Source organism: Phyllobates terribilis, unplaced genomic scaffold (assembly GCF_046119375.1).
Source record: "Phyllobates terribilis strain yellow unplaced genomic scaffold, ASM4611937v1 Scaffold_46__1_contigs__length_10046794, whole genome shotgun sequence".
Classification (NCBI taxonomy): domain Eukaryota; kingdom Metazoa; phylum Chordata; class Amphibia; order Anura; family Dendrobatidae; genus Phyllobates; species Phyllobates terribilis.
In genome coordinates, this window is record NW_027362806.1 from 9,963,940 (window position 1) to 10,036,028 (window position 72,089).

Sequence of the window (72,089 nt, forward strand, 5' to 3'; positions counted from 1 at the left end):
ATTTCTGAGACCAAGAGACTTGTGGGTCGCAGTTTTTGGTGGCCTGGATGGCAGAAGGAAGTCATTAAGTGGGTGCGTCAATGTACGGTGTGTGCTAGATCTAAGTCTTCACATACTCCTGCAGCGGGGTTGCTTTGCCCTCTGGAGGTTCCTAGTGCACCTTGGACACATCTGGCTATGGACTTTATTACTGACTTTCCCCCCTCTGAGGGTTTCACATTCATCTGGGTGGTCGTGGACCGTTTTAGCAAGATGTGTCACTTGGTTCCTTTCATCAAACTGCCCTGCGCTAAGACACTCGCTAAGGCCTTTGTCAAGGAAATTGTCAGACTACATGGCGTTCCTACTGACATTGTTTCAGATAGGGGACCTCAGTTCGTGGCTCGTTTTTGGCGTGCTTTTTGTGACAGGTTGGGAGTTCATTTGTCATTTTCATCCGGATATCATCCTGAGTCTAATGGTCAGACAGAAAGGAAGAATCAGGATGTTGAGCAGTTCTTGCGTTGTTTTGTGGCAGACAATCAGGAGGGGTGGTCTGAGTTTCTGCCACTTTCTGAGTTTGCTCTTAACAACCATACATCCTCTTCTGCTGGTTGTTCGCCTTTTTTTTGTTGTTCTGGGAGACATCCGTCTTTTGGGTCATTCTCCAAATTGGTATCGGCTGTGCCTGAGGAGGAGAGTTTTTCCGGTGACTTGGAGAGAGTTTGGACGGATGTGCATGGTAATCTTCAGGAGGCTAACAAAAAATCTAAGAGGTACTTTGATAGGAAACGGCAAGAGGTTTTGTTTGCTATTGGTGACATGGTTTGGTTGTCCTCTAAGAATCTGCGGTTGAGGATTACTTCTAAAAAATTGGGTCCCAAGTTTGTAGGGCCCTTTAAAGTGCTTCAGGTAGTTAACCAATCTGCTGTTAGGTTGGAGGTTCCTACCTCCTGGAAGATTAATCCGGTGTTTCGTGTTTCTTTGTTGAAAAGAGCTTGTGTGTCGGATGGAGACGTCTCTGCCACTGTTCCTCCGATGGTGGAGGACGGGGAATACAAAATTTCCCGCATCCTAAATTCTAGACGGTATAGAGGGAGTTTGCAGTATCTCGTCGCTTGGAAGGGTTTTGGACCCGAGGATAACTCATGGGTGAGGGCGGATGATGTTTCTGCTTCCAGACTTGTCAGAGCGTTTCACAAGAGGTTTCCTGATAAGCCTGGGCCTAGGGGATCCGGAGGATCCTCATAGAAGAGGGGGTACTGTTAGAACTCTCCTGTTAGGTTTTTTCTATCTTGCTGGTCACATGACCTTGTTTGCCTATTTAATCCTGCTCCGCCCTCCTGGCCTTGCTGGACTTCATTGTAATTTCTACTCTTAAGTTAGCCTGGTGCTTAGTTACCTTTCTCAGTCTGTTTAGCTTGGTCTTCGGACCTTTATGTTCTATGTTGTGTGTTTGTCTTTTACTGCTACAATTTCTGCTAGGAGGTGCCCAACTTTATCCCAGTCCCTAGTTCTTGTAGGGATCCCTCCCCTGCATCTATAGGTCTTCGTACAGACTAGCCGAGGACTTTAGCTTGTCTGATCGCAGGATCAGGTTCCCTGTTACATCGTAGGGATCTAGCTTAGTTCTATTGTAGGGACAGATCTCCTTTCTTTCCTTAGTGCTTGTAGCAGATCATAACAGTCATTTCATTGTTCACGGATGTGGAAACTTAAATGGGGGGTTCAATCACCTCCTCCCAGTCTTCCTCGCTGATAGTAGGAATGAGCAGCTCCCACTTGTCCTTCACCTTCAGAGAGGCAGAGCTCAGGCCCAGTGATAGCAAGTATGTGTACAGGGCCGATGTGAGACCTTGCAGTCCTTGTGATTTAAGGATACCTATCAGCGTAAAGGTGGATATTATTAAGTGCATCTTGTGTATGCAATTGTGCATGTAGCGCAGATCTCAATTGAAGATACCTACAAAATTGAGATCTTGGCAACTCATGCTTATTGCACAATTGATCAAAATGATAACAATATATTCTGATCATACATGTCACCAAGTAAGAGGATTTTATGGGAGATCCAAAACTGAGAGGATGGTTAAGATACCAGAGGTGGAAAATAGGCATGTCGGCCAGAATATGGGTGAAGTTTGACATTCATCTCGCCTGTCTCTACACCAGGCGGGCTGTCTTTGAACATAGATAAACCCGATACCCCGAAAATGTTTCCTATCACCAGGTGACTCTGAGTTTGGCGGTTGAGAGCCTGGCATCCAGCTACTTATTACTTTTAGCTGACCTGCTATGTAGTAGAGGACAAAATCTGGTAGAGCTGTACCCCCTAACTTTTTGGGTCTTTGAAGAGTGGATAATATCAGTTTAGGATGAGAGTTTCCCCACAGAAACAAGGACATTAACCAGTTCAATGTTGTAAAAAAGGATTTGGGACCTGGCACCGCACTATGCTGTAGCATATAACTGAATTTTGGCAGCAGTATCATCTTGATTAGATTTATGCAGCCTGGCACCAATAGAGGTAGCTTCCCCCATAGATTAAATTTTTGTTTAGCACAATATAATAGAGGCAGAATATTAGTGGGAAGACCCCTTTTACTATGTCAATGAATATTGATCCCTAAGTATTTAAAATGTGTAACCACTGACAAATTTGACAAGGAATCTAGTTGGGCATTAAACTCCCTGGAGAAGGGCAACAGCGCCAACTTGTTACAGTTTATGGTGAGTCCAGAAAATCTCCCAAATTTTTATATAGTAGCTATAACCTGGGGCAAAAGTATCCTGATAAGTGATGAGCGAACATGCTCGCTACTGCTCGGTACTCGACGGAGCATCGCTGTGCTCAACGAGCTTGGCACTCAGCGAGTATTTCTGGGTTGCTTGGGCGGGAACTCGGGTCCCCTCCCTGCATGTTTGGCGCTCTTTAGAGAGCCAATGAACATGCAGGGATTGCCTGCAATGCACTGTAATGCCATAGCCATGTTGGTTGTGGGCATTACAGTGATTGGCTGGCTGCACAGCATCATCAGGTGTACATAAGACCGGGCACCGCCATGCTCGTCACAGTCACTCCGGAACCAGACAGAGTAGGGAGAGATGCTGCGTCAGAGAGAGATTTATTTCTTCATAGTTAGTATAGGTATTCCACCACATACATATATATATACAGTACAGACCAAAAGTTTGGACACACCTTCTCATTTAAAGATTTTTCTGTATTTTCATGACTATGAAAATTGTACATTCACACTGAAGACATCAAAACTATGAATTAACACATGTGGAATTATATACTTAACAAAAAAGTGTGAAACAACTGAAAATATGTCTTATATTCTGGGTTCTTCAAAGTAGCCACCTTTTGCTTTGATGACTGCTTTGCACACTCTTGGCATTCTCTTGATGAGCTTCAAGAGGTAGTCACCGGAAATGGTTTTCACTTCACAGGTGTGCCCTGTCAGGTTTAATAAGTGGGATTTCTTGTCTTATAAATGGGGTTGGGACCATCAGTTGTGTTGTGCAGAAGTCTGGTGGATACACAGCTGATAGTCCTACTGAACAGACTGTTAGAATTTGTATTATGGCAAGAAAAAGCAGCTAAGTAAAGAAAAACGAGTGGCCATCATTACTTTAAGAAATGAAGGTCAGTCAGTGCGAAAAATTGGGCAAACTTTGAAAGTGTCCCCAAGTGCAGTTGCAAAAACCATCAAGCGCTACAAAGAAACTGGCTCACATGAGGACCGCCCCAGGAAAGGAAGACCAAGAGTAACCTCTTCTGAGGATAAGTTTATCCGAGTCACCAGCCTCATAAATCGCAGGTTAACAGCAGCTCAGATTAGAGACCAGGTCAATGCCACACAGAGTTCTAGCAGCAGACACATCTCTACAACAACTGTTAAGAGGAGACTTTGTGCAGCAGGCCTTCATGGTAAAATAGCTGCTAGGAAACCACTGCTAAGGACAGGCAACAAGCAGAAGAGACTTGTTTGGGCTAAAGAACACAAGGAATAGACATTAGACCAGTGGAAATCTGTGCTTTGGTCTCATGAGTCCAAATTTGAGATCTTTGGTTCCAACCACCGCGTCTTTGTGCGACGCAGAAATGGTGAACGGATGGACTCTACATGCCTGGTTCCCACCGTGAAGCATGGAGGAGGAGGTGTGATGGTGTGGGGGTGCTTTGCTGGTGACACTGTTGGGGATTTATTCAAAATTGAAGGCATACTGAACCAGCATGGCAACCACACATCTTGCAGCGGCATGCTATTCCATCCGGTTGGCGTTTAGTTGGACCATCATTTATTTTTCAACAGGACAATGACCCCAAACACACCTCCAGGCTGTGTAAGGGCTATTTGACCAAGAAGGAGAGTGATGGGGTGCTACGCCAGATGACCTGGCCTCCACAGTCACCAGACCTGAACCCCGTCGAGATGGTTTGGGGTGAGCTGGACCGCAGAGTGAAGGCAAAAGGGCCAACAAGTGCTAAGCATCTCTGGGAACTCCTTCAAGATTGTTGGAAGACCATTTCCAGTGACTACCTCTTGAAGCTCATCAAGAGAATGCCAAGAGTGTGCAAAGCAGTCATCAAAGCAAAAGCTGGCTACTTTGAAGAACCTAGAATATAAGACATATTTTCAGTTGTTTCACACTTTTTTGTCAAGTATATAATTCCACATGTGTTAATTCATAGTTTTGATGCCTTCAGTGTGAATGTACAATTTTCACAGTCATGAAAATACAGAAAAATCTTTAAATGAGAAGATGTGTCCAAACTTTTGGTCTGTACTGTATATAGATATATATATATATACATACATACATACATACATACATACTGCTCAAAAAAATAAAGGGAACACTTAAACAGCAGAATATAACTCCAAGTAAATCAAACTTCTGTGAAATCAAACTGTCCACTTAGGAAGCAACACTGATTGACAATCAATTTCACATGCTGTTGTACAAATGGAATAGACAATAGATGGAAATTATTGGCAATTATCAAGACACACTCAATAAAGGAGTGGTTCTGCAGGTGGGGACCACAGACCACTTCTCAGTAGCAATGCTTTCTAGCTGATGTCTGGGTCACTTTTGAATGTTGGTTGTGCTTTCACACTCGTGGTAGCATGAGACGGACTCTACAAATCACAGAAGTTGCTCAAGTAGTGCAGCTCATCCAGGATGGCACATCAATGCGAGCTGTGGCAAGAAGGTTTGCTATGTCTATCAGCGTAGTGTCTAGAGGCTGGAGGCGCTCCCAGGAGACAGGCCAGTACAACAGGAGACGTGGAGGGGGCCGTAGGAGGGCAACAACTCAGCAGCAGGACCGCTACCTCCGCCTTTGTGCAAGGAGGAACAGGAGGAGCACTGCCAGAGCCCTGCAAAATGACCTCCAGCAGGCCACAAATGTGCATGTGTCTGCACAAACGGTAAGAAATCTACTCCATGAGGGTGGTATGAGGGCCCAATGTCCACAGATGGGGGTTGTGCTCACAGCCCAACACCGTGCAGGATGATGGCATTTGCCACAGAACACCAGGATTGGCAAAGTCGCCACTGGCGCCCTGTGCTCTTCACAGATGAAAGCAGGTTCACACTGAACACATGTGACAGACGTGACAGTCTGGAAACGCCATGGAGAGCGATATGCTGCCTGCAACATCCTTCAGCATGACCGGTTTGGCAGTGGGTCAGTAATGGTGTGGGGTGGCATTTTTTTGGAGGGCCGCACAGCCCTCCATGTGCTCGCCAGAGGTAGCCTGACTGCCATTAGGTACCGAGATAAGATCCTCAGACCCCTTCTGAGACCATATGCTGATGCGGTTGGCCCTGGGTTCCTCCTAATGCAGGACAATGCCAGACCTCCATGTGGCTGGAGTGTGTCAGCAGTTCCTGCAAGATGAAGGCATTGAAGCTATGGACTGGCCCGCCCGTTCCCCAGACCCGAGTCCGATTGAGCACATCTGTGACATCATGTCTCACTCCATCCACCAACCTCATCAGGAGCATGCCCGGGCGTTGTAGGGAGGTCATACAGGCACGTGGAGGCCACACACAATATTGAGCCTCATTTTGACTTGTTTTAAGGACATTACATCAAAGTTGGATCAGCCTGTAGTGTGTTTTTCCTCTTTAATTTTGGGGGTGACTCCAAATCCAGGCCTCCATTGGTTAATAAATTAGATTTCCATTGATGATTTTTGTGTGATTTTGTTTTCTGCACATTCAACTTTGTACAGAACAAAGTATTCAATAAGAATATTTCATTCATTCAGATCTAGGCTGTGTTATTTGAGTGTTCCCTCTATTTTTTTGAGCAGTGCATATATTTATCCATCTGAACTAACAGTATTTCTGAGGACTAATCCAGCTGCATATATTCAGTGGTGATAGCAGGAATTAGGCAGGCAGGCAGTGTATGTGGCAGACTGCAGTGCATATAGTGCAAGAGGATAAATTGAACGTTCCTGCTGCTGCTGTTCTTACAGATATTTGTAGACATAGCCCCAGATATCAGGGACCAAGGAAATTTTTTTTTTTATCTTAATCCTGGTTATTTGCTTAAAAGCAATCCAGAGTATGCCATTTTTCTGCTCCCTTTGCTTGTTCTTACTGCAGAATAAAGCCAGATATGTTCCATATTTCAGTGATAAAAATCCAGAAATTTAAACTGAACGTGGAAAATATTGGCCTCCTTTTCCATTCTGTTGCAGTGTGTCGGTCAAGCTATTCACACTAGGTGTCTGTGAAGAATATTATTAGCAAAATTACAGGCCTACTATTTAAAACCGTGGTTCTCTGTCAGACATAACACCTATAACTGCGTTCCAAAATCAGCCATTTCTCGTGAACGTGAAAAATATTGTCCTCCATTAAAAATGGCCAAGGTGCGAGGTCAAGGGACAGGGAAGTGGACGTGATGGTGATGGTGCATGCAGAGGACGTGGCTGTGGGCAAGCTGAAATTGTGCCACAACAAACATCCACATCTTGTCACTCGACCTTCCTGTCCCAATTCCTAGGGGACCGCAGAACACCACTATTGAACACAAAGCAGTCTCAAAAGGTTATTGGTTGGATAGCCTATAATGCTTCCAGTCACTTAGCCACCACCACCACCCTGTCTTCCACACGGTCAAGTCTCAGTAGCCGTGGGTCGGCACCGCATATTCCTCACCCTGATCCTCCTTCCTCCGACCATGCCGAGTGCCCGGAGACAACTGATCCCACACTTGGACACTCAGAAGAGCTGTCCACTTTTCCATTTGTAGATTCGGATTCTTGCCCGACCAGCTTCAAGCGAGTCAAAAGGAGAACGCGTGTAGCGATGCCCAAATATTGGAGCAGCCATGGTCACACGAAGGCGACGGTGGAAAAGTGCAATTACTGTCGCAAGAGGTGGATGATGATGAGACACAATTGCCAGAAAGTCAGGAGGATCAGGGTGCAGAAGTGGAAGACGAGGTTGTGGATGATATAGTAGCCGAACCAACCTGGCAGGGGGACATACAGAGCGAGGACCGCAGCACACAAGCGGAGGGAGGAATAGTACCACACCAGGCAGGAAGAAGCAATGTGGTAGCCGCAGACACAAGGCGAGAAAGCGTTCCTCGTAACGCCAACACGACGGAAGTTGCCAAGACGGAAGTTGCCAGTACAACTGTTAAGTGTTCCCGAGTCTAGTTATTTTTTAAAGACTCAGCAGATAACCGGGGAAAGGCCATTTGCACCACAGGCCAGGCCAGCATCATCAAGGGTAGCAAAACTAGCATCCTGACCACCACCAGCATGATCAGGCACATAATAGCAAAGCACCCGAATAAGTGGGCTAAACCCCAGGGTCAAGCAACAGTGTCTGCGGGTGACACCACTGCTTGTTCCGCTGTTGCGCGTGCATGCCAATCCATGGCGCATGCGAAGATGCCTCCCGCCCTGCACCTGTCTTTCAACACTCAACTAGCACCATCAGCAAGCACGTCCACGTCCTTGTCCCAGCGCAGCGTTCAGCTGTCCCTACCCCAGTCCTTGGAACGCAAGCGCAAATATGCACCCAACGCCCCACAGGCCACACTACTAAATATTCACACATTTTGCGAATGCTTGCGCTCGAAATGTTGCCTTTTAGGCTTGTGGAGACGGAAGCTTTCCGCAACCTGATGGTGGCGGCCGTCCCTCAATACTCAGTCCCGAGCCGCTACTATTTCTCCCGGTGTGCCGTCCCCGCATTACACGAGCACGTGTCCCACAACATTAAACGTGCCCTCAACAACATAGTTACTGGGAAAGTCAACTTAACCACCGACACGTGGACAAGTGCTTGTGGGCAGGGATGGTACATCTCACTGATGGCACACTGGGTAAATATAGTGGAATCTGGGACCCAGTTGGACCTTGGGAAGGAACACCTCCTCCCAACACCGTGGATTGCGGGCCCTGGGTCAATCAGAGTTGCTCCCACATTCTACAGCTCCTGCACCTCCTCCTCCTCCTCTTCAGCCTCCATCTCCAAAATGACCACATTAGTTGCAAGCTGGAAGCACTGCCTCAGCCAAGCGGCAACAGGCTGTGCTGAAGCTAATATGCTTAGGTGACAAACCACACAATGCTGAAGAGTTGTGGACAGCTCTGAAAGAGCAGGCAGATCTGTGGCTGACATCACTGACCCTACAGCCAGGCATGGTCCTGTGTGACAATGGCCGGAACCTAGTGGTGGCTCTGAGGCGAGGCGGGCTCACACACATACCATGCTGGCCCATGTGATTAGCATTGTGGTTCAGCTGCTTCTCAAAACCTACCAGATCTGTCGGATCTGCTTGTCAAAGTAGGCCGCCTGTGTGCCCATTTTAGAAAGTCAGCTACAGCTTCCCCCACTCTTGCCGTGCTTCAGCAGCGTTTGCAGCTTCCAGCTCACCGACTGATCTGCGATGTCTCCACGCATTGAAACTCTACATTGCAGACGTTGGGAAGGATTTGTAAGCAGAAAAGGGCAGATGCTGACTACCAGCATCAACAAGGCCATCAGTATTCAGGTCATATTTCGCACATAAAACCTCAGGAGTGGACATGGATGTCAGACATTTGTACCATCCTCCAAAACTTTGAAGACTCCACCAAGATGGTGAGCGGTGATGACGCCATAATTAGCGTCACCATACCACTTCTCTGTCTTCTGAAATGCTCTCTGCTCACAATTAAAGAGGATGTATTGTAGGCGGAGCACAATGAGATGGAGCAATGAACCATACAGGGTGGTTCCACATAGCCCAGCCTCATCCCAATGTGGATTGGGTGACAATGATGAAGAGGAGGAGGAGGAAGAACATGAGCTAGTTTCCTGTGCTATAGACGGTACTACCTGCACAACTGTCATACCGTCTGTTCAGCGTGGGTGGCCTGAGGAAAGGGAAGAGAAGGAAGAGGGAGGAGAGCATGGTTAATCATCCTCTTTGTGAGGACACGGAAGTCTTGCCTCTTTGCAATCTGGCACACATGGCTGAGTTTATGTTATGCTGCCTTTCCCATGACCCTTGCATAGTCCAAATTTTGGGTGACAGTCATTACTGGTTGGTGACACTTCTAGACCCACGCTACAAGGAGAACTTTCTGTCTCTTATTCCCTTGCAGGACAGGCCTAATAAAATGGGATAGTACAAGAAGGCCCTTGTTGCGGAATTAATAAAAAAAATTCCCATCTGAAAACGCTGGCGGCAGAGGTCACAGTTCGTTGGACAACCAAGGAGTACAGGCGAGAGAGACACAAATGCAATCCAGCAGAGGCAGGGGAACACTGTCAAACTTCTGGGACAGTTTTCTGAGACCCTCCCATCGCACAGGCCCTGAGGCGCGGGGTATTCTCCCAAAGAAGGAAAAGTTTCGGAAGATGGTGAGGGAGTACCTTGCCGACCGTACCAACGTGATTCCTCTGTGCCTTATAATTATTGGGTATCCAAGCTGGACACGTGGCATGAACTGGCTCTTTACGCCTTGGAAGTCCTGGCCTACCCTGCCGTTAGCGTTTTGTCAGAGCGGGTTTTTAGCGCCGCTGGTGGAATCATAACTGATAGGCGCATCCGCCTGTCAACTGAAAATGCTGACGAGCTGACTCTTATAAAAATGAACAAGGGCTGGATTGGGCCAGACTTCTCAACACCACCGAATGATAGCAGTGTAACAAACTCAAATACAGTGTCTTTTTTTTGGGAGGTCTAATTCTATTCCCATGCACCTCCGTCTTCACACCCAGACATGGGTATAAGCTTCCTGGTTTTGTCTATTTGCTCTTGTCCTCCTCCTTCTCCGCATCCTCATCCTCTACCACCATATCACCACCATATGTACCATATCAACATATCTACGTCTCTTGCAAGGGGCATTGGAGTTCCTCCAAATTTTTGGTAGCCGTGGCTTCACTGCATAGGCAAACCGTATGGGGAACAACACTTCCTAATAATGGGAGCATTTTTTGCAGGAGGCCCTCTGACCTCTATGTCTCTTGCAAGGGGCATTGGAGTTCCTCCAAATTTTTGGCAGCCGTTGCTTCACTGCATAGGCAAACAATATGGGAGACACACTTCCTAATAATGGGAACATTGTTTTCAGGAGGCCCTCCGACCTCTACGTCTCTTGCAAGGGGCATTGGAGTTCCTCCAAATTTTTGGCAGCCGTTGCAGTCACTGCAATAACAGTATAGGAGACCCACTCGTTAATAATGGGAACAATAAAGCATAGCTGACTGCTGGCCCTTTAAATATAGTAAGGGCAGCCTGATGGCCCTATAAAAATAGTCTTTGTGACTTTCAGAGTCCCTCCTTCATAAAGGATGTGTCTGATGATGTGTCACACACCACATGGCCAGATAAGGTAGTAAAATGTTAAAATGACATTTACTGGTAAATGTTTTTTCATCGTTGAAAACAATGCAAAAGTGCAAAAATGCATCAAAAAGCCATGTGTGAACATAGCCCAAGGTGTGGAGGAGCATTTTTGTTTTTGGTTATTTATTTTGCCTTATATACAAGTCATTACCCTGGAAAGGATGTTCCTTAACATATTTCCTAGGAAAATCCATTTTGGCTTCATTTTTGTATGTTTTATTGTGAGTCTGTAAAAGTGGCGCAATACCTCTGACAACATTGTTGACAGCAGTGACCTGGGAGTCAGAAATGCTTCCAGGGGTCTTCCCATGCTGTTCCCATGTAATTTGAGCACTGTTCCTATCGATTTGGGCAATTTTTAGTCCCTCTGCATACCGCCGGGGGGAGTCGCCGGAAAAACGCTCGAGTTTCCCATAGACTTACATTGGGCTCGTTACTCGGGCAGAGCACTCGAGCATTCGAATTTGCTCGACTCGAATAACGAGTACCCGAGCATTTTAGTGCTCGCTCATCACTAATCCTGATCCATAAAAATAACTATGTCTTGTATAGCCCAATGATATCTGTCTGGTTAGCTATCAATATGCCTTTAATTGGTGGTGCCGAGCGTATTCCGATAGCCAGTGGCTCAATGAACCAGGAAAGAGAGGACAGCCCTGGTGAGTCCCCGTTTCTAGTGAGATGGATGAAGATGGAAGGTCATTTACTACTAGTTTGGTGTCACGCCAGGTGTGGGAAAGACTTAGTGCAACACAGAGAAAAGAGGGAAAGTGAGCCCAGACACTAGGGAAAAGGGGGGGGTGGGAACCTCATAGTCTAGTGTCACCCTGTCTCAACTACCATCCCTATATTGCCTCCTCAGCAATCGCCGCACGCGTGCCTCATCCTGTCTTTCCCTGGCGTATGGCTAACGCTAGGGATCGAAGTAGATGAGCACTAGTTGATTTCCTCTAAACTCTATAGGCAACAAGGGTAGACAAAAAGGGGAAGAAAGCTTAGCTTTAGACGACTCCAGACAAATGCGAACTCGGCCTCAAACTCCAGAGAGGATGAAGCACTGCTCTTGCTAAGCCTTCACAAGTAGAAATGAACATAGCCGGCACCTCCCTCTCAGACACACCAGGAATATATACACTCAGGCCAGGGAGCTGATTACCAGAGGGAGGTAGCCGCTAGGTCCTAGAGACAGCCTCTCATCTTAGGAAATGTCTGTACTGCGAAACGTAGAGATCGCCTGCAACCAACTGCAGGGCGACAACTGTCACCTCTGATACACCCGTGACATTTGGCTTTGGGGGTTACATATAGGATATGTATACAGTTACGGAACTTTGGGCCAAATCCAAACTTTTGAAGCCGTGTTGCCAGGAATGACCACTCTACTGAATCAAATGCCTTGATGGCGTCTAATGAAGCTAGTGCCCAGTTGTTATCAGCTTGTGTGGTACTATATTGAACTACAGGCTGTACCCTTCTAATATTAATAGAAGTTTTTCGCCAGGCATGAATCCAGTCTGGTCTGGATGTATTAAATCTAGAATCACTGTATTGAGTTTCATAGCTAAAATCTTGGTAAAAATGTTATAAATCAACATTAACTAAAGAAATAGATCTGTAAGATCCACAGTCTAAAGGATCTTTCCCTTCTTTTAACAAAACAATATTAGCTTCGTAAAAGGACGTGAGTAATGAATGACTCACAGAGGGACATCTGTGAAAAAACCTCTTTGAAAGTGGAGAGTTAAAAGCTTTAGGTATCTGATATATAATTTTCAATGGCAGCCGATCCGGGCCGGGTGCTTTACCGGAGGCCATATCGCTCATGGCTGTGCTGATTTCTTCTTAGGTGATATCAGCATCTGCTGATTCTCACTTAGGCTGTGTGCCCACGTAGCGTTTTTCAAGCGTATATGCTGCGGAATTTCCGCAGCGTAAACGCTTGAAAAACGCATGTATATCCGCACCCCATGGTCCCCAATGGCATTCCGCAATGTCAATGCCCATGCTGCGGATTTTTCCGCAGCGTATATGCTGCGGTCAAAAATCCGCAGCATGTTCATTAATTTTGCGGAAGCGCAGCGGAATCAATGTGCGGATGGTACCCAAGTCTGGATGAGAGGAGACTCTCATCCAGACCTGGGTACCAAAGAACCTGTAAAAAAAAGAATAAAATAAAGTTTATACTTATCTTCTGATGTTTTCCCTCCGTCGCGCTGTTGTCTGAAGGACCTGCCACGTCATTGAGTCATGTGACCCACCACATGACTCAATGACGTCACCGCAGGTCCTGCACACAACAGCGTGAGCCGCTCAAGACTCCGGACGGGGCAGAGAATGCATCGGAAGGTGAGTATAAAGTTTATTTTTTTATTTTTTACCATTCTGAACAAGTTGTCAAGCACTTTTCCAAGTGATGCTTGGAGAAGTGCTTGATAACCCGCATGCGGAAATGCATGCAAAGACGCCTCACAAACGCTTCTACCTGGCGGGAAAACCGCATGTAATATCCGCATGCGATTTTCCCGCCAGGGAGAAGCGTAAAAAATATGCTTCAGGTCCGCAACGTGGGCACATAGCCTTAAATTGGGGAAGTCTAGATCTGCTAGTTATGAAAGGCAGTTGACTGTGTTTACGGGGCATTTGGACTTGTATAGAGATTCGTAGTAATCTTGAAAACAATGAGTGATTCCCTCTGCTGATGTAATTACCGAGCCATCCGTGACACGAACCTTAAGGATAGCATTAGATTGATTTCCCAATTCAAAGTAAGATTGCCGAGTAAAAAATAACTTACACTTAGACTTAGTGTCCATATGCTGTGTATATAAACGTTGGAGTTGTAACCATTTCCCTTTATTTGCCTCTGAGGGGTTTGGATATATTGGCACGTTCTGCCTCCCTCAAGTTGGATTCTATTTCCATGTCCTCTCTGGATGTCACTTTTTTATATAAGAAATGGTAGAGGACAAGTAACCACTAAGATATGGCTTCAATGTGTCCCAAAATAGATTAATATCGTGAGTAGGTTCATGTGCCGCCACAAAGCATTCTAGTTGGTCAGGAATTTTATCATTAGGGCCTATGAGGGACAGCCAAAAGGAGTTAAGTTTCCAAGGAGGCCTATGTTCTACTTGAACTGCTGCAAGTGTAAGTGTTACTGGGCTGTGATCTTATATCCCTCCCTGTCCGAGCTCCACCTTCTCCACCCGAGTATCTACTCTGACAGTGCCAAAGATATTATCTATTCGAGGCAGAATATGCCTCACCAAAGAATGGCATGTAAATTTCAGAGTATCTGGGTGAGAAGCACATCGTAAATCAACCCAGCCATTGCCTTCCATATATGACGATGAAGTGGTGGTATGGTGTCTAACCACTGGGGTTGTTCCTCCCATTCTGAATCACTCATACATATAACATGAGCATCTAGGTAGCTTAAGGAGAAACTCATCGCCTGCTTAATCATCTTTTTATTAGCTGGGAGAGGGGTATATAAACACATTATGACAAGTTCCTTGGAGTCTATTTAAGTAGCAGGATAGGAAGTGTTTCAGCACTCTCCGGAATACGACACAAATATTGAGAAATAAAATTGGAGGCTTATTGTCAATGCGTTTCAGAGTCCACTGACTCCTTCTTTAGGACAACCATAAGTACAGGTTTTATGTATGGTTGTCCTAAAGAAGGAGGCAGTGGACTCTGAAACGCGTTGACAATAAACCTATTTTATTTCCCAATATTTGTGTTGTATTCCAGAGAGCACAGAAATACTTCCTATCCAGATACTTAAATCTACTGTCTCATGGAAGCTGCTGCATCTGGTTCTCAGGCTCCATAAGTGTTGTGTCTCACACAACCACATAAGGTGAGCTGTTCTACTTATAATTATCAACCTCTTTAACGTGGATAAGACCCTATGGTGCTCTTGCATTTCTTTGGAGTCTATTGATGCATATATAAAAACAAAATGGCCTTCCGGATCCCTACATGTTACCTTCGCTTCCCACCTGACCGATTTGTGTACCAGTAATGTAACCCCCCTAGAATAGCTGTGTCCATAATGGTAGTTCCCTTTGCACCACTCCACAGGCTCTGTGCTTCCTTGGAGCAATTTTCCACCAAGTTACCAGCAAATTCAGAGCCAAATCGTTTCCAAGTACTAGAGAGATTATTGTGTTCCTTTATTCATCCAAATGCATCACTAAAGCAATATTTCGACCAGCAAGTGTCCTTTTTCAAGCATAAACAAAATGGCAGATGAAGCTTCATGAAAGCGGTCTGAAACATTGCTTTTATGATGCATTTGGATGAATAAAGGAAAACAATCATCTCTCTAGTGCCTTGGAAACGATTTGCCCCTAGAATAGCTGGTATGGAAGGAGTGGACCGCCCATTGAACCCAGGGTTTTTTCAATCACCTTGCCGAATCCAGGGTGATGTGTGTCTCTACCAGACTTATTATATGGGGTTAGTGTTTCTTAATTTGTGAAAAAACTTTCATCCTCTTACCAGGGTAACCGAGACCCCTTACGCTCCAAGACAGAAATCTTAGATGGGAAGCCATAGGACTGTGAAAAAAATCAAATAAAGCAAAAGCATAGGGCTGCATCACAATACATAACAACAGTGTCATAAAAGACATGAAATAGCCAGCTTGGTCGCTGTCGGAAACCGTAGGACAATATTTTCCGTAAAGAGCTATTCGTTCATTCTGAATTAGTAGCGTAGCTACCAGGGGGCGGTGACCCCGGGCCCCACGTTCTCAGGGGCCCACCAGGAGCTACGCTATTGTAACTGTATAGGCAGAGCAGGGAGACTCCACTGCCCGGTGGCTGCTATGGGGCCCTTGAGCAGGAAGAGGGCCCCCGGTGCCAGCATCAGGCCGTTCCCGCCCATCACGGCAAGTTCAGTGATGAGAGAGGGAGTGCGACAACGCTCCCGCTCCCATCAGTCCCCTCTGCGTCTGACGTCACTGACGTCATCACTTGGCTCCCGGCCCATTGTTCTGAAGATGTGCGGGCGCTCGTAGTAGCGGGGGAACGAGGAGGAGAGGTGAATATTGTGTTTATTTTTTTCCTATGGGGGGATGCTACAGACTCTGCCTATGGGGGGATTATACTACAGACACGGCCAACGGGGGGATTATGCTACAGACTCTGCCAATGGGGGGATTATACTATAGACTCTGCCTATGGGGGGAAATATCCTACAGACTCTGCCTATGGGGGGAATATCCTACAGAATCTGCCTATGGGGGGGATTATGCTACAGACTCTGCCTATGGGGGGATCATTATACTATATTGAGGACTATCTGGTGCATTATACTATATGTAAGCTATATATACAGTGTGGGGATTACAGTTAGGGTCATACAGTGTGGAAGATAATGTGGGGTCTTTGTATAGTGTAGGGGCCATCATACAGTGTGGGAGATAATGTGGGGTCTTTGCACAGTGTGGGGGCCATCATACAGTGTGGGAGATATTGTGGGGTGTTTGTATAGTGTGGGGGCCATCATACAGTGTGGGAGATAATGTGGGGTCTTTGTATAGTGTAGGGCCATCGTACAGTGTGGGGGATAATGTGGGGTCTTTGCACAGTGTGGGGGCCATCATACAGTGTGGGAGATATTGTGGGGTGTTTGTATAGTGTGGGGACCATCATACAGTGTGGGAGATAATGGGGCGTTTGTATGGTGTGGGGGCCATCATACAGTGAGATAGATAATGTGGGGTCTTTGCACAGTGTTTAGATACAAATGAGAAGATTGTGCACAGGGGAGACACTTGATCCGTATATCCTTCATACTGAAATATGGAACATAATACTTATACTAGTATACATACCTTTGGTGTCCTAATGTGGTCATGAAAGCGGAGCGCTTCTCAGAGCATTCTTGTTATGCAAGATGCAAGACACATTGGTCTCTGCCTTATGTGGACTAAGGCTGTTAGATAGCCCCACTTCTCTCCATTTGAGAGAAATGTCAAGATTGTTAAGTTGGTTGTTTATGGTTGTTTTTAACTTCTTCCACCATGTTTTTCTTTTCCACCCCTCCCCTTTGTTTTTTTTCTTATCTCTTTATTTGCCAATTTATTTATCTTACATCACATTCAAAAGTGCTTATAGACATATTGTTAAGGTACAACATCTTATTACACACACAAGAATATCACTATGACATTAATATTAGATGTGATAGCGTGGAATGTCCGGTTGATGGGGGAAGCCATTAAGAGATGTGCGGTTTTTTACATATTTAAAACAGTTCCATCCAGCTATACTATGTATTTCTGAAACACATATGGTAAAAGATAGGGTGCACTTAATGCATAAGCGAGAAATTGCCTATGAATATCACTTTTATGTCTTTTCAGTGTCATGTTCCTCGTAAATACCTGAAGATTTAAAAACAGATCAAAGTCTTTGGGTTTGTTTGTGGCACAAAAGCAAAGTCCTTTTGATAATATTAATTTCTCATCATTTTATAAAAGGCAGTCTGACAGATTAAAAATATTTGTGAGTATTATTGTTTGAGGCTTGGGGTAGGTTTATTTTCCATTTTTTCTTCCTCCTTGCGTTCCTCTAGTAGGTTTTTTCTTTTCCCTGGTTTGGGGAAGAAGTATTGGTTAATTGCCCTTTCTTAGGAGACACAGCCCAAGGAAAAAAAAGGTACCAGACCTTTAGTACCAGTTGTGGTATTGTCCACTGTCAGGGAAATATTAATATCAGGAAAATGTTCTCCCACATCTGCCTGACATAGATGTTCGCCCCCCTCCCTTATTCCCCTTCTGCTCAGCACAAAAGTCCCAATTAGAGCACGCCTGAGAAATAGCTTATGCAAACAAGCCAGCCAAGGAGTGTTATAACTTCGTTAGGAAGCAAGCATCTTGTCTCTGAAAGACGCAGGAGGTAATTAAAATGCTGACTTGCACTAATTTGCTTGTAACCATGAGGCTGCTTCCCGAGCTTCAAAGGGAAATTTGCAGATGAGCTGACTCCGATATGAACTATGAAATATTGTGAGTTCCATACGTCCGACAGTAATGGGACCCATATGTGTACTGATCAAATCAGCCCAGGAATGTATATGTAGTTTTCCAGGGCTGTAAGCAAAATCAGGGAGCTGTAGCGCAAAAACACCAGAATAGCAGACTGCAGCTATGTGATGTGTGGTCTCTAAATGAAGATAAAATCATAAGGGAAAAAATGGCGTAGTTTGCAAGCTTCTGCGATCAACGAGCGATGAGCTATTGCAGAAGTTAGCGTTTTTAATAAAAATGTACAGGCTGGAGATCGGCCCACATGATGTCACCACCAGGGGCATGTAGCCAGATCTCCCCTTAGGTATAAGAGAATCCATGGAGAAGACAGGAGCACTCATTGCCAGGGGGGAATAAGAATTATAAGCAAAGGGTCCTGTTCAATTACAGCACAATCCAGCTGGGGAATCCCTCCTCCACCTATATTGAATCATCTCCGCGATCGTATAGTGTAAGTTAACTTCTTTCATCCTATTTATTTTATGGAACTGCGTATGTATTTTAATGTCTCCTTTGTAACATCCTTATGTATATATTTTTCCTAAACACTGCCTCCCTTTTGGATTAAACATAAAATTTAATAGTTCTGTTTCTTTTGTTCTGTAATCGTTCCCTTCCACCGAAGCCATATACGCTACCAAAACGCAGGCGTCAGGCCAGGCCTGTATTATATTTCAAACTCGGCCGGTGGTGGCAGAGAATAATAATTGGGCTATCGTGAAGCTGACAGTGACTGTACGGAGGGCGTTAAACACGGATTCCAGGCTTTGAAATCCCCGAGGTGTGACGCCATACGCTCATTGGTCGCTTACAGATACCTACGTAGAGTAGTCTGGATCGTGTGCTCGCAACTACAGACGAAATACGGACAGCGTGACGGCACAGTGAGATATTGCGTGATCTCCTCGGTGTCGTCCCTCTGTGTGTGTTGAAATTCCTGACATCCACTATTATAATATTGCTTGTTTTTTTAGTAGAGGAAACAAGGTCTGATGTAGTGTCATATATTGAGAGGTCCAGTAGTGGAGTAGAAATGGGATCTGAGAATTCGAGTAGAACAAGAGATTCAATTTCATTAGGTGAAATTAGACTTATATTTCATTTATTGACACTAGTTGTCTTTATTTTATTTTTACTTAGACGAGCTCTTTCCCTTTCTTCATTGAGTCTATTTATTTGTAGTCTAATGTTGTCAAGATGTTTTTTTGCATTAAGAACCAAAATGAAGGTAGAGGTTTTCCACTCAGAGGATGGAAGTAGTATATTTGAATTTTGTATAAGAGGAGTGTTTGTCAAATCTGTGCTCCTGCCCACAGTACTTTTTGTAGATTCAACTGTTGCAATTGATAAAGGTTCAATTCTATTTGGTAGGACTTTCTCAATTATTTTGTTATTTGTTATCTTCGGTTCGATCTTATTATTTGCAATATGTTTTTATTTGTATCAGTACATTCATTAGCCTTGTCCTTTAATTGTATAGGTAGAGAATTTTTAGATTTTTGTTATGTCACTCGGGGCACACTTTGTGTTTCTTTCTTTTTTATAGTACGATAATCCCTGCCTCAATGCAGTTTTTTCGATTTTTTTCATTATTGCTCCATTTTTTAATTGTAATATGGATGTGATAGTGTTGTAATTAATTTTTTTATACTATGGATGAGATTCAAACCTTAATAGGTCCTTGTGACAAAACAGCTTTTTATCTTAATCAGCCAGAAGTCTAGATTTGTTCAGCCAAGAGAAATACACTATTGAGTGTGTGTTGACTTGTGAGTGTATTTCTGTGGCTGGTCAAGAAGGAGATAAGATTATGTGAATGTGACTTCTCTTGGTTTTTAAACAATGATGTTTGTTGCTATGCTAATTGCATATTGTACTAAAGCCATCTAGATGTAGATTTACAAGAACCCACTGTTATACCAACTATATAAATTGATTAAATGCTCAAACAATGAGACATGAGCCCTGTGGAATAATACCCTCCCTAATCCTTGACCTGTGGATGCATACTTGAAAGGACAACTAACTATTTAAGGCACATATGCCTCTGTAGCAGTGAGAATTGAAAGAGAATCAAAAATCAGTCAGAGTCTTCAGGGCAAAAGCTTGGTAGCATGGCTTGATCCAGAGCGACACAGATTTGGATTCTACATTATTCCTGCCTAAGAGTATACGGCCCTGACTGGAAGGATACGGATCTGCTCCATTTACCATCAGAGAACCCATGGATACATTTTGGGAGACCAGGTTGGAATCATGAAGTTATCTGGCTCCATGTATATGTTGTTTGGGGCTGCCAGGTGGAACCCTCTAGTCGCCTGGAACCCATGGAAACTCCCAGACAGGCCAGGGTGGGACCCTTGGGTCTCCTGGTCTTGTACCTTGATGGACTGTCAGCTTCTTAAGCTTGCTGCTATCTCCGCTCTGTGGGGGCCCGCCAAAAGCGGGGTCCACTGGTTGAGGTAGTTGGCCCTGGAAGTCCCAAAGTCGCAGTTGTTCTATCCCTGGTGGGTCAGCGGAAGGGTGAAACTGTGTAATGTTGTACCATCTTGGGTATTTGCTGGGATTGTTCTGTTTAATGTCAGTTTAGTTGTTCAATAAAATGTTGGCACACTGCTTTACCCTCGCCCTGTGTTATCTGAGTAGTATTATGCCCACGGAAGACCCCAGGTCTTCACAGTCCTTAGCTAATGATAGGACTTTTTCAGTTGCAGTTTCAAACAATTATGTTCTCTTTTTATGTAAACATGTTAACACATAATGTGCATACAATTATTTAAATTAGAGTCTCATTCAAGTGTAAATGTATTGTCCTTAGAAAATGGAGAAGTATGTACCAACCTGAGGCCCCTCAGACATATTTTTTCATCCATATAAATAGTTAAAAACCGGACATCCAGACCAAAATGAAGTTCCTCTTTTAATGCATCTTTGAAGTGATAAAAGTTTTTTTTTCCTTTAAAACGTTTGTGTCCTCCTCACTGAATGAGTTTGTAGAACTGTCCATGTCCATAATGGATCCTCCTGCTTGCCCAATAGTTTGTAACATGAGCCATTCCCTTGATGATAGTCGATTGTAAAAGTATTCCATGATGTAGATATATAGATAATTCAATCTGCAGTCGGGCTCTCCTTTGACAATTGCCAGACCCGGTGACGGTTCCAAGGTATTGCTTCTGTATCCAAGATAAAACACGAGGGAGAAAGTAGCGCAAATAGGGTCTTATCCAACAAACATTTATGAGTATTTGTATCAGATTGTGCTAACCTGATCCGTATTCTTTTCTTTGGCATTTTAAGTCTGATGTTCAGCTGCTGCGGATCCATGGATTTGTCAAAATCGATGAATATCAGGATCTGGAGAAATTTGTGGATACTTCCCGCGCTGCTGGTTTATTGAAGACGTCAATTCAGAAAGGTTTATTAAATATAAAATAATTGAATATGAAACGTGCAGATCTGAGATTTTTTTTTACATCAATGAATCTGGCTCTTTGTCTCTGCACTTCTATAGAATAATCTGGAAAGATGGAGATTTTGGACCCATTGATTGTTACATCTGGGTGATCCCTTGCCTGTCGCAGGATAATATCTCTGTCCCGGTAGTGTAAAACTTTAGCCAGCACAGGTCTTTGTGGAAGCCCAGGAGGAAGAGGATGGGTAGGCATCCTATGAGCTCGTTCTACAGCCTATAGGGGGTTAAGGTTTCAAGCCTGATTATTAATTTCAGCCAGTTTTGAAAGAATTCAGTAGGAAAGGAGCCTTCCATTTTTTCAGGCACGTCAATAAGTGGTATATCATTGAGCCTTGACCTATTTTCAAGATCATCTGTTTCTGCAACCAGTGCTGATATTTTCTGTGCGGCAAGCCTGTTCTCATTGCTTGTATCGGCTATCTGATCCTCAATGGCGCTGACTGACTTCCACTGCCCCTGCTCTATTTTCTGCAGTTTGTGTCATATACCTGCTATCTCATCTTTAAGAACACCAAAATGTACATTCAAAGCAGATAGAGCAAATGTACAATGTACCACTGCAATGAAAACGTATTTTAAAGTAGGTTCCTCAGTCCTATTGGTGCAGATTAGGCCGTGGGGCAGGGAGTATTGTGCTAGATGCTCGGCCGGTGCTCCTACACCTGCTTTTTCACATATTTCATCAAGGTTGTTGTCCTCTTATTTGGTCTCCAGTGAGGATACACAAAAGTACTGCTACTTTCTGTGTGCGTGGGATAGTCGTGCAAGAGAATATTGCTACAAAAAAAGTGACTGGCCTCTCCGACATTCACTTCAGCCAGGGAGTAAACTGTCCTGCATCCAGAAGATGACGACCCACCTAGGCAATGGTGGTAACAAAATCTTATCAAGTTGGGCATACAGTGGTGGCCAAAAGTATTGGCACCCCTGCAATTCTGTCAGATAATACTCAGTTTCTTCCTGAAAATGATTGCAATCACAAATTCTTTGGTATTATTATCTTCATTTAATTTGTCTTTAATGAAAAAACACAAAAAGAATTGTCCTAAAGCCAAATTGGATATAATTCCACACCAAACCTAAAAAAGGGGGTGGACAAAAGTATTGGCACCCTTTGAAAAATCATGTGATGCTTCTCTAATTCGTGTAATTAACAGCACCTGTAACTTACCTGTGGTACCTAACAGGTGTTGGCAATAACTAAATCACACTTGCAGCCAGTTAACATGGATTAAAGTTGACTCAACCTCTGTCCTGTGTCCTTGTGTGTACCACATTGAGCATGGAGAAAAGAAAGAAGACCAAAGAACTGTCTGAGGACTTGAGAAACCAAATTGTGAGGAAGCATGAGCAATCTCAAGGCTACAAGTCCATCTCCAAAGACCTGAATGTTCCTGTGTCTTCCGTGCGTAGCGTCATCAAGAAGTTTAAAGCACATGGCACTGTGGCTAACCTCCCTAGCTGTGGACGGAAAAGAAAAATTGACAAGAGATTTCAATGCAAGATAGTGCGGATGGTGGATAAAGAACCTCGACTAACATCCAAACAAGTTCAAGCTGCCCTGCAGTCCGAGGGTACAACAGTGTCAACCCGTACTATCCGTCAGCGTCTGAATGAAAAGGGACTGTATGGTAGGATACCCAGGAAGACCCCACTTCTTACCCCGAGACATAAAAAAGCCAGGCTGGAGTTTGCCAAAACTTACCTGAGAAAGCCTAAAACGTTTTGGAAGAATGTTCTCTGGTCAGATGAAACAAAAGTAGAGCTTTTTGGCAAAAAGCATCAACATAGAGTGTACAGGAAAAAAAAAAAAGAGGCATTCAAAGAAAAGAACACGGTCCCTACAGTCAAACATGGTGGAGGTTCCCTGATGTTTTGGGGTTGCTTTGCTGCCTCTGGCACTGGACTGCTTGACCGTATGCATGGCATTATGAAGTCTGAAGACTACCAACAAATTTTGCAGCATAATGTAGGGCACAGTGTGAGAAAGCTGGGTCTCCCTCAGAGGTCATGGGTCTTCCAGCAGGACAATGACGCAAAACACACTTCCAAAAGCACTATAAAATGGTTTGAGAGAAAGCACTGGAGACTTCTAAGGTGGCCAGCAATAAGTCCAGACCTGAATCCCATAGAACACCTGTGGAGAGATCTCAAAATGGCAGTTTGGAGAAGGCACCCTTCAAATATCAGGGACCTGGAGCAGTTTGCCAAAGAAGAATGGTCTACAATTCCAGCAGAGCATTGTAAGAAACTCATTGATGGTTACCGGAAGCGGTTGTTCGCAGTTATTTTGGCTAAAGGTTGTGCAACCAAGTATTAGGCTGAGGGTGCCAATACTTTTGTCAGGCCCATTTTTGGAGTTTGATCATTTCACACAAATGATTTGATTTTCGCTTCATTCTCTTTTGTGTTTTTTCCTTGCAAGCAAATTAAATGAAGATAATAAAACCAAACAATTTGTAATTGCAATCATTTTCAGGAAGAAACTGAGTATTATCTGACAGAATTGCAGGGGTGCCAATACTTTTGGCCACCACTGTAATGAAGAACTTTGTAAAGGCAATGGATAAAAATGTAAAAGCATTCATGCATCTGATTGATAACTTTACAAGGTTAAGTGAAGCAAATATAGAACAAGGAGTCTCTATTGGACCTCAGATTCGTAAGCTTCTTCAAGATGATGAGTTTCTTTGTTTGTCGCAGGGCAAGGAAAAGGCAGTATGGTCTACATTTGCATTTGTGGTAACTAACTTTTTGGGAAACTCATGAGCAGATACAATAACTTTGAAGAGTTGGTTTTATTTCTCCTCAAAACATATACAGTAAGGATCTTCGCTGTAACATGTCCTTAACGATTAATTTCTTACATTTTAGACTTTTCTTCCAACAAGCTGCGGAGTAGTGAGATACGAAGATGGTGAGAGATGTAACAAAGATATTATACCTATGGAGAAAAGATATCAAGGAAAATGGAATCCCTCAATGCTTGCAGATTACTGTTGCATAATTTTAAGAGATGATCTGATGCAGGAGTACAAGAAACAAGCAAAAATCAGTTGTTACTGAATGAGGACCAAGTTTTGTAGTGCAATTTCTGTAATTGATTATAATTTGCAATAGTGTTAAGACAGGTTTTAGTTATTTGAATTGTTGCTAAGTTTTCTCTAAATAAATATCAGAAAATTGGAATAACAAGATATTCTGCATCTGTATATTTACAAAAATAATAATGTTTCAAGGTACTGAAACTTTTATCATTAATTATATGTAGCAGTAAAAGGAAAACTCATTGTCCAATTTAAATTCAGGAGGTCAAACTCGTTAAGAAATGGCTCAGTTCATAGCGGAATCTGATAACTTTTAAAAGTAAAAACAGTGTTACATTATCTGAAAGATCCTTGAGCTAGTCGGGTGGAAGGTTCTTCAGCTGCTCAGTCAGGAAGTGCAGCCTCTGCACAGGTCCCGGTACCTTCCTGCTCTGCACCAATCAGTTAGATAAGTGTGGAACTGGAGAAGAGAGCAGTTCTCTCACTGATCAGGAAGGACACGGCCTCATTGTTCTCGGTCACAGAAAGCTACCTCCAGTCTATAGGACGCACTCGCTTATAAGCAAGATTTTTTCTTGATAAAAGTGTGTTTTTTCAAGTAAAATTTTCCACATTAAGGACATAAAAAAGGCTTCTCCCCTATGTGACTTCTCTGATGTCTATCAAGATGCGATTTCTGATTAAAACATTTCCCACATTCTGAACATGAAAAAGGCTTCTCCCCTGTGTGAATTCTCTGGTGCTTAACAAGATTTGTTTTCCATGTAAAATATTTCCCACATTCTGAACATGAAAAAGGCCTCTCTCCTGTGTGAGTTCTCTGGTGCCTAATAAGATTTGATTTCCCTGTAAAAGATTTCCCACATTCTGAACATGAAAAAGGCTTTTCCCCTGTGTGAGTTCTCTGATGTGTAACAAGATCTAATTTCCGGTTAAAACATTTCCCACATTCTGAACAGGAAAAAGCCTTCTCCCCTGTGTGAGTGCTCTGGTGTGTAACAAGAACTAATTTGTGGTTAAAACATTTCCCACATTCTGAACACGAAAAATGCTTCTCCCCCGTGTGAGTTCTCTGGTGACTAAGAAGATTTGATTTCTTGTTAAAATATTTCCCACATTCTGAACAAGAAAAAGGCTTCTCCCCTGTGTGAGTTATCTTATGTCCAACAAGAGCTGATTTCTTGTTAAAACATTTCCCACATTCTGAACAGGAAAAAGGCTTCTCTCCTGTGTGAGTTCTCTGATGTGTAACAAGATCTGTTTTCTGGTTAAAACATTTCCCACATTCTGAACAGGAAAAAGGCATCTTCCCTGTGTGAGTTCTTTGGTGTATAACAAGATTCCATTTCCGGTTAAAACATTTCCCACATTCTGAACAGGAAAAAGCCTTCTCCCCTGTGTGAGTTCTCTGGTGACTTAGATGATCTAATTTCTTGTTAAAACATTTCCCACATTCTGAACAGGAAAAAGGCTTCTCCCCTGTGTGAGTTCTCTGGTGTGTAACAAGAGCTGATTTCTTGTTAAAACATTTCTCACATTCTGAACATGAAAAAGGCTTCTCCCCTGTGTGAGTTCGAAGATGTGTAACAAGAGATGATCTCACTGTAAAACATTTCCCACATTCTGAACAGGAAAAAGGCTTCTCCCCTGTGTGAATTCTCTGGTGACTAAGAAGATTTGATTTATCATTAAAACATTTCCCACATTCTGAACATGAAAAAGGGTTCTCCCCTGTGTGAGTTCTCTGGTGCTTAACAAGATCTGAATTCTTTGTAAAACATTTCATACACTTGGAACAAGAAAATCTATTCTTTGCCGTGTGAATTTTTTGATGCTTAAGAAAAAACTTTTTGAGTGTAAAACTATTTCCATATTCCGTCTGTGAAAATGGCTTCTTAGCTTTGAGAGCCATTAGTTTTTTAATGCTTATTTTGTGACTTTGATTTTCCTTAGTAGTCGGTAATGAATTACAAGATAGGACCTGTTTCAAAAGATCAGATGGCACATCTTTGTTGTGAAGGGATGATGGTATATCTGGAGAAATGGCATTCCCATTAATTGTATCCTGTGTGATTTCAAACTCATCTGATTTGAAAATTGAAGAGGTCAGCTGTCCCTCTGATCTCCTGGTAGAGTCATCTGATAAGTAAAAAAAAATACTATATTTGAATAAAATATACTTGAAATTTATATTTTTGAACATTTCTACTAAAAATGCTGGTACAAATGGCAAGTTCTATAAAAAATATTGAATTATTCACCAAGACAATGACAGTTCACAGTCTAATAGAAAACCTTATAGCATGAACCAGTAGAGCGTGGTGCTCAACTGTTTGTTCATTCTGACTCCCAAATATTACATATGCAAAAATGCTACCAATAAAAATTTCTACTCATCTCACAAAAACAAGCCCTCACTCAGGTCCATAATTTGTCAATGGAAAAACAAAAGGTTTCCACATCATTAGTGGCTCAAAGGCTCTTGGAAATATTGAAAATTCTCTCTTCTCTCCTGTCATAAAAATTAAGAAAACATTTTCTCCGCTCCCCCAAGCCGTTCTTTCCTCTTCCCTTATCGACCAATAATCCACTAATTAGCACGCACAGGCGGAGTAGCTTGTAGGCAGATGCCAGTACCCAGAGAGATGGCAAACCCAATTAACAGAGACCTGCAATAAATGTACATCTAGCTAAGGAAGATTTAGCGATGCCGACATGAAATATGGAATATATAAAGTTCCATAAGTCCGATAATAATGGGACCCATATTTTTAGGGTCAGCCAAGGAACAATATGCATAATTTTCCATAGAGGTACGCCCCCCCGGGGAGCGGTGACGCAAAAGTACAAAATAACAGACCGGAGCTAGGTCAATTGTGGTCTCTAAAGAGAGGTAAATTCATAATGGAAAATATGTTATCACTTTCAGGCTTCTGCGATCAACAAGCGTTAAGTGATCATCAGAGCCAGCTATTTTAGTAAAAATGTGAAGGCTGGAGCCCAGCCCACGTGATGTCATCCCAGGGGGTGTGTGGGCAGGTCTCCACCTTCGACATAAAAGACCCCACTGAGGATGGGTCAGTGTTAATTGCCGGGGGGTATAGAGACCATAAGCTAAGGATCACGTTCGATAATGGTCAAATCAAAGTGAGGCGCCCCCCCCTCCAGCTATACTTAATCATCTCTGAGACCTTATAATAAGTTCTTTAATCCTTATTTTGTGTAACTGCATATGTATTGTATTGTCTCCTTTTGTAAAACCTTTTGTATATTTTTCCTAAACAATGCCTCTCTTTTGGATTAAATATAAAATTTAATAATCCTGTTTCTTTTGTTCTGTGATTGTTCCCTCCTCCGAAGCCATACGCTATCAGAACGCAGGCGTCCGACCAGGCTTGTATTATATTTCAATTGGGTTGGTAGTGGCAGCAAATAATAATAAGCTATCTAGAGCAAGAATGTGAACGGACACTGAAAATGGTGAGATTGTTCCATTATTATGTGTAAAGTGTGAACTCTCATGTTAAACCACTGATTGTCTTATACGGTTCATGTTTGGTGATGCTCTTAGTAACCGCTCCATTATTATCTGCCATGATCTCGTTTGGTGTGCAGGTGGGATGTACTTAGTTACTATCCCATATAATCCTTGGTATGAATGAGGTTAGATTCGTCTTGGGTAGTGACACTTTTCTACCATTCGCAGGCACCATTTTGACTTATGGTCCATGTGACTTTTTAGTACCCATTTAGATTTTGTTATGCATTTACTTATTAAAGGTTACGTTTTAACCTCTTTAACACTATTTTGCTTCGCCTTGTCAAATGTAAAGCATCCCACCCTACTAAAGCTCATGCATAATGCCGGATGCTGCCAGATACAGCCTTGCTCTCTGCTGGTTAAGTTCTCTGTGTTCAGCTCCCGTGTTCTGTTTTTCTTCTTAGTTTCTTCTTGTGACCTCGGCCCGTTTACTGTCTACTCTTGTGTCTTCTGATTTTGTATTTTCTCTGCCCTCCTGGTTCTGACCCGGCTACCTGACTATTCTTCTTCCCATCTCACTCAACAAAACAGCTGGCAACACTGTTGTTATTGTACAGAAATTCACACTTGGCCCTCACTGCACATTTAATGTTGTCGATCTTAAAAGCGATGTTTGGTCATAAAGACTGGACCTGGTCTTGTAGGGTTCAAATGAGCACATTCAGCAGCACAGCAGGGAGAGAAGGTAGATTCATCCAATAAGATATCAGGGATCTAGGAAGTCAACAGCATCATCACCCTCCGCTTTCTCTCAGACCCATCATAATATTTTTCTTCAAGCGATTTTCTAACTTGTCAGCACTTTCTACGTACGCTGTCATTTGGATTGGTAGTTTGCAGATCTGGTCAGGTAAGAGTCAGGATCTTCTAATTTCAGTTGGTAAGTGGATTCTCCAGGTTGTAAGTTCTAAGGGGTTTCAACGCCCAAAGTCATTTGTACAGTTTTGGATGGAGGAGAATGTTTTGGTCTAGATGCAAAATGGTGATCAGACGATTGTGATAAAGCCGGACTACACCACCGATAAAGCAGCCACAGCTGATGACTGAGAAGAATCTGTGACTTCTCTGTATTTAGTGGTTACTACTCACCTGGGCGGTCATATGTAGGAATCTCCTCTTTACACTGCTCATCACCCCTCACACATGTCTCTGTAGTATTAATATGGGTCAGATCTTCACCCTGAAACAAATATTGTACAAGTCAAAGACAGATGGAGAAGTCCCATCTATGATCAGCTCTAATCCTGCTATCTCCACTGTTCTCATTATACAAGTATAAAACATATAATACTGGTGGATAAAACAAGACTGAACACAAGACCTTCACAGCCGTCTACACATCATAGGGGAGATCTCATGACACCTTCTCTCTATCTACCTGATGATCCTGAGGAACGTTGGGATCTTCTTGTTTACAGTCCTGTGGAAGAAGAGGACGGGGACATCTCTCTGGTGCTGTCTTCTTACTGGATAGATCTGGAGGAAACACATACAGGGACTGAATTCATTCTTTACATACAGATAATTATAGGCCGTGTGTATTTAATCCTATTACCTGGTGATGTGAGATGCTGGGGAACCTCCATCATGACGTCCTTATACAGATCTTTGTGTCCTTCTAAATACTCCCACTCCTCCATGGAGAAATAGACAGCGACATCCTGACACCTTATAGGAACCTGACACATACAATGATATAGTCATCCCCCAGATCCCTTCACAGCGATACTGTATAATGTCCCAGCATTCCCAGCAGTGTCACCTCTCCAGTCAGCAGCTCAATCATCTTGTAGCTGAATTCTAGGATCTTCTGGTCATTGATGTCCTCATGTATCAGGTGGTGAGGTGGAAGCTCCGTGATTGGGCTTAGGGGTCTTCCCCATCCCTCAGACACAGGGTCCTGACAGCGCTCACTAGAGGTCTTCTTCACTACTATGTAATCCTAGTTATGGAGAGACACATTAATAAATCTCACTACAGACATTTCCAGAGTCCTCACCTCTCCAGTTCGGACCATCTGTTATTCCCATAGATAAGAATTATGTAATGTGACGTTATCAAAATCTCTCACCTCTCCAGTAAGCCGGAAGAGGATCTCTAGGGTGAGGTGTAATATTTTCTCAGCCATCTTGTCTCTGTCCATATTCATCTTTGATAGGTAAATCAGGAAAATTCTCTTATATAGAAGATATTCACCGAGAGGATCCGATATTGTAGAGACCAGAATGATCTAGTTTTCTTCTTTACATCTACTAATAAAACCTATATATTTTAGGCCACAGACAACAAGCAATTTCTTCCTCGGAATCTGCAGCTGAATACCTTTCTCATAGACTCATCTTCCTTATTGCTAATTCTCATCTCATTTACCAACACTGGAATTAGCAATACTGCAGGAGATATTCATTACTCGTGACATGAGAAATAACTACTTCATGATGAGGACCAAATCTTCATCTTCTACTATGGCTGTATAAACATATATGGCCAGAGCCCGTCTATATGTTTCTCGTCTTCACCAGACTGTCATCTTCTATCACGTTAGATCTCAGGTCTGATTCACACACAGAAGTTTGAGGCATTTATAAAAGTTTGTTTGTAAGAACACCAAGACAGGGGTTACTTGATACCAATGTCTCTATGTACAGTGTTTTATGGGGTTTATTTCTGGCCTTAGGCTTTCCTATATATTACAAGAAAAATCCATAAAAATAGAATTAGACTTACCGGTAATTTGGTTTATAATAACCCACCATGACAGCACACCGGAGGATGTAACCCCACCCTAATAGGGACAGGAAACATGAAGAGGTGAAATAGCCCCTCACACATCCTCCCTCCAGTGTTATTATAAAGGACCACAAGAGAATGAATGCTTCAAATTATATTTTATTCTCACTGATATGATCATGTAAGAAATAATAAGCAAAAGGGAGGGAATTACTCGTGCTGTCGTGGTGGGTTATTAGAAACCAAATTACAGGTAAGTCTAATTCTATTTTCTCTAATAACCCCCCACGACAGCACACTGGAGGTATACCCAAGATATATTTAGGGAGGGACAATAGCCTGGAGGACCTTCCTTTCAAAGGCTAAATCTCTTCTAATGGACACTAGGTCCAATCTGTAGTGTCTGGAGAAGGTATGGAGTGAGGACCAGGTAGCAGCTCTGCAAATCTGCTCGATGGAGGCGTTGGCTTTCTCAGCCCAGGAGACAGATACCACTTTTCTAGAGTGAGCTTTGAGCTTCTCTGGAGGTGAAAGGTTTTGGATCTGATAAGTTTCAATAACTGCTTTCTTAACCCAGTTGGCGATTGTAGATTTAGACGCTTTCTTCCCCTTATTTTGGCCTTAAGAATGGACAAATAGATTTTTGTCTCTTCTCCCTTCTTGTGTTTCCTGAAGATAATGCAGGACTATCCTTTGAACATCCAGAGTCTGGAACTCTTCTCTCTCGGATTGTCACAGAAGGATGGGAGAATTATATCCTGAGATCTGTGGAAGTATGAGACTACTTTAGATAGAAATGATCAGTCCAGACGAAAAATGAGACGATCTTCTAGGACCTTTAGAAGATCGCGAATCTTAGAAACTCCCGATAAGTTGGATGAATCGGGGCGTGGTAATATGCATCTTGGAGATCGATCGTAGCCATGACATAATCTTGTCCTATCAGAGGAACTGTTGATTTGATCGATTCTATCTTGAACCTTATGTAAAGTATGTGTTGATTCAGAGGTTTCAGATTGATTGTGATCCGATGGGATCCCCCCATTTTTTTTTATCAAGAAGAGTTTGGAGTAGTGTCCTCTGCATCTCTCCTTTGTTGGAACTAGAGAGATTACCTCTGAAGATAGTAGTTCTCCCATACAAGATATTAAGGTGGCTTGTAGCTCCGGAGAGGAGAGCCGTGTTGTTTTCACTCTCCGTGGAGGATAGGAGGAGAGCTCTATTTTTACCCCAGAATCGACCGATCTTAGGATCCACAGGTCATAGTAACATAGTTTGTAAAGCCGAATAAAGACTTGCGTCCATCAAGTTCGACCTGTTAGTTCTGTAATTGCTAAAGTTGATCCAGAGGAGGGCAAAAACCCCAAATGATTTGGCCAATCTTCACCTGAGGAAAAATTCCCTCCCGACTCTGAAACCAGCAGTCAGAATAAATCCCTGTATCAACCTACTATTTTATTCTATTTTTAAGTATATGCTGAAATCTGCCTGGTATCTAGAAATGCATCCAGTCCCCGCTTGAACTGGTGTAGTGAATCTGACATTACCGTCTCTTCACTCAGTGAATTCCATATTCTCACTGCTCTTACCGTAAAGAACCCCTTCCTATGCTGGTGCTGAAACCTTTTCTCTTCCAGTCTTAGTGAATGCCCTCTTGTTACCGTAATATTCCTCCTTTTGAACAAATCCCTGGCAAGGTCTCTATACTGTCCCCTAACATATTTGTACACATTTATTATGTCCCCCCTCAACCTTCTCTTTTCCAGGCTGAATAGTCCTAGTTTTGCCAACCTCTCTGGGTATTGCAGTCCCTCCATTCCCTTTATTAATTTTGTTGCCCTCCTTTGTACCTTTTCAAGCTCGTTTATATCCTTTCTATATATTGGGGCCCATAACTGAGCACAGTATTCCAAGTGTGGTCTGACCAGTGCTTTGTACAGTGGAAGAACAATGTTCTCATCCTTTGCAGCTATATCTCTTCTGATACATCCCATTACCCTGTTTGCCCTTACAGCAGCGGCCTGACTTTGGGCACTCCAATTTAGTTTGCTATCAATCAAGATGCCCAAGTCCTTCTCCATCTCTGAATTCCCCAATGATTTCCCATTCAGTGAGTACTGGTGACTTCCATTTTTCCTTCCCATATGTATGACCTTACATTTCTCCTCGTTAAACCTCATTTGCCATTTAATGATCCACCTACCCAGCTTATCCAAATCCCTCTGTAGGTCTGCACTGTCCTCTTTTGTATTAATTGTTTTACATAACTTTGTGTCATCTGCAAATATTGATATTTTACTATTTATCCCGTTGACTATGTCGTTAATACAGATATTAAATAACATTGGGCCTAGTACAGACCCCTGTGGTACCCCACTAGTGACGCTTACCCAATCTGAGTATATTCCATTTATAACCACCCTCTGCCTTCTATCCTTTAGCCAGTTAGCTACCCACTTGCAGACATTTTCCCCCAGCCCCATCATTCTCATTTTGTATACCAACCTATTATGTGGCACGCTATCGAACGCTTTTGAGAAGTCGAGATACACGACATCCACTGGTTCCCCCTGATCTACTCGAGAGCTAACCTCCTCGTAGAAGTCAATCAGGTTTGTTTGGCAGGAGCGATTCCTCATGAATCCATGTTGGTTCAGGATTAAAAGATTATTAGCATCAAGATGCTCCGTAATTGCCTCTTTAATGAAGCTTTCAAAAATTTTGCCCACAACGGACGTCAGACTCACCGGCCGATAGTTTCCGGCGTCACTTTTCGCTCCCTTTTTGAATATTGGCACTACATTCGCCTGTCGCCAATCAAGTGGCACAGACCCAGTCTCAACAGAGTCCTTAAATATAAGATATAACGGTCTGTCTATCACATTACTTAGTTCCCTTAGTACCCGTGGGTGTATGCCATCAGGTCCTGGTGATTTGTTTATTTTAATGTTACTGAGGCGTTTCTGTACCCCAGCTTGGGTTAGATTAGTCATACTTAGTGGAGGATTAAGTTTGTCACTTCTCATTTCTCCTGTTAGTTCTATTTCCTTTGTGAAAGTTGTCGAAAAAAAATTATTTAATAGATTAGCTTTATCCTCATCTTTCTCTATGATTTTGCCTTCCTCACTTTTTATCGGTCCAATATTATCCGATTTAATCCTTTTACTATTTATATACGTAAAGAACAGTTTGGGATTTGATCTACTTTCCCTAGCAATACGTCTCTCTGTTTCCTCCTTCGCTATTTTTATTTGTTTTTTACAGGTTCTCGTTTTTTCCTTGTAACACATTAGTGCCTCCTTACTGTTTTCCTGTTTTAATCTCTTGAATGCCTCTTTTTTGCTATTTAACGCCCCTTTTACGTTCTTGTTCAACCATATTGGTTTCCTCTTATTTCTGGCCCTTTTATTCCCATACGGTATATACCTTTCGCACTGAGTATTCAGAATTCTTTTGAAGGTTTCCCATTTACAATTCGTATTCCTTTGATTAAGAACTTTGTCCCAGTCAATAAGTTGAAGGCTTTCTTTCAGCTGCTCAAACTTCGCCCTCCTAAAGTTTAATGTTTTTGTTGTTCCCTTATTGATAACCCTACTGAAGGGCATTTTGAAGTCGATAATATTATGGTCGCTATTACCTAGGTGCCCCCCTATCTGTACCACAGTTATTCTATCAGGCCTATTAGTCAATATTAAGTCCAACACGGCCTTCCCTCTCGTTGGTTCCTGCACTAGTTGGGAGAGATAATTATCCTTAATATTTGTCAAGAACCTTTTTCCTTTCTGAGATCTACAGGTTTCTGTTTCCCAGTCAATATCCGGGTAGTTGAAGTCCCCCATAACAATCACTTCATTATGTTTTGCTACTTTGTCTATTTGTCCTAATAGCAGATTCTCATTCTCCTCTGTTATATTTGGTGGCTTATAGCAGACCTCCAGTAATATTTTATTATTATTTTTTGCCCCCTCTATCTCTACCTACATGGACTCGACCCCCTCTTCTCCCTCTCCTATATCTTCCCTTAGTCTGGGGTTTAGACATGACTTTACATATAAGCAGACTCCTCCGCCTTTCCCCTGTTTCCGGTCCCTTCTAAATAAACTATAATCTAATAAATTTACCGCCCAGTCGTAGCTATCGTCTAGCCAAGTCTCTGTTATACCTACGATGTCATACTTCTCCGATATAAGAGCCCGCAGCTCATCCGCCTTATTGGTCAGGCTTCTTGCGTTGGTCAGCATGCAAGATAAAACTTTGGGGTTATTTAGCATCCTATTCTTCTCTAACGATCTAACTGTACTATCCTCACCCCCCTCTCCACCCTCATTATATTCACTTCTCCCCTTCCCCCTTGCTTGCCTCACATCCCACCTATTTCCTTGGTTCCCCCCCCCCCGTCTCTAGTTTAAAAACTCCTCCAACCTATTAGCCATCTTCTTCCCCAGCACCGCTGCACCCTCCCCATTGAGGTGCAGCCCGTCCCTACGGTAGAGCCTGTAGCCGACCGCGAAGTCGGCCCAGTTCCCCATGAACCCAAACCCTTCTGCCTTGCACCAACTCTTTAGCCACTTATTCACCTCCCTAACCTCCCGTTGGCGCTCCTGTGTGGCTCGCGGGATTGGTAGTATTTCTGAGAAAACTACCTTGGAGGTCCTTGCCCTAAGCTTCCTACCTAGGTCCCTGAAATCATTTTTAAGGACCCTCCATCTACCACTCACTTTGTCATTGGTGCCGATGTGGACCATGACCGCTGGGTCTTCGCCAGCCCCACCCAGTAACCTGTCAACCCAATCCGCGATGTGCCGGACTCGAGCGCCAGGGAGGCAGCACACCATTCGGCGATCACGGTCTTTGTGACAGATTGCCCTGTCTGTCCCCCTAATAATAGAGTCACCCACTACCAGAACCTGTCTTGCCTGCCCTACACTTCCCCCCTCCCCCTCATTACTGGAGCATACACTCCCCCGGCGGTCAGAGGATCTGTCGTGCTCCAATAATGCCGGTTCTAAACCAGCCTTCCTATACTTCTTCCCTCTATCCCTCCTAACTGTTATCCAGCTCCCTGCCTGTTCAGCCTGCACTTCCCCTCTATGCTCCACCCCCAGTATTGACCCATTGAGTGTCTGCTCGGTGAGCAGCAAACTCCGTTCCATGTTGTTGATGCTCCTCAGTACCGCTATCTGAGCACTTAGATCCAGAATTTGGGCTTCCAAGTGCACGATATGCTCACATCTCTCGCAGCAGTATGGATCCTCGAGTGGTTGCTCACGGAATGCATACATTGCGCAAGATGTACACTGCACGGCTCCGGCCAACATGGACGTCATTCTAAATATGGGGATACAGTCAGTATATATATACACAAGTACAAAACACAATTATTTATATATAGGTGTATGGACGGGGATCAATTAGGGATGTGCAAGTGTATCAATTAGATATCAGCGGGGGATCAGTTAAGTATGGACGGGGGATCAATTAAGTATCAAGTATGGACGGGGGAATCAGATAAGTAGGTCAGGTGGATTAATCAAGTAAAAAGTAAAGTAAAGAAAGAATGAAACACAGTCAGCAATTCAGTCCCAAGTCCCCCCCCCCCAAACTCCCCGAATCCAAAGCCACCGAAAAACAAGTCACACACCCACCCCCGCCCGCACCCACGCCCCGGACACACGCAGCTCGCCCACACCCGCAAACCAAGAGACCCAAAGAGCCTTCCCTTTTCTCTCCCTTTCCAGCAACGCACCCTTCACCTCAATGCACCTCCAAAGGACTTGATGCCCAACCAGCTGCCCCTTATAAACCCTTAATTATGACCCCTTCCCCTTAATTAACCCCTTGTGAGTAAATCTACACCTCAGGATTTTAGTGCAATGTAGTTAACCCTTAAATACACAGGTAGTAAACTAAGAAACTAAAACTGTAGTGAGAAAATAGATTTTAAAAAGCCCAATAAATCTAAACAGGTAGAAAAGCACTCAGCAGGTCACAATGCAGCACTCACCGCAATTCACACAGGTATTTTCTGCAGGATTCCCAATACCTCTTCACTGAAAAACAAGTCACACACTCACTCTCGTTCGCACCCACGCTCCGGACACACGCAGCTCGCCCACACTCGCAAACCAAGAGACCCAAAGAGTTCCCTTTTCCCTTTCCAGCAATGCACCCTTCACCTCAATGCACCTCCAAAAAAAAAAAGGTCTCTAGAGATCTTCCGCCCCGCCACTGGGGAAGAAAGCTCGAAATGCAGCCCCCGATTATCTTGGCGTCATCGTTTGTTCTGATGCTGGTTCTGGGAAAGAAAAATATTCCTCCCTTTGGGTAGCTCAACCGACCTGACTTCCCTTTCCTACTATATTGAGGAGTTTTTTCCTGGGGAGGTCAAAAGGGTCCTCTTTTTGAGCTAAGTTAAGGGAGGGATTTCTTTTTATCCAAAGCTTTTTCAAGTAAATCATCTAGGGCTGGCCCAAACATGTATTTTCTTTTAAAGGGAATGGAGCATAATTTCATTTTTGATGTGACATCCCCACTCCAGGATTTCAACCACAGGGAGCTCTCACAGAATTGGGATAGCCCAGATGCCCTTGCTGCTACTCTTTCTGACTCTGCGGAGGCATCCGCCAGGAGTCCTGTAGCTTTGTGGAGGAGTGGCAAAGATGCCAGAATGTCTTCTCTGGGAGTGCCTGAGGCCAGGTGTTCCTCCAGCTGACTTGACAAACAAGACATCGATCGGGCAACACATGGAGATGGCATTTGTGTTCAATAGTGTTGCAGAGGTTTCCCATGACTTCCTCAATAGCCCCTCCATTTTGTGTTCCAACAGGTATTTTAGCTGGGAGGAATCCTCAAATGGCAAGGTTGTTTTCTTTGTCACCCACGCAATCTGGATGTCAACCTTTGGAATTTCTGACCAGCATTCTGCTGTTTCGTCATCAACCAGAAACCTATCCCCTAGGTCTGCAGGGGAATTCAACCTTTTTTCAGGGGAATCCCATTCTTCTAGAAACCAGATCCCGAATACTTTGGTGAATAGTAAAAACAAATTTTTTCCTAGAGCGTACACCTCCAAACATTTCCTCCTGCACTGTTTGGGAAACCTTTTCTTCCTCCACCTCCATAGTATTCCTTACTGCCATAAGGAGTTCTTCCATGCTATCCACTGAGAAATAATATTTTTTCCATTGGGATTCCTCAGGGCCTGGACTCCGCTCGCCCTCTTCTGGAGGTTCTTCTGAGATATCTCATCCAGAGGATCCTCGTCCCCTTCTTCTAGCAGGCTGATCTTTCTTTTCTTTGCAGCCGAGAGTGGACGCAGTGTCTTGGCTGGGTGAGTGTGTACGGTGGGAAAATGAGGCAAAGGAGGATTTGATTTCCTGGCGCACTATACCCTTTATCTCTTTCATTAAGGAAGGCTGTTCCTTCCTGATGATTTTCTATGTACATTCCTGACATAACGGCTTCTTATGGGAGGAAGACAATCTGTTTGAACAAATTGGACATCTGCAGATGTCTTAGTTCTGTCTCCAGTAGCAGATTCCTTGTCCCCCTATAAGAGACAGAAGGAATAGGGGCTATAATATCCATTACCTGCATTCTGGAGATGGACTGCCAGTGCCATACTTACAGGGACTGGAATGGTGCTGGGCTCCACAGATGCTGAGTGGGAAGACTCTAACCCATCTAGAACAGACACAGTTTGTCCTACCTCAGGCGTCTTAATATCCAGGGCTCCTTTATGGGCGATCAGATGCAGCGCCCTCCCTCTCATCTGGGGGGGCTCCTCCCCATGTAGTCCAGGTGAAGGTACAGGCGTTCACCGGCGGTCATCTGCCACCATTCTCTATATGCTGATGCGTTCCAAAGTGGAAAGCAAATCCGCCGGAAGTGACTTCATCATCCCACCACCCGGCATTCGACGTCACTTCCGGTGCAGAGATCGTGCGCACCCCACATGGACCGTGGGACTCCCTGGAGCGGAGTCTCCAGTGTCTCACTCTGCTTGCTCTAGAGAGGAAGGGAGGAGGAGATGGACACAGCACAACGAGGAGGAACCCCTTCATTCCTGATAGGGACAGGAAAAAACACTGGAGGGAGGATGTGGTAAGGGCTATTTAACCTTTTCATGTTTCCTGTCCCTATTAGGGTGGGGTTACATCCTCCGGTGTGCTGTCGTGGGGAGTTATTAGAGAAAAAGCAAATATTAAAATGTTTCAAAAGAAAATTGGCAACAACAAATTCTTGTAATAAGAAAAAAACATGCAAAAAGCACAAGACACATTTTGTTACTTAACATATTAAACATTTGTTTTAAAAGAAATTAACTCTTTTGGGCACCAGAACAGGTGTACAACGCAGGGATGGGACAGGTACGGCTGCTACACCAACCCTGGCAGTCTAACCAGTTGTTGCTGTCAAAAGCAAACATGGCATCTAAGAAAGTTTGACAGAGTTCGGCTCAATGCCCCTCATCCCCTAAGTACTCGATAGTATGAGGCTTCCTAGTTACTGCAAACAGACTTGGTGGTGGGGTCGGCTTACTCCTGTCCCCACATTGCACCTTCCAGGTCATCCCCCCAGTACCATCACTCTCATTCCCTTCTTTTGAGGTCCACACCATCAGGGTCTTCCATCCCCTCTCCCTCAGAGTAGAGGTCGTATACCATCCCCCAGGCTCACCCATGCATTTTCTTGACCATTTTTCTGCCTGGCTGCCGCACTTCATGTCCTCAGATTTACCAACCCTTATCTTGGGAGACTTCAACATCCCCATAAACAGCCCCACCTCCTCATTCGCATCCCAGCTTCTATCTTTAACCACTTCTCTTGGCCTCTCACAGCTTTCAACCTCTGAGACACACAAATATGGAAACACCCTTGATCTGGTCTTTGTCCGGCTTAGTTCAATCCCCCACCTAAATAACTCCCCTCTTCCCCTCTCTGATTATAACATTCTCTCCTTCATGCTCACAAATCCTCGTCCGCCCCAGCACACTCCTACCTATCACAGATTCAGAAATCTACAAGCAATCAACCCTCATACACTTACAGACGCCCTTCATTCATCACTGTCCCCAATCTCCTCTTTTTCCTGTCCTGATCTGGCTGTAAACCACTACAATGACACACTCAGAAGCACACTGGACCAAGTAGCGCCCCTCACCCTCAGAACCTCTAAACACAGAGTAAAACAGCCCTGGTTCACACCGCAAACCCGATTTCTCCAGCGTTGTTCTAGAATTGCCGAACGCCTTTGGAGGAAAACTCGCACACTAGAAAACTTTATCCACTACAAATTTATGTTAAAAACCTATAACTCTGCCCTTCACCTCGACAAACAGACCTACTTCACCACCCTGATCTCCTCACTATCCAACAACCCCAAAAAACTCCGATATCTTTTACTCCCTCCTCAATCCTACAGCGCAGGCCCCCATCACGGACATTGGTGCCGAGGACTTGGCCTCCTACTTCACAGAGAAAATAGACACCATCCATCAGGAAATCAGCTCCCAGCCCCCAAGTGCCGCGACTCCCATCCCTCCCCACATCCCCTCTGGATCACTCTCCACATTGGACCCAGTCACAGAAGACGAAGTCTCCAGGCTCCGCTTTTCTTCTCATCCCACTACATGCACCACTGACCCCATCCCCTCACATCTACTCCAGTCTCTTTCTTCAGTCGTCACTACTCACCTAACCAAAATCTTCAACCTCTCCCTCTCTTCTGGTATCTTCCCCTCCTCCTTCAAACACTCCATCATTACTCCATTATTAAAAAAGCCCTCTCTTGACCCTTCCTGCACAAACAACTACAGACCAGTCTCCAATCTTCCCTTCATCTCTAAACTCTTGGAGCGCCTGGTCTACTCCCGCCTTACCAGTTACCTCTCCACACTCTCTCCTCTAGACCCATCACAGTCCGGCTTCCGCCCCCTACATTCTACAGAAACTGCACTCATCAAAGTAACCAATGACCTTCTGACAGCAAAACGTAATGGTGACCACTCTCTGCTTATTCTTCTTGACCTCTCTGCAGCCTTTGACACCGTTGACCACCACCTCCTACTCTCTATGCTCCACTCAATCGGCATAAAGGACACTGCTCTCTCCTGGTTCTCCTCCTACCTATCTGACCGCTCTTTCAGTGTATCGTTCGCAGGCTCCACTTCTTCCCCCCTTTCTCTCACTATTGGGGTTCCGCAGGGTTCAGTCCTTGGCCCTCTTCTCTTCCCTCTCTTTACACAGCCCCAATTGGACAGACCATCAGCAAATTTGGTTTTCAGTACCATCTTTATGCTGATGACACACAACTATACACCTCATCCCCTGACCTTACCCCCGCTGTACTACAGAACACCAGTGACTGTCTGACCGCAGTTTCTAACATCATGTCCGCTCTCTACCTGAAACTCAACCTTTCCAAAACTGAACTTCTTCTGCTCCCACCGTCTACTCACCTCTCTAAATCTGACATCTCTCTCTCCGTGTGTGGCACCACAATAATGCCGAGCCAGCAGGCGCATTGTCTGGGCGTTGTGTTTGACACCAATCTCTCCTTCACCTTCCACATACAATCTCTTGCCCACTCTTGTCGCTTGCACCTGAAGAACATCTCTAGAATCCGCCCCTTTTTCACCTTGGAAACAAAAAAACCCTCACTGTTGCCCTGATCCACTCCCACCTTGACTACTGTAACTCTCTATTAATTGGCCTCCCCCTCACTCGACTTTCCCCCCTCCAGTCCATCCTTAATGCTGCAGCCAGGGTCATCTATTTGGCTAACCGTTACTCAGACTCCTCCGCTCTGTGCCAGTCATTGAACTGGCTGCCAATGAATTATAGGATCCAATTTAGCCCCTTTACAAGCCAAGGTGGTTTGCACGTTAATGACCAGGCCAATTTTTACAATTCTGACCACTGTCACTTTATAAGGTAATTACTCTGGAACGCTTCAACGGATCCCCCTGATTCTGAGATTGCTTTTTCGTGACATATTGTACTTCATGATTGTGGTAAAATTTCTTTGACATCACTTGCATTTATTTGTGAAAAAAACGGAAATTTGGCGAAAATTTTGCAATTTTCAAAATTTGAATTTTTATGCCCTTAAATCAGAGAGATATGTCACACAAAAGAGTTAATAAATAACATTTCCCACATGTCTACTTTACATCAGCACAATTTTGGAACCAAAATTTTTTTTTGTTAGGGCGCTATAAGGGTTAAAAGTTGACCAGCGATTTCTCATTTTTCCAACAAAATTTACAAAACCATTTTTTTAGGGACCACATCACATTTGAAGTCACTTTGAGAGGTCTTTATGACAGAAAATACCCAAAAGTGACACCATTCTAAAAACTGCACCCCTCAAGGTGCTTAAAACCACATTCAAGAACTTTATTCACCCTTCAGGTGCTTCACAGGAATTTTTGGAATGTGGAAGAAAAAAATGAACATTTAACTTTTTTCACAAAAATGTTACTTTAGACCCAATATTTTTTATTTTCGCAGGGGTAACAGGAAAAAATGGAGCCCAAAATTTGTTGTGCAATTTCCCTTGGGCACGCAGATACCCCATATGTGGGGAAAAACGACTGTTTGGGCGCATGGCAGGGCTCGGAAGGGAAGGAGCGCCATTTGACTTTTTGATTGTAAAATTTGATTGAATAATTAGGGGACGCCATGTTGCGTTTGGAGAGCCCCTGATGTGCCTAAACAGTGGAAACCCCTCACAAGTGACCCCATTTTGGAAACTAGACCCCCAAAGGCACCTATCTAGATGCATAGTGAGAACTTGGAACCCCTAGGTGCTTCACAAATTGATTCGTAAAAATGAAAAAGTTTTTTTTTTTCCACTTTTTCATTTTTACGAATCAATTTGTGAAGCACCTGAGGGTTCCAAGTGCTCACTATGCATCTAGATAGGTGCCTTGGGGGGTCTAGTTTCCAAAATGGGGTCACTTGTGGGGGAGCTCCACTGTTTAGGCACATCAGGGGTTCTCCAAACGCAACATGGTGTCCGCTAACAATTTGAGCCGATTTTCCATTCAATTAGTTAGCAGACACCATGTCGCGTTTGGAGAGCCCCTGATGTGCCTAAACAGTGGAGCTCCCCCACAAGTGACCCCATTTTGGAAACTATACCCCTCAAGGATTTTATTAAGGGGTATAGCGAACATTTTGAACCTAGAGGTACGACACAGAATTTGATAACATTAGGTCATCATATTGAATAAGTTGTCATTACTCTTGAGCGCAAGTGCTCGCTACTTGAGTTTGCATCGGGTACTCAGGTATGCACCATGTATCACGGGTGCTCAAGTGAAATGCTCGAGTCCCCGCCCGCATGTTTCACGGTTATTAGACACTCCCAAAAAACATGCGGGGATCGCTCGTGCATGGCAGGCAATCCCCGCGAGGTTTTTTTGGCCGCGAAGCATATGGGGTGGAGACTCGAGCACCCGCGATACTCAGTGCATACCAGAGCACCCGTTGCAAACTCAAGTAGCGAGCACTTGCGCTCAACACTAGTCGCCATATCGTCATCTTTTTTTTTTTTTTTTTACATTGGAAAAAAAAACCAACCCCAACCCTAACATTAGCACAACCCCAACCCCAGCCTTAGCGTTTATTTTTTACGCCGTTCCTCATGCGGTATAAGTGATGAGATTACTTTATTCTTCGGGTCAGTGCGATTACAGCGATACCAGAATCATATCAGGTTTTTATGATTGACAGCTGTCACACACTAAAAGACACATATTTTGTAAAATCTAGTTTTTGCATCACCATATTTTGGCAGACAGAGTCATGTGACAGCTTGTTTTTTGCGGGGATGAGTTGACGTTTTTATTGGTGCCATTTTCAGGCACGTGACATTTTTTGATCGCTTTCTATTCCTATTTTTGGGAGGCAGAATAAACAAAAACCAACAATTGAGGAATTGTGTTTTTTTTACATTTTTTTATTCTGATCCGGGTGTGGTAAAATTGATAAGGCAGCTTTATTTTTCAGGTCAGTACGTTTACAGCGGTACCACATTTATATAGTTTTTCTATGTTTTGGCGCTTTTACACAGTAAAAGCTGTTTTAAAGAAAAAATTATTTTTTTGCATCGCTTTATTCTGAGAGATTTAACTTTTTGATTTTTCGGATGATGGAGCTGTATGGCGGCTTGTTTTTTGGGGACGAGATGACGTTTTCATCGGTACCATTTTTATTTATATTCGTCTTTTTGATCGCGTGTTATTCCATTTTTTGTTTGACGGTATGATGATAAAGCATTGTTTTTTGCTTTGTTTTTTTTTACCGTGTTCACTGAAGGGGTTAACTAGTGGAACAGTTTTCTAGGTCAGGTCATTACGGACACGGCGATACCAAATATGTGTACTTTTATTGTTTTTTTTTTTTTCATAATAATATTTATTGATGGGTACATTATATTTTTATTTTTAGTGGATTATTTTTTTTATTTTTTTTTTTATATTTTTACAATTTTTTTTTTTTTTTTTTTTTCACTTTCAGACAGTTTTTTTTACTTTTTTACTTTGTCCCACTATGGGACTTTCACTTTTTTTATTCTGATCGCCTGCATGGCACAGGAATGCAGCACCATCCCTGTGCCATGCAGGCTATCAGCGCTGGACAGGGAGAAGATTGTTTGGAGATGCACTGCGCATGTCCAAACAATCTTCCCGCTGTCTGGTGACCCGGATGTTGTCATGACGACATCGGGTCGTCATGGCAACACCCGGGAAGCCTTTGCAGACAGCGCTGGAAGCCGGAAGAGGAGGTGAGTATCGGCGATCACCTCCCCTTGCCTCCGCAATGCTGCGATCGACTTCGATCGCAGCATTGCGGGGGTTAATGTGCTGGGAGCGGTGCAGGACCGCTCCCTGCACATAGTATCGGGTGTCAGCTGTGACAATCAGCTGACACCCGGCGGCGATCGCGCCCGCACAGCCTGTGTGCGCGCGCGATCGCCATGACGTACTAATACGGGTCAGGCTCTTAAAGCCCAGGGCACTGACGCGTTTTAGTACGTCATGGGCTTTAAAGGGGTTAAATTGCTTGTTCTCACGTTCTGACCCACAAAGCTCTCCACAGTGTAGCACCCCTTTACATCTCTTCCCTCATTTCTGTTTATCGGCCTACCCGTTCTCTACACTCCACAAGCAACTTTCGACTAACATCTGCACTAATCCGTACCTCCCACTCCTGGCTCCAAGACTTCTCCCGAGCTGCACCTATTCTTTGAAATGCTCTACCCCAAGAAATTAGGATGAATCACAACTTACACAGTTTTAGGCGCTCCCTAAAAACACACCTGTTTAGGGCAGCCTAACACCTTCCCTAATCGAAGTCCTTTTATCTTCTTATAGCCCATCCCTTATTTCTCTAAGCATAACTCTCCACCGAACCAAAAAGCACTACAGATACTGGCTGGTAATGAGCTCATGCAGCCTTTATCTATCCCTCATCCCTTCAAGATGGCTGGACCATCCTTGTAAATAAGCCATTGTACTTTGTGTCACCCCCACCTCATTGTAGACTGCAAGCTCTTACGAGCAGGGTCGTCATTTTTGCTGTAATTATTGTATTATCTTTAGCTATGTTACTTATGACTGTTGTATACGAACCTGTGAATTGTTAAGCGCTGCGGAATATGTTGGCGCTATATAAATAAAGATTATAATTACAGTGCATCACCTGAGCAATCAGAGGCATGTATGCTGTATGATCGCACTGAGGAGATTTGTTTAACCCCTTAGTGACGGATCCAATTTTGACCTTAATGACCAAGCTAAATTTTACAATTCTGACCAGTGTCACTTTATGAGGCTGATCCAACTTTGATGTAATGTCCTTAAAACAAGTCAAAATGAGGCTCAGTATTGTGTGTGGCCTCCATGTGCCAGTATGACCTCCCTACAACGCCTGGGCATGCTCTTGATGAGGTTGCGAATGGTCTCCTGTGGGATCTCCTCCCAGACTGGACTAAAGCATCCGCCAACTCCTGGACAGTCTGTGGTGCAACGTGACGTTGGTGGATGGAGCGAGACATGATGTCCCAGATGTGCTCAATCGGATTCAGGTCTGCGGAACGGGCGGCCAGTCCATAGCTTCAATGCCTTCATATTGCAGGAACTGCTGACACACTCCAGCCACATGAGGTCTGACATTGTCCTGCATTAGGAGGAACACAGGGCCAACCGCACCAGCATATGGTCTCACAAGGGGTCTGAGGATCTCATCTCGGTACCTAATGGCAGTCAGGCTACGTCTGGCGAGCACATGGAGGGCTGTGCGGCCCTCCAAAGAAATGCCACCCCACACCATTACTGACCCACTGCCAAACCGGTCATGCTGAAGGATGTTGCAGGCAGCAGATCGCTCTCGACGGCGTCTCCAGACTCTGTTACGTCTGTCACATGTGCTCAGTGTGAACCTGCTTTCATCTGTGAAGAGCACAGGGCGCCAGTGGCGACTTTGCCAATCCTGGTGTTATGTGGCAAATGCCAAGCGTCCTGCACGGTGTTGGGCTGTGAGCACAACCCCTATCTGTGGACGTCGGGCCCTCATACCACCCTCATGGAGTCGGTTTCTAACCGTTTGTGCAGACACATGCACATTTGTGGCCTGCTGGAGGTCATTTTGCAGGGCTCTGGCAGTGCTCCTCCTGTTCCTCCTTGCACAAAGGCGGAGGCAGCGGTCCTGCTGCTGGGTTGTTGCCCTCCTACGGCCCCCTCCACGTCTCCTGGTGTACTGGCCTGTCTCCTGGTAGCGCCTCCAGCCTCTGGACACTACGCTGACAGACACAGCAAATCTTCTTGCCACAGCTCGCATTGATGTGCCATCCTGGATGAGCTGCACTACCTGAGTAACTTCTGTGGGTTGTAGAGTCCGTCTCATGCCACCACGAGTGTGAAAGCACAACCAACATTCAAAAGTGACGAAAACATCAGCCAGAAAGCATTGGTACTGAGATGTGGTCTGTGGTCCCCACCTGCAGAACCACTGCATACATACATACTGCATAAGGGGCATAATTGGGGCATCACACTGTGTGGGGGCAACATACATCCTGCATAAGGGGCATAATGGAGCATTACACTGTGTGGGGGAATCATACATACTGCATAAGGGGCATCACACTGTGTGGGGGCAAGATACATCCTGCATAAGGGGCATAATGGAGGCATTACACTGTGTGGGGGGTCATCATACATCCTGCATAAGGGGCATAATGGGGGCAGTACACTGTGTGGGGGGCATCATACATCCTGAATAAGGGGCATAATGGGGGCATTACACTGTGTGGGGGCATCATACATCCTGCATAAGGGGCATAATGGGGGCATTACACTGTGTGGGGGCATCATACATCCTGCATAAGGGGTATAATGGGGGTATTACACTGTGTGGGGGCACCATACATCCTGCATAAGGGGCATAATGGGGGCATTACACTGTGTGGGGGGCATCATACATACTGCATAAGGGGCATTACACTGTGTGGGGGGCATCATACATACTGCATAAGGGGCATAATGGGGGCATTACACTGTGTGGGGGGCATCATACATACTGCATAAGGGGCATTACACTGTGTGGGGGGCATCATACATACTGCATAAGGGGCATAATGGAGGCATTACACTGTGTGGGGGCATCATACATCCTGCATAAGGGGCATAATGGGGGCATTACACTGTGTGGGGGCATCATACATCCTGCATAAGGGGCATAATGGGGGCATTACACTGTGTGGGGGCATCATACATCCTGCATAAGGGGCATAATGGGGGCATTACACTGTGTGGGGGCATCATACATCCTGTATAAGGGGTATAATGGGGGCATTACACTGTGGGGGGCATCATACATCCTGTATAAGGGGTATAATGGGGGCATTACACTGTGGGGGGCATCATACATCCTGCATAAGGGGCATAATGGGGGCATTACACTGTGGGGGGCATCATACATACTGCATAAGGGGCATAATAGAGGCATTACACTGTGGGGGGCATCATACATCCTGCATAAGGGGCATAATGGGGGCATTACACTGTGGGGGTCCTGTACTCTGAGAACAAGACGTTTCCTCCCTTCCTGTCTCCATAGTTGGGTCGTATGTATCTATTACAGGAAACAGAACAGAAACCTTATGATTCTTATAAAGGGGAAACACAAGACCCCCAAAGAGCCTCCGTGCTGAAGGGGTTAATGCCCCCTGCGCCCAGTAATGGGGTCTCCTCATACATCCCCCTGCAGAGCCGCCACCACATATATGGCTGTTGTGTGCGCACAGGAGCTGTGATGAGGTCACAGGAGGGAGGAGTCAGGGGTCACATGATCAGGGGCCTCAGTGGATGCAGGACTCTGCTGTGCTGGTTGTCATGGTGCTGGATGAGGGGAAGTTTATGTGTGGGGTCAGGAGGGGTTTACAGTGTGGATGTAGCAGAGCCGCATGTGTACGAGGTGTACGGAGCAGAGCCGTGTGTGTACGAGGTGTACGGAGCAGAGCCGTGTGTGTACGAGGTGTACGGAGCAGAGCCGCGCGTGTACGAGGTGTATGGAGCAGAGCCGTGTGTGTACGAGGCGTACGGAGCAGAGCCGCGTGTGTACGAGGTGTACGGAGCAGAGCCGTGTGTACGAGGTGTACGGAGCGGAGCCGCGTGTGTACGAGGTGTACGGAGCGGAGCCACGCGTGTACGAGCTGTACGGAGCAGAGCCGCGCGTGTACGAGGTGTACGGAGCGGAGCCGTGTGTGTACGAGGTGTACGGAGCGGAGCCGTGTGTGTACGAGGTGTACGGAGCGGAGCCGTGTGTGTACGAGGTGTACGGAGCGGAGCCGCGTGTGTACGAGGCGTACGGAGTGGAGCCACGCATGTAGGAGGTGTACGGAGCGGAGCCGCGCGTGTACGAGGTGTACGGAGCGGAGCCGCGCGTGTACGAGGTGTACGGAGCGGAGCCGCGCGTGTACGAGGTGTACGGAGCGGAGCCGCGCGTGTACGAGGTGTACGGAGCGGAGCCACGTGTGTACGAGGTGTATGGAGCGGAGCAGCGCATGTACAAGGTGTACGGAGCAGAGCCGCGCGTGTACGAGGTGTACAGAGAGGAGTCGTGTGTGTACGAGGTGTACGGAGCAGAGCCGTGTGTGTACGAGGTGTACGGAGCGGAGCCGCGCGTGTACGAGGTGTACGGAGCGGAGCCACGTGTGTACGAGGTGTACGGAGCGGAGCAGCGCAGCGCGTGTACGAGGTGTACGGAGCAGAGCCGTGTGTGTACGAGGTGTACGGGGCGGAGCCGTGTGTGTACGAGGCGTGCGGAGCGGAGCCGTGTGTGTACGAGGCGTACGGAGCAGAGCAGCGCGTGTACGAGGTGTACGGAGCAGAGCCGTGTGTGTACGAGGCATACGGAGCGGAGCCGCGCATGTACGAGGCGTATGGAGCAGAGCCGTGTGTGTACGAGGCGTACGGAGCGGAGCAGCGCAGCGCGTGTACGAGGTGTACGGAGCAGAGCCGTGTGTGTACGAGGTGTACGGAGCAGAGCCGTGTGTGTACGAGGCGTACGGAGCGGAGCCGCGCGTGTACGAGGTGTGCGGAGCGGAGCAGCGCAGCGCGTGTACGAGGTGTACGGAGCAGAGCCGTGTGTGTACGAGGCGTACGGAGCGGAGCCGCGCGGGGCCGTGCGTGTACGAGGCGTACGGAGCGGAGCCGCGCGTGTATGAGGTGTACGGAACGGAGCCGCGTGTGTAAGAGGTGAGCGGAGCTACGCGTGAGCGAGACATACGGAGCGGAACCACGTGTGTACGATGTGTACGGAGCGGAACCGCGTGTGTACGAGGTGAACGGAGCGTAGCACTGTGTACGAGGTGTACGGAGCGTAGCCGCGTGTGTACGAGGCATATGGAACAGAGCCGCTTGTGTACGAGGTGTACGGAGCGGAGCCGCGTGTGTACGAGGTGTACGGAGCAGAGCCGCGCGTGTACGAGGTGTGTGGAGCCGCGCGTGTACGAGGTGTATGGAGCGGAGCCGCGCGTGTACGAGGTGTACGGAGCAGAGCCGTGTGTGTACGAGGCGTACGGAGCGGAGCCGCGTGTGTACGAGGTGTACGGAACGGAGCCGCGTGTGTACGAGGTGAGCGGAGCCACGCGTGAGCGAGACATACGGAGCGGAGCCACGTATGTACGAGGTGTACGGAGCGGAGCCGCACGTGTACGAGGTGTACGGAGCGGAGCCGCGTGTGTGCGAGGTTTACGGAGCGGAGCCGCGCGTGTACGAGGTGTACGGAGCGGAGCCGCGCATGTACGAGGTGTGCGGAGCCGCGTGTGTACGAGGTGTACGGAGCAGAGCCGCGTGTGTACGAGGCGTACGGAGCGGAGCCACGCGTGTACGAGGCGTACGGAGCGGAGCCGCGCGTGTACGAGGTGTACGGAATGGAGCCGCGTGTGCACGAGGTGAGCTGGGAGCCACGCGTGAGCGAGACATACGGAGCGGAGCCACGTGTGTACGATGTGTACGGAGCGGAACCGCGTGTGTATGAGGTGTGCGGAGCCGCGTATGTATGGAGCGGAGCCGCGTGTGTACGAGGTGAACGGAGCGTAGCACTGTGTACGAGGTGTACGGAGCGTAGCCGCGTGTGTACGAGGCGTATGGAACAGAGCCGCTTGTGTACGAGGTGTACGGAGCGGAGCCTCGCGTGTACGAGGTGTACGGAGCGGAGCCGCGTGTGTACGAGGTGTACGGAGCGGAGCCGCACGTGTACGAGGTGTACGGAGCGGAGCCGTGTGTGTACGAGGTGTACGGAGCTGAGCCGCGCGTGGACGAGGCGTACGGAGTGGAGCCGCGCGTGTACGAGGCGTACGGAGCGGAGCCGCGCGTGTACGAGGCGTACGGAGCAGAGCCGCGCGTGTACGAGGCGTACGGAGCGGAGCCGTGCGTGTACGAGGTGTACGGAGCAGAGCCGCGCGTGTACGAGGCGTACGGAGCGGAGCCGCGCGTGTACGAGGCGTATGGAGCGGAGCCGCGCGTGTACGAGGCGTACGGAGCGGAGCCGCACGTGTACGGAACGGAGCCACGTGTGTACGAGGTGAGCGGAGCCACGCGTGAGCGAGACATACGGAGCGGAGCCACGTGTGTACGATGTGTACGGAGCGGAACCGCGTGTGTATGAGGTGTGCGGAGCCACGTATGTATGGAGCGGAGCCGCGTGTGTACGAGGTGAACGGAGCGTAGCACTGTGTACGAGGTGTACGGAGCGTAGCCACGTGTATACGAGGCGTATGGAACAGAGCCGCTTGTGTACGAGGTGTACGGAGCGGAGCAGCGTGTGTATCAAGTGTATGGAGAGGAGCTGCGTGTGTACGAGGTGTACGGAGCTGCGTGTGTGTACGAGGTGTACAGAGCGGAGCCGTGTGTGTACGAGGTGTACGGAGCGGAGCCGTGTGTACGAGGCGTACAGAGCGGAGCCGTGTGTGTACGGAGCAGAACGTATATAACAGATGTAGTTAGTGTACGATGCCGTGTGTGCGATGCTTCGGGTATATAGTCTGCAGTGCAGACATTTGCTGAGTGTGAGGAGCGAGTGGAGTCTGGAGAATCTCAGCTGTTCCCTCCATTGATTCAGTAAGCAGCACGCAGCAATGATAAATGAGATTGTGATCCTTGGTTGTGAATATCGGGACGTTTCAGTGTAATAACCTTTCTCAAACACTCGCTGGATGGGGGCACTGTGGGCAGGAATAGCTTATAGGGGGCTATACAATTTTTAAAGCAGTTTCTCAACAATAAGGCGACACCAGAATGTGGCAGAAGATCTCGCTTCCACGGCTGGGAAGGGAAGAATCACTACAGTGGGTACGGAAAGTATTCAGACCCTTTACATTTTTCACTCTTTGTTTCATTGCAGGCATTTGGTAAATTCTAAAAAGTTCATTTTTTTCTCATTAAAGTACACTCTGCACCCCATCTTGACTGAAAAAAAAAATGTAGAAATTTTTGCTAATTTATTAAAAAAGAAAAACTGAAATATCACATGATCATAAGTATTCAGACTCTTTGCTCAGTATTGAGTAGAAGCCCCCTTTTGAGCTAGTACAGCCATGAGTCTTCTTGGGAATGATACAAGTTTCTCACACCTGGATTTGGGGATCCTCTGCCATTCTTCCTTGCAGATCCTCTCCAGCTCCATCAGGTTGGATGGTGAACGTTGGTGGACAGCCATTTTCAGGTCTCTCCAGAGATGTTCAATTGGGTTTAGGTCAGGGCTCTGGCTGGGCCAGTCAAGAATGGTCACAGAGTTGTTCTGAAGCCACTCCTTTGTTATTTTAGCTCTGTGCTTAGGGTCATTGTCTTGTTGGAAGGTTAACCTTCGGACAAGTCTGAGGTCCACAGCACTCTGGAAGAGGTTTTCATCCAGGATATCTCTGTACTTGGCCGCATTCATGTTTCCTTCAATTGCAACAAGTCGTTCTGTCCCTGCAGCTGAAAACACCCCCATAGCATGATGCTGCCACCACCATGTTTCACTGTTGGGATTGTATTGGGCAGGTGATGAGCAGTGCCTGGTTTTCTCCACACATACCGCTTAGAATTATCACCAAAAAGTTCTATCTTCGTCTCATCAGACCAGAGAATCTTATTTCTCATAGTCTGGGAGTCCTTCATGTATTTTTGAGCAAACTCTATGCGGGCTTTCATATGTCTTGCACTGAGGAGAGACTTCCGTCGAGTCACTCTGCCATAAAGGCCCGACTGGTGGAGGGCAGCAGTGATAGTTGACTTTGTGGAACTTTCTCCCATCTCCCTACTGCATCGCTGGAGCTCAGCCACAGTGATCTTGGGGTTCTTTTTTACCTCTCTCGCCAAGGCTCTTCTCCCATGATTGCTCAGTTTGGCTGGACAGCCAGGTCTAGGAAGACTTCTGGTGGTCCCAAACTTCTTCCATTTAAGGATTATGGAGGCTACTGTGCTCTTAGGAACCTTGAGTAATGCAGAAATTCTTTTGTAACCTTGGCCAGATCTGTGCCTTGCCACAATTCTGTCTCTGAGCGCCTTGGGCAGTTCCTTTGAGCTCATGATTGTCATTTGGTCTGACATGCACTGTGAGCTGTGAGGTCTTATATAGACAGGTGTGTGCCTTTCCAAATCAAGTCCTATCAGTTTAATTAAACACAGCTGGACTCCAATGAAGGAGGAGAACCATCTCAAGGAGGATCACAAGGAAATGGACAGCATGTGACTTAAATATGAGTGTCTGAGCAAAGGGTCTGAATACTTATGACCATGTGATATTTCAGTTTTTCTTTTTTAATAAATTTGCAAACATTTCTACATTTCTGTTTTTTTCCAGTCAAGATGGGGTGCAGAGTGTACTTTAATAAGAAAAAAAATGAACTTTTTAGGATTTACCAAATGGCTGCAATGAAACAAAGAGTGAAAAATTTAAAGGGGTCTGAATACTTTCCGTACCCACTGTATGATGCCCCCACTGTGCCTCCCGGGTAATATGTATGATGCCCCCACTGTGCCTCCCGTGTAATGTGTATGATGCCCCCACTGTGCCTCTCGTGTAATATGTATGATGCCCCCACTGTGCCTCCCGTGTAATATGTATGATGCCCCCCCACTGTGCCTCCTGTGTAATATGTATGATGCCCCCACTGTGCCTCCCATGTAATATGTATGATGCCCCCACTGTGCCTCCCGTGTAATATGTATGATGCCCCCACTGTGCCTCCCATGTAATATCTATGATGCTCCCCCACTGTGCCTCCCGTGAAATATGTATGATGCCCCCACTGTGCCTCCCATGTAATATGTATGATGCCCCCACTGTGCCTCCTGTGTAATATGTATGATGCCCCCACTGTGCCTCCCGTGTAATATGTATGATGCCCCCACTGTGCCTCCCATGTAATATGTATGATGTCCCCACTGTGCCTCCCATGTAATATGTATGATGCCCTCACTGTGCCTCCCATGATATCACCGCGTTGGTCCTCCCATGCCTTGTCCTTTCTGTCGGCGGACTTCTCAGGATCCATATTTAGGTGAGTATAAGATGTTTCTTTTTATTTTAATAGCGCTCATGGGGGACTACTGGGGACCATCCACACAGTGTGAGGGGACTACTGGGGCCATCATACAGTGTGTGGGGGAAGACTGGGGGCTATCCACACAGTGTAGGGGCAACTGGACTGCTGGGGGCCATCCATGCAATGTGGGGGAAGACTGGGGGCCATCCATAGTGAAGGGAGGCTACCGGACTACTGGGTACTATCCATACAGTGTAGGGGAAACACTGGGGGCCATTTACAGTGTGGGGGAACTACTGGGGGCCAATATACGGTGTGGGAGGACTATAGGAGACCTTCATACAGTGTGGGGGATTACTGGGGGCCATTTACAGTGTGTTGGTACTACTGGGGGCCATCATACAGTGTGGGAGGGGCTACTGTGGGGCCCATCATACTGTGTATAAGGAGTTGCGGGTATGTGAGAGGTGTGGGGTATCATGCTGTATACAGGAGAACTATATATGGGGGGACTCGGGACATTATTACATTTTAAGGAGGACCTTAAGATGCATAACTGTTATAAGGGCACTCAGGGTATTGTGATTGTCAGATGGGTTTAGTGGAGGAATTATTACTTTCTAGGGGAAAAGTGTGGGCAGTGATTTCTAGGGCACAATTTTACCATCTAAGGGCGGAAAGGAGGTGTCTTACTTTGTAAGTGGCACAGTGGTGTCATTATTATGTGGGGTATTAAGAGAATCAGAAATAGGGACACAGTGGCTCGGTATTGGGGTGACAGCAGGATGAGGAGTTTGTGCAGGTTGGGAACAGATGGGGACGGGACAGGAAATGTAAGAAGTCATATGTGTCTTTGTTGTAACCTCTGCAGACGAGTCTTGGCTGGAGAAGGCGTGATATTGGCCCAGACAAGATGGAAAAGACAGGAAAAATGAACAACTTCATCACAAAAATAGTTTGGACCCCCGACGGGTCACCATATACCTGAAACAGATTATTTCTGAAAAACTATAACCTAAAAAAAATCCATTAAACTACAATTTACCTTCAGTTAAAAAGACTTTAAGCTACAGTATTGAGCAGATCAATTTTAATATGTAAACAAGTCACTTTCCAATTTTCACAAGGTTTTCCTATCAATAGTGCAGCACAAACACAGAATACTGTAGAAAACATTTAGAGTATCACATTTCCATTGCAATAGAAACATCAGTCATTATATCAATAACAAAGTGTCAAAATGTAGAACTTAAAATAAACATATATATATTTCAAAAGCTGCCAGAACCATAAACTGTAGAAGCAAAGTGTCCTCTCTCTAAACCTAAACTCAAGCACACCAGATAGTTTTGGGCTTGTTACTTGTTACATTTTATTGGTTAATTTGACCTTCAAATTGTGGAATAATGTCCTGGGACCTGGGGTAAATGCTGATCGGACACTGCAGCTCTCATCTCAGTGCTGCCCTGCTGCTGTGAGACTAGAGCTGCAGTGTGCGATCAGCATTTATCCCAGGTACCGGGAAGTTATTCCCCAAAGCCTGGGACGGATGCAGAGCAGTATATGGAATCACACATCTCTGCATAGTAATCCCTGGAAGTGAGACATAAGTATTATATCAGATACAAAGAAAGCCAGTTCTGATATTCTCTGGGGGTGTGCTCTTTATCCTCTGCCTGACACCTCCTGCATATTATTGGACAACGTCATACAGGGGAAAAGTAAATGCCCCCTTAGTTGAAGGGGAAATTGGCGTAAAAGTTTACAAGTTAATATCTCTGCAATGGAGATGAGAAATAAAAGAAACCGTGTTTTATTCATATCTTCAGGCACCTGAATGTAAAGTAACCAGTTCCTCTTTAAAGGGAATCGTTTAATAATATGAACCTGGCCCAAACCACATATATAGACATGCAGATCCTTGAAAGCTAAATCCAATGACACTTTTATATCTTTTATCTGCTGCTGCATACCCAAGAAATCAGTTTTGTAACTGGGCTTGAAATATGATAACTAATGGGTGACTGGTCTGGTGGGGTTTGTTTTCCTTAGACTAATTGTTCCACAGTCCCACTAATCATGTTATCATGCCCTGTGGGTTTGAGTGACATTATTTGCAAGAGCGGTGCCACTAACAGCTCTTTGTAAATTTCAGCATCTCTGATAATGCACAGTAAGCCAGGTACACTGTGCATGGCCGGGTATACAGCATGGACGCAGGACACAGCCAGCTGCGGAATTTGCAGAGAACCGTCTGTGAAGGCGGACTGTGTCCTGTCATCACTGCCTCTAGTTAATACACAGTGCGGCGATAAACTTGGGGTGCGTACGCCGGACTTACTGCGCAATGTCAAAGAGCCAGTGGTAACAACGCTCTTGTAAATAACGTGACTCATGCTCACAGGGGTATAACGTCATTAGTGGGGCAATTAGTCGGGGGAAAACAACGCCCCCCACAACTAGTCCCCCACTACTTAGCAAATTGCAAGCCCTGTTATAAAACTGATTTTATGCATAGGCAGCAATTAATAAGTAAAAAAAAAAGCCTTGTAAGAAAGGTATAAAGGGATCAATAAATAAGTGGTTACAAATAGGAGATCCTGACCGGTCCCTTTAACCCCTTTACAACCCAAGGTGGTTTGCACGTTAATGACCAGGCCAATTTTTACAATTCTGACCACTTTCACTTTATGAGGTAATTACTCTGGAACGCTTCAACGGATTCCCCTGATTCTGAGAATGTTTTTTCATGACATATTGTACTTCATGATTGTGGTAAAATTTCTTCGATATCACTTGCGTTTATTTGTGAAAAAAACGGAAATTTGGCAAAAATTTTGAAAATTTTGCAATTTTCAAAATTTGAATTTTTATGCCCTTAAATCAGAGAGATATGTCACACAAAAGAGTTAATAAATAACATTTCCCACATGTCTACTTTACATCAGCACAATTTTGGAACCAAAATTTTATTTTGTTAGGGAGCTATAAGGGTTAAAAGTTGACCAGTGATTTCTCATTTTTCCAACAAAATTTACAAAACCATTTTTTTAGGGACCACATCACATTTCAAGTCACTTTGAGAGGTCTTTATGACAGAAAATACCCAAAAGTGACACCATTCTAAAAACTGCACCCCTCAAGGTGCTCAAAACCATATTCAAGAACTTTATTAACCCTTCAGGTGCTTCACAGGAATTTTTGGAATGTGGAAGAAAAAAATGAACATTTAACTTTTTTCACAAAAATGTTACTTTAGACCCAATTTTTTTTATTTTCACAGGGGTAACAAGAAAAAATGGACCCCAAAATTTGTTGTGCAATTTCCCCTGAGCATGCAAATACCCAATATGTGGGGAAAAAACACTGTTTGGGCGCACGGCAGGGCTCGGAAGGGAAGGAGCGCCATTTGACTTTTTGATTGTAAAATTTGCTTGAATAATTAGCGGAAGCCATGTTGCGTTTGGAGAGCCCCTGTGTGCCCAAACATTGGAGCTCCCCCACAAGTGACCCCATTTTGGAAACTAGACCCCCCAAGGCACCTATCTAGATGCATAGTGAGCACTTGGAACCCCCAGGTGCTTCACAAATTGATTCGAAAAAATGAAAAAGTGAAAAAAAAACCACTTTTTCATTTTTATGAATCAATTTGTGAAGCACCTGGGGATTCCAAGTGCTCACTATGCATCTAGATAGGTGCCTTGGGGGGTCTAGTTTCCAAAATGGGGTCACTTGTGGGGGAGCTCCAATGTTTGGGCACACAGGGACTCTTCAAATGCAACATGGTGTCCGCTAACAAATTGTCGGCTCAACACCGGGGAAGCCGCGTCAGACAGAGCTGGAAGCCGGAAGAGGAGGTGAGTATCTGCGATCACCTCCCCTTGCCCCCGCAATGCTGCGATCGACTTCGATCGCAGCATCGCGGGGGTTAATGTGCTGGGAGCGGTGCAGGATTGCTCCCTGCACATAGTATCGGGTGTCAGCTGTGACAATCAGCTGACACCCGGCAGTTATCGCGCCTGCACAGCCTGTGTGCACGCGCGATGGTCATGACGTACTAATACGGGTCTGGCTCTTAAGTCCCAGGGCACAGACGCGTATTAGTACGTCAAATGTTGTTAAGGGGTTAAAGTTAAAATGTGGAATTAATAGACATGAATATTAGTGATGGGTGAGCACTAAAATGCTCTGGTGCTCGATGCTCAGGTCGAGCACATTGGAATTGCCCAAATCGATGGGAACAATGCTCAAATGACATGGGAACAGCATGGGGAAGACCCCTGGAAGCATTTCTGACTGCCAGGTCACTGCTGTCAACAACTTTGTCAGAGTATTACACCACTTTTACGGACTCACAATAAAACATACAAAAAACGAAACCAAAATGGATTTTCCTGGGAAATATGATAAGGAACATCCTTTCTAGGGTAATGACTTGTATATAAGGCAAAATAATGATGCGTTTTTGCACTTTTGTATTGCTTTCAACCGTGACAAATGCATTCACTGGGAAATGTAATTTTAACATTTTACAACATTATCTGGCCATGTGCTGTGTGAGACATGATCAGACACATCCTGTTTCATTTAAGAAGGAGGGACTCTGAAAGTCACAAAGCCTATTTTTATAGGGCCATCAGGCGGCCTTTACTATTCTTAAAGGGCCAGCAGTCGGCCCTCACTATTCTTAGAGAGCCATCAGCCTGCTATGCTTTGCTGTTCCCATTACTAAAGAGTGGGTTTCCTATACTGTTATTGCGTATGCAGTGAGTGGCAAGGCTGCGCAAAAGATGGACGCACCCCAATACCCCTTTGAAATTTTGGATGCACCCCAGTACCTCTTTGAAGAGACTTAGAGGAGGGTCTCATGAAAAAATGTTCCCATTATTAGCAACTGGATCTCCCATAGTGTTGGCATATGCAGTGAATGTAAGGGCTGCCAAAAATTGGGAGGCACTCCAATGCAGCTTGGAAGATGCGTGGAGGAGGGTATCATAAAAAAATGTTCCCATTAGAAAGGAGCTGGTCTCCTATACTTGTAATGACCATGCACTAAGTGTATGGGCTGACAAACATTTACCCCTGGGGGGTATACATGAACATACTGTACAGTCATGGCCAAAAGTATTGAGAATGAGACAAATAGTAATTTTTCCAAAGTTTACTGCTTCATTTTTTGTAATGGCAATTTCCATATACTCCTGAATGTCAAAGCGTGATCAGCTTAACAGCAATTACTGTACTTGCAAAGTCAATATTTGCCCAGAAAATGAACTTTAACCCCCAAAACACATTTCAACATCATTGCAGTCCTGCCTTAAAAGGAGCAGCTAACATCGTTTTAGTGATTGATCCATTAACACAGGTGTGGGTGTTGATGAGGACAGGGCTGGCGATCAATCAGTCATGATTAAGTAAGAATGACATCACTCGACACTTTAAAAGGAGGCTGGTTCTTGGTATCATTGTTTCTCTTCAGTTAACCATGGTTATCTCTAAAGAAACACGTGCAGCCATCATTGCACTGCACAAAAATGGCCTAACAGGGAAGAGTATCGCAGCTAGAAAGATTGCACCTCAGTCAACAATCTATCGCATCATCAAGAACTTCAAGGAGAGAGCTTCCATTGTTGTCAAAAAGGCTCCAGGGCGCCCAAGAAAGACCAGCAAGCGCCAGGACCGTATCTTAAAACTGTTTCAGCTGCGGGATCGGACTACCAGCAGTGCTGAGCTTGCTCAGGAATGGCAGCAGGCTGGTGTGAGTGCTTCTGCACGCACTGTGAGGCGGAGACTCTTTGAGCAAGGGCTGGTTTCAAGGAGGGCAGCAAAGAAGCCACTTATCTCCAGAAAAAACATCAGGGACCGACTGATATTCTGCAAAAGGTACAGGGAGTGAACTGCTGAGGACTGGGGCAAAGTCATTTTCTCTGATGAATCCCCTTTTCGATTGTTTGGGACATCTGGAAAACAGCTTATTCGGAGAAGAAGAGGTGAGCGCTACCACCAGTCTTGTCTCATGCCAACTGTAAAGCATCCTGAAACCATTCATGTGTGGGGTTGCTTCTCAGCCAAGGGAATCGGCTTACTCACAGTCTTGCCTAAAAACACAGCCATGAATAAAGAATGTTACCAGAATGTCCTCCAAGAGCAACTTCTCCCAACCATCCAAGAGCAGTTTGGCGCCCAACAATGCCTTTTCCAGCATGATGGAGCACCTTGCCATAAAGCAAAGGTGATAACTAAATGGCTCATGGAACAAAACATAGAGATTTTGGGTCCATGGCCTGGAAACTCCCCAGATCTTAATCCCATTGAGAACTTGTGGTCAATCATCAAGAGACGGGTGGACAAACAAAAACCAACAAATTCTGGCAAAATGCAAGCATTGATTATGCAAGAATGGACTGCTATCAGTCAGGATTTGGTCCAAAAGTTGATTGAGAGCATGCCAGGGAGAATTACAGAGGTCTTGAAGAAGAAGGGGCAACACTGCAAATATTGACTTGCTGCATTAACTCATTCTAACTGTCAATATAACCTATTGGTACTCATAATATGATTGCAATTATATTTCTGTATGTGATATAAACATCAGACAAACACTACTAAAAACCAGAGGCCAGCAGATCATGTGAAAATATAATTTTGGTGTCATTCTCAAAACTTTTGGCCATGACTGTACAAAAATTTTTTTTTACGGGCATCATAAACACCCTTTAAAAAAATTATGTGGGTGTTGCACCGGTCACCCTGGTGATATGGTGGTGGAGGATGAGGATGAGAAGGAGGACAACAAGAGCAATTAGCCCAAATCAGGAAGCGTATACCCAACAACTGCACTCTTCTGGTCACAAATCCTTCCCAACATCTGCAATGTAGAGTTCCAATGCGTTGGGACATCACACACCAGTCAGTGAGCCGTAAGCTGCAAACGCTGCTGAAGCACGGCAAGGGCGGTGGAAGCTGTAGCTGACTTTCTAAAATGGGCACACAGGTGGTGTACTTTGACAAGCAGATCCGGCACCTCCGGGTAGCTTTTGAGAAACCGCTGAACCGAGGTTAAACACATGGGCCAGGCATGGTACATGTGTGAGCTCGCCTCGCCTCAGTGCTGCCACCAGGTTTCGGCCATTGTCACACATTACCATGTCTGGCTGTAGGTTCAGCGGTGTCAGCCACAGATCTGCCTGCTCTTCCAGAGCTGCCCACAACTCTTCAGCATTGTGCGGTTTGTCACTTAAGCATATTAGCTTCAGCACAACCTGTTGCCGCTTGGCCGAGGCAGTGCTTCCAGCTTGTGACTGATGTGGTCATTTTGGAGATGGAGGCTGAAGAGTAGAAGGAGGCTGAGGAGGATGAGGTGCAGGAGCTGTACACTGTGGGGGCAACCCTGATTGACCTTTGGCCCCCAATCCTCGGCATCGGGAGGATGTGTTCAATCCCAAGGTCCGACTGGGTCCCGGCTTCCACTATGTTAACCCAGTGTGCCGTCAGCAAGATGTACCGTCTTTGCCCACAAGCACTTGTCCACGTGTCCATGGTTAGGTGGACTTTCCCTGTAACTGCATTGTTGAGGGCACGGCTAATGTTGTGGGACACGTGCTGGTGTAATGCGGATGGCACACCGGGAGAAATAGTGGTGGCTGGGGACAGAGTACTGAGGGACGGCCACCACCATCAGGTTGTGGAAAGCTTCCATCTCCACGAGCCTAAAAGGCAACATTTCGAGCGAAACCAGTCGCGAAATGTGGAAACATAGTAGTGTGGCCTGTGGGGCGTTGGCTACGTATTTGCGCTTGCGTTCCAAGGATTGGGGTATGGACAACTGAACACTGCGCTGGGACAAGGACATGTTTGCTGATGGTGCTAGCTGAGTGTGCAACGACAGGTGTAGGGCAGGAGGCATCTTCACATTCACTATGGACAGGGGATTGGCTTGCACGCACAACAGCAGAAAAAGCAATGGTGCCACCCGCAGACAGTGTTCCTGGACCCTGGGGTTCGGCCCACAAAGTCGGGTGCTTTGCTGCCATGTGCCTGATCATGTTGGTGGTGGTCAGGCTGGTAGTTTTGCTACCCTTGCTGATGCTGGCCTGGCAGGTGGTGCAAATGGCCTTTTTGGGGTTATCGGCAGAATCTTTAAAAAACAACCAGACTCGGGAAGACCTAACAGTTGTACTGGCAACTTCCGTCGTGTTGGTGTTACGAGGAACAGTTGCCCACCTTCTGTCTGTGGCCACCACACTGCTTCTTCCTGCCTGTTGGGGTGCTCTGCCTCCCTCCCCCTGTGTGTCCTCCTGCCAAGTTGGGTCAGTTACTATATCATGCACCGCCTTGTCTTCCACTTCCGCACCCTGGTCCACCTCCTGACTTTCTGGCAATTGTGTCTCATCATTGTCCACCTCTTGTGACACTTTCCCACCGTCGCCTTCATGTGACCTTGGCTGCTCAAATATTTGGGCATCACTACATGCGATCTCCTCTTGCCCTGTGTAACGGGTCTGGGAGGCGGAACCTCTGAGCTACTATACAAGGGGGCGGTCCTTGTAAGGGAGCGGGTGGCGACCAGGGAAGACGGGCAGGAAGTCACAGCAGGTGACCGGGACAGTCTCTGAGTGAACGGGCTGGAGGTCACGGCAAGTGACCGGGGCAGTCTCTGGATGAACGGGCTGATGGTCACGGCAAGTGACCGGGGCAGTCTCTAAATGAACGGGCAGATGGTCACGGCAAGTGGCCGGGGCAGTCTCTGAATGAACGGGCAGATGGTCACGGCAAGTAACCGGGGCAGTCTCTAGGTAAGGGGTTGGTACGACCTGTGGCGGCTGATGATAGACGTGAGCTCCCAGGTGAGCAGGCGAGAGTCTCAGGATGAACGGGTGGTCACAGCATGTGACGGTGGAGCCTCCAGGAAGACCAACAGACAGGCGGCAGATGAGCGCTCCCAGGTGAGCGGGCAGAAGTCTCTGGACAGGCGGGTGGTCACAGCACGTGACGGCAGAGCCTCCAGGTAGGCTAGCAGACAGGCAGCAGATGAGCGCTCCCAGGTGAGCGGGCAGGAGTCACTGGACAGGCAGGTGGTCACAGCACGTGACGGCGGGGCCTCCAGGTAGGCTAGCAGACTGGTAGCAGATGTGTGCTCCCAGGTGAGCGGGCAAGCTGGTCCATAGACAGACTGACAGGAGTTGGAAGGCAGACCGTCGGACCTCAGGCAAGCAGGCAGGTAGCTGATGTGCGCTCCCAGGTAAGCGGACAGGCTGGTCCTTAGACAGACTGACAGGAGTAGTAAGGCAGACCGTCGGACCACAGACTAGCAGGCAGGTAGCAGATAATCAGGCAGGAATCTGGCAGGTAACTGGCAGGTAACTGGCAACGGGACCTGAGGGCTGAAGCAGAGTAGTGAACAGTGCAACAACATTGCTCGGGCACCTCCATTTTGGAGGAGGTGCCTTATATATGGTGAAGTCCTCCAGCCATTGGCCGGGGACTCCTTAGGACGGCGCGCGCGGCCCCTTTAAGAGGGAGGGAGAGCGCGCGCGCCCTAAGCACAGTGGCCGGGAAGGAGCGCGCGCTGCCAGCAGAGCGGGAGGAGGACGCCGGGCACGGAGTAGAGAGGTGAGGGGAACAGCGTCCCTGCCTAGCAGAGGGCAGGGACGCCGGCGCTACAGTACCCCCCCCCTTTAGGCCCCCCCTTTTTTAGGCCAGACAGAAATTTAGCAAGGATAAGAGGGGCATGGATGTTCTCCCGGGGCTCCCACGTTCTCTCCTCAGGACCAAACCCCTTCCAATCTACTAGAAAAAAGGTCTTTCCTCTTACCCTTTTGGTGGCAAGAATGTTCTCTACCTCAAACTCGTCCTCAGCAGAAACCGGAGCAGGAGGCGTACCTGTAGACTTGGAAAAAGAGTTAAGAACCACAGGTTTGAGGAGAGATACATGGAAGGAGTTAGGGATCCGTAAGTTGGCCGGGAGTTTCAATTTATAGGCCACCGGGTTGATCTGACTGATGACCTCCAGAGGACCGATGAACCGAGGCCCTAACTTGTAAGAAGGTATCTTGAGTCGGACATATTTAGATGAGAGCCAGACTTTATCTCCAGGACGAAATTGTGGAGGATCCAGGCGTTTTTTGTCAGCGTGTCTTTTCATCCGTTCGGACGACTGAAGGAGTGCGGATCGGGTACTCTCCCAAATGGAGGAAAATTTGCTAACGAGAGATTCCGCAGCCGGGTTGTCCACAGAGGTGGAGACAGGAAAAGGAATCCGAGGATGCTGACCGAAGACTACAAAAAACGGGGATTTGGAGGAGTATTCGCTCTGGTGATTATTATAAGAGAACTCGGCCCATGGTAGGAGGTCCACCCAGTCTGAATGATGGGCATTAACGAAGTGCCGGAGGTAACTGGTCAGGTTCTGATTGATCCGCTCCACTTGACCATTGGACTGTGGGTGGTAAGCGGAAGAGAAGTCCAGGGTGACGTCTAGCAGTTTACAAGTGGCTCTCCAGAAACGTGAGGTGAACTGTACCCCACGATCCGACACGATGTGGAGGGGCAGGCCATGAAGACGGAAGATGTGGCGGATAAAGTCTTTAGCCAGCTCGGGTGCAGACGGGAGGCCTGGCAGGGGAATAAAGTGAGCCATCTTGGAAAAGCGGTCAGCGACCACCCAAATGACCGTACAACCGGCAGAGACGGGGAGATCAGTTATGAAGTCCATAGCAATATGCTGCCAGGGGGCAGCAGGCACAGGAAGCGGAAGGAGGCGACCGGCTGGCAGGTGTCTCGGGACTTTGTTGCGGGCGCAGGACACACAGGTAGAAACAAAGTCTATTACGTCCTTGTGCAGGGTAGGCCACCAGTAGTGCCGGGCAATAAGCTGGAGGGTCTTTTTCTGACCGGCGTGGCCAGCTAGTTTAGACGAATGGCCCCAGTGTAGGATCTTCTCCCGATCAGGTACTGAAACAAACGTCTTACCGGGAGGGAGACGATTTAGACTCACGGGAGCCACCTGCATTACTCTGGCGGGATCGATGATATGTTTAGGTTCTTCCTCGAGATCGGACACCAGAAAGGATCGGGACAAGGCGTCTGCTTTGATGTTTTTGTCAGCCGGGCGAAAATGAAGAACAAAATCAAAGCGAGCAAAAAACAAGGACCACCGGGCTTGGCGCGGGTTAAGTCTCTGGGCATGCTGGAGGTAAGCCAAGTTCTTGTGGTCAGTGTAAATTATTACCGGGTGAAGAGCCCCCTCGAGCAGGTAACGCCACTCCTCCAATGCCAGTTTGATGGCCAATAACTCTCGGTCTCCTATGGAATAATTGCGCTCTGAGGAGGAGAAGAGTTTAGAGAAGAAGCCACAAGTTACCATTCTCCCGGAAGATGATTTTTGAGTAAGTACCGCTCCGGCTCCAGAGGAGGAGGCGTCAACTTCCAGGAAGAACTGCTTGTTGCCATCTGGGCGATGCAGCACCGGGGCGGAAGAGAAGGCCTGTTTTAGGGAAAGAAAGGCCTCCTCTGCTTCGGGCGGCCACTCTTTGGGATTAGTTCCTTTACGGGTGAGCGCGGAAATTGGGGCAGTCCGGGAAGAGAAGTGTGGTATGAAGAGGCGGTAGTAGTTGGCGAAGCCCAGGAATCGCTGAATGGCCTTCAACCCCTCCGGTCGAGGCCATTTCTCGATGGCAGACAGTTTCTCTGGATCCATTCGTAGGCCGGTCTGAGAAATAATGTAGCCCAAAAACGGAAGCGAGGTCTGCTCAAAGAGGCACTTCTCGTATTTAGCGAAGAGGTGATTCTGCCTGAGCCTGAGCAGGACCTGACGAACGTCCCTCCGGTGAGTCTGGAGATCCGGAGAGAAGACCAAGATGTCGTCCAGGTACACCACTACGCAGGAGTAGAGAAGGTCCCGGAAGATGTCATTGACCAACTCTTGAAAGACGGCAGGAGCGTTACAGAGACCAAAGGGCATTATCAGATATTCATAGTGGCCGTCCCGGGTGTTGAATGCCGTCTTCCATTCATCCCCCTGACGGATACGAACCAGGTTGTACGCCCCACGGAGGTCCAGTTTGGTGAAGATTCTAGCCCCCCTCAGACGATCAAATAACTCCGGAATGAGCGGAAGGGGGTACTTATTCTTCACCGTGATCTGGTTAAGGCCTCTATAGTCTATACAGGGACGGAGAGAGCCGTCCTTCTTTTTGACGAAAAAGAAGCCTGCTCCCGCCGGGGAGCTAGATTTCCGGATGAATCCCCTGGCCAGATTCTCCTCAATATATTCGGACATCGACCGGGTCTCAGCAGCGGATAATGGATAAATACGCCCACGGGGAGGAGAAGTACCAGGTAACAGGTCGATAGGGCAGTCGTATGGTCTATGAGGGGGTAGTGTCTCTGCCTCCTTTTTATTAAAGACATCAGCATAAGACCAATAAGGAATCGGAAGTCCAGGTAGATTAGCTGGGGTAGGAGAAGGACGGACGGGATGGACGGGAACCAGACAGGTCTTATGGCAGTCCTGTCCCCAGCGAAGGACTTCTCCGGTCTGCCAGTCAAGCACGGGTGCATGTCTCTGGAGCCAAGGTAGGCCTAGCAAGAGGGCGTGAGAGAGTCCAGGCAGAACATGAAAGGAGATGCTCTCAGAATGCAGCATTCCCACCTGCAGAGTAATGGATTCGGTGATGAGTTGGATGGGGCGTGGTAAGAGACCCCCATCCACGGCAGCAACAGACAAGGGTACAGCCAGAGGTTTGGTGGGGATGCGGTATTTCTCTACCAGGGACTGTGAAATAAGATTCCCGGCTGCTCCAGAGTCAAGTTGGGCTAGTTCGAAATAACGGTTCTCCCCGCAGACGATTGAGACTGACAACAGCAGAGATGGAGAGGATTTATTCTTGTCTAGGTCGACCTCTCTGAGCGAACCTAGACACAGGCGTTTCCCGACCTCTCCGGGCATGCACGGATCCGGTGCTCCTTACTGCCACAGTAGAAGCAGCTCCCCTCGGCACGGCGTAAGTCCTGACGGGTTTTGAGCATCTTGGTCTGGTCGACCTGCATAGGCTCAGGAGAGTGTACCTGGGTAGAGACGGAAGGAGTGACGGGTTTCTGAAAAGTAGGAGCTAGACGTGGTAACCTCCTCTCACGGGTGACCTCTTTGGCACGCTCCTGGAACCGTAGGTCAATCCGGGTGGCAAGAGTTATTAGGTCATCGAGAGTGGTAGGAATGTCCCGACCGGCAAGTTCATCTTTAATACGGCCGGACAGACCCTCCCAGAAGACGGATACCAGAGCGTCGTTATCCCAGGCCAGCTCCGAGGCAAGGGTACGGAACCGTATGGCATATTGGCCCACGGTGAGACTTCCCTGACGGAGGCGTAGCAGTGATGATGCGGATGAGGTCTTCCGTCCGGGTTCGTCGAAGACTTTCCGGAAAGCCGTGAGAAAAGCAGGCAAGTTGGATACCAGGGGGTCTCCTCTCTCCCATAGAGGATTTAGCCAGGCCAGGGCCTCCCCGGTGAGATGGGACATGATGAATGCAATTTTGGCCCGGTCGGAGTTAAACTGGTGAGACAATAGTTCAAAGTGCAGGGTGCACTGATTTATGAAGCCCCGAGCCTGGGCGGAGTCGCCTCCGAAGCGAGGAGGTGCGGAAAGCCGGGGTCCGGGGTAAGATACCATGGTATTAGTGGCCAGCGGAGCTGCCGGATTGCGAGACATGGCACTGGCGGAGGTTGCTGGTGGAGCAGTCAGAGTGTCCAGGCGAGTATTGACATTCCGCAGGTGACCCAGGATGGACTCCTGTTGGGACCTTTGACGGGACAGTTCATGACACAGGTCCGAGAGCGAGGGAGCTTGGGTGCCACCGGGTTCCATGGCCCGAGCAAACTGTAACGGGTCTGGGAGGCGGAACCTCTGAGCTACTATACAAGGGGGCGGTCCTTGTAAGGGAGCGGGTGGCGACCAGGGAAGACGGGCAGGAAGTCACAGCAGGTGACCGCGACAGTCTCTGAGTGAACGGGCTGGAGGTCACGGCAAGTGACCGGGGCAGTCTCTGGATGAACGGGCTGATGGTCACGGCAAGTGACCGGGGCAGTCTCTAAATGAACGGGCAGATGGTCACGGCAAGTGGCCGGGGCAGTCTCTGAATGAACGGGCAGATGGTCACGGCAAGTAACCGGGGCAGTCTCTAGGTAAGGGGTTGGTACGACCTGTGGCGGCTGATGATAGACGTGAGCTCCCAGGTGAGCAGGCGAGAGTCTCAGGATGAACGGGTGGTCACAGCATGTGACGGTGGAGCCTCCAGGAAGACCAACAGACAGGCGGCAGATGAGCGCTCCCAGGTGAGCGGGCAGAAGTCTCTGGACAGGCGGGTGGTCACAGCACGTGACGGCAGAGCCTCCAGGTAGGCTAGCAGACAGGCAGCAGATGAGCGCTCCCAGGTGAGCGGGCAGGAGTCACTGGACAGGCAGGTGGTCACAGCACGTGACGGCGGGGCCTCCAGGTAGGCTAGCAGACTGGTAGCAGATGTGTGCTCCCAGGTGAGCGGGCAAGCTGGTCCATAGACAGACTGACAGGAGTTGGAAGGCAGACCGTCGGACCTCAGGCAAGCAGGCAGGTAACTGATGTGCGCTCCCAGGTGAGCGGACAGGCTGGTCCTTAGACAGACTGACAGGAGTAGTAAGGCAGACCGTCGGACCACAGACTAGCAGGCAGGTAGCAGATAATCAGGCAGGAATCTGGCAGGTAACTGGCAACGGGACCTGAGGGCTGAAGCAGAGTAGTGAACAGTGCAACAACATTGCTCGGGCACCTCCATTTTGGAGGAGGTGCCTTATATATGGTGAAGTCCTCCAGCCATTGGCCGGGGACTCCTTAGGACGGCGCGCGCGGCCCCTTTAAGAGGGAGGGAGAGCGCGCGCGCCCTAAGCACAGTGGCCGGGAAGGAGCGCGCGCTGCCAGCAGAGCGGGAGGAGGACGCCGGGCACGGAGTAGAGAGGTGAGGGGAACAGCGTCCCTGCCTAGCAGAGGGCAGGGACGCCGGCGCTACACCCTGCTTCAAGTGGACCAGGCAAGAGGCCCGAATTTATAAATGAAAAAGTGAACAGCTCTTCGGAGTGTCCAAGTGTGGGATCAGTTGTCTCTGGGCAATCGGCATGGTGGGATGAAGGAGGATCAGGGTGAGGAATATGCGGTCCAGACTAATGGCTACTGAGACTTGACCGTGTGGAAGACAGGGTGGTGGTGGTGGCTAAGTGACTGGAAGCATTATCTGCTATCCAACCAATAACCTTTTCACACTGCTCTGTGTTCAATAGTGGTGTCCTCTATTAATTGGGACAGGAAGGTTGAGCGAGAAGATGTGGGTGTTTTTGCGGCACAATTTCAGCTTGCCCACGGTCTCAGCCTCTGTGTAACATACCTGGCAGCGTCCTTGCATAGTGGTCCATCTCCCACTGTGCAAGAGCGCGCATTGATTTCCAGTCCAGACTGCCACTCTGGCTTCTTTCCATGCTGTCTGCTTTGCTCTGCTCTGGCTGCTTAGGGCGACGCCCGCTGAATTTCCTGTTTCTTGTAGCTGCTGCAGACACACCCCTAATGCGTCCTCAGCCTATTGCTGTCTGTCACCTGGTATTTAAACCAGCTCCTCCTTGGAATCCATGCCGGAGCATCTCGTTCCTTCAGAGGGCTTCTTGCCCCCTGTTGTGCCAGGTCCTGTCTGAATTATCTCCTAGCCGGTTGTCTGTCCGCCTTCCGGGAGGCTGTATTTCCAGGCCAGTCTGAACAAGCTATCTTGTGTGTATCTGGTTCTGCCTTTCCCTTCCTGTCTGTTCTGTGTGAACAGAGCCCTGTCCCCTTTGCTTTGTCTTTGTTTACAGCTTCGGCGATTTATCTTTGTCCTGTCTTATTTACCGCTCCGGCGGTTCCTGCCCGCTCAGCCTTGTCCACCGCGTCTGCGGTTTTGCTCTGCTCAGCTCTGTCCACCGCGTCTGCGGTTTTGCTCTGCTCAGCCTTGTCTACCGCGTCTGCGGTTTCGCTCTGTTCAGCCCTGTCCACCGCGTCTGCGGATTTGCTCTGCTCAGCTTTGTCTACCGCATCTGCGGTTTCGCTCTGTTCAGTCCTGTCCACCGCGTCTGCGGTTTTGCTCTGCTCAGCTTTGTCTACCGCGTCTGCGGTTTCGCTCTGCTCAGCCCTGTCCACCGCGTCTGCGGTTTTGCTCTGCTCAGCCCTGTCCACCGCGTCTGCGGTTTCGCTCTGCTCAGCCCTGTCCACCGCGTCTGCGGTTTTGCTCTGCTCAGCCCTGTCCACCGCGTCTGCGGTTTTGCTCTGCTCAGCCCTGTCCACCGCGTCTGCGGTTTTGCTTTGCTCAGCCTTGTCCACCGCGTCTGCGGTTTCGTTCTGCTCAGCTTTGTCCACCACGTCTGCGGTTTTGCTCTGCTTAGCCTTGTCTACCGCGTCTGCAGTTTCGCTCTGCTCAGCCTTGTCTACCGCGTCTGCGGTTTCCCTCTGCTCAGCCTTGTCTACCGCGTCTGCGGTTTCGCTCTGCTCAGCCTTGTCTACAGCGTCAGCAGTTTCGCTCTGCTCAGCCTTGTCTACCACGTCTGCGGTTTTGCTCTGCTCAGCCTTGTCTACTGCGTCTGCGGTTTTGCTCTGCTCAGCCTTGTCTACCGCGTCTGCGGTTTTGCTCTGCTCAGCCTTGTCTACCGCGTCTGCGGTTTCGCACTGCTCAGCCTTGTCTACAGCGTCTGCGGTTTCGCTCTGCTCAGCCTTGTCTGCGGTTTTGCTTTACTCTGCTTGATTACCGCATCTGCGGCTGTGAACCCATCTCCCAGTCTGTACTGGACCCTACCCAGCCTGCGCTCTAGCCTGCCTGTTCCTGTATTCCCCGGTGTGGGTCAACAGCCGTGTCCGGAGTCTGACCTGGAGTAGACCCTGGTCCCTCTGCTCGGTTCCTCCCTGGTGCACTGGCATCGTATGCCGTCGTGCGACCTTGGTCGGATCGGGCAGAGTGCGACCTTGGTCGGATCGGGCAGATACTTAGTTACGCCCCTCCAGGCACTCTCCGGTTTATGGCACAGTGGAATCACTAAACAAGCACACGCCAGTCAGTCCGAACGTGTGCATTACACTCTGCATGCACCATCATGTCCAGTTCCCCGTCCGTTGCCACATGCCTTGCCCATTTTAAATGGAGGACAATATCTTCCACGCTCACTACAAATGGCTGAATTTGGAGCGAACTTATATGTGATCCGTGTGACGGACAAACCACAGTTTTAAATAGCTGGCCTGTAGGTAACTATTTTTAACAGCACCGACCTTGTGTCAGTAAGTTCACTGACTCACTGAAACAAAATTTCAATGGAGGCCAATGGAGCGCAATTATATGTGATCCATGTGATGGACAAACCACCGTTTAAATAGCAGGATTTTTAGCACTGTAATATGGCTGTATTCTGCAGTGAGCCGGCATTTTTCCCCAAACATGATGGCTGGTTTAATCTTACTTTCGTGGGCGGAGTGGAGCTCCGCGAATGATTGTTAACTGGTTAAATGCGTCAGTCAATCTCTGACAGAAGCATTTAACACGTGTCAACAGGGACGTTCGTCATTTCACGTTCCTATCTGAGTTCCCGCGACGTGATCGCGAAGCGTTGATAGGTTGTCATGAAAGCCGGGGGACTGCTGATGACCCCCATGCCTGCCATTACGATCCACTTGTAAACATCAGCCCCTGGCCGGCGTTCTTAGAAGAAAATGATTTTAGCTATACATATTGCACAACCGATTGGGTGACCGCAGGTTCAAGTCCCCTAAGGGGGACTATTAAATACAATAAAAAGTGAAAAAAAGTTCAAATCATCCCCCTTTTGTCCCATTAAAAATAAAACAAAAAAAACATGTTTGATATTGCTGCGTTCATAAAAGTCTGACTTATCAAAATATAAAATAAATGAATCCAATCTGCAAACGGTGTAACAGAAAGAAATCAAAAAGCCAGAATTACATTAATTGCAATAAAATGCAATAAGAGATGATCAAAACATTGTATCTTTCCCAAAATGGTAGAAGTAAAAGCGTCAGCTCGGGGTGCAAAAAATAAGTCCTCACCCAGTCTCATAGCCCTCAGGTCTTGGAAATTGGCAACAAAAGCAATATTTGTTTTTTCTTACAAATTTTGAAATTTTTTTCATCCCTTAAATGAAAAAAAAAAAGAACCTACAGATGATTACATTACGTCTGTGTAATTGTCAGTGAAGATGGGAAATAATATAGAGAAGTGAAGATGGGAAATAATATAGAGAAGAGTAGATGGGAAATAATATAGAGAGGTAAAAATGGGAAA

At 46.6% G+C, this 72,089-nt stretch overlaps 2 protein-coding genes across 2 annotated transcripts; both read right to left on the reverse strand.

The window, feature by feature from the left end:
* Window positions 1-24,105: 24,105 nt before the first annotated feature.
* On the reverse strand, window positions 24,106-29,679 carry LOC141191513 (uncharacterized). Its single transcript, XM_073661406.1, has 4 exons — window positions 29,655-29,679; window positions 29,354-29,451; window positions 29,065-29,155; window positions 24,106-26,573 (listed from the first exon to the last, which is right to left on the reverse strand). The coding sequence occupies exons 1-4, from the start codon at window positions 29,677-29,679 to the stop codon at window positions 25,048-25,050; spliced, it is 1,740 nt and encodes a 579-aa protein (XP_073517507.1). The 3' UTR covers window positions 24,106-25,047.
* A 13-nt stretch (window positions 29,680-29,692) lies between these two features.
* LOC141191514 (oocyte zinc finger protein XlCOF29-like) lies at window positions 29,693-30,924 on the reverse strand. The gene is made up of 2 exons (XM_073661407.1): window positions 30,047-30,924; window positions 29,693-29,917 (listed from the first exon to the last, which is right to left on the reverse strand). The coding sequence occupies exons 1-2, from the start codon at window positions 30,122-30,124 to the stop codon at window positions 29,693-29,695; spliced, it is 303 nt and encodes a 100-aa protein (XP_073517508.1). The 5' UTR covers window positions 30,125-30,924.
* Window positions 30,925-72,089: the final 41,165 nt, after the last annotated feature.

Excerpts from the sequence above, each read along its gene's own strand:
- LOC141191513 (XM_073661406.1), bottom strand. The coding sequence starts at position 29,679 with ATGACTATATCATTGTATGTGTCAG. Across the intron at positions 29,452-29,654 it reads TATATCATTGTATGTGTCAG|ATCTATCCAGTAAGAAGACA; the intron begins GTTCCTATAAGG and ends TGTTTCCTCCAG. Across the intron at positions 29,156-29,353 it reads ACGTTCCTCAGGATCATCAG|GGTGAAGATCTGACCCATAT; the intron begins GTAGATAGAGAG and ends TATTTGTTTCAG.
- LOC141191514 (XM_073661407.1), bottom strand. The coding sequence starts at position 30,124 with ATGAATATGGACAGAGACAAGATGGCTGAGAAAATATTACACCTCACC. Across the intron at positions 29,918-30,046 it reads TCTTCCGGCTTACTGGAGAG|GATTACATAGTAGTGAAGAA; the intron begins GTGAGAGATTTT and ends CTCCATAACTAG.